At 40.2% G+C, this 72,089-nt stretch overlaps 1 long non-coding RNA gene across 2 annotated transcripts; it reads left to right on the top strand.

The window, feature by feature from the left end:
* The first annotated feature begins 45,662 nt into the window (after positions 1-45,662).
* On the top strand, positions 45,663-60,401 carry LOC122462587. 2 transcript variants are annotated; one of them, XR_006285253.1, is made up of 3 exons: positions 45,663-45,777; positions 56,773-56,884; positions 58,463-60,401. It is a non-coding gene; the product is annotated as an uncharacterized LOC122462587 (long non-coding RNA). The 2 variants fall into 2 exon arrangements; XR_006285254.1 differs by lacking the exon at positions 45,663-45,777 and adding an exon at positions 50,540-50,714.
* The last annotated feature ends 11,688 nt before the right edge of the window (positions 60,402-72,089 follow it).

Genomic DNA, 72,089 nt, shown 5'->3' with positions numbered 1-72,089 from the left:
GTACACTCCATATTCCATCCCAGCTCACGTGAATTATTTGAAACCAGATCATTCCTTTTGCTGAGCCACTGGATGGGCAGCAAGTACCAACACTTTCAGAGCTTAGACTCACACTGGAAAGTGTGAAATGTGATTTCCCCTCCCCCCTCCCCCCCCCAGACACAAAGAGCACCTCAAATGTAGTCATAATGACTTTTATTTGAGATTAAAAAAAAACAAACAATGAACAACAAAAGTGTAATCTCAGTGAGAGCATTTACCGTGTATGCCTCCTTTGTAACAACCTGCACTGAACAGAATACAAAATGGCTCTGCCTTAGAGATTTAAAGGTGCAGCATGCAGAAAACACACACATAATATTTACATAGCTAAACACACTACATGCATGAAAACAGGGGCTTACTGCTTCTGTTTTTATTGTTGCTGCTTCAGCACCTGGGAAAGGTAAAAGACAAGGACTTTCAACCCAGTTAGGAGATTAAGGAATATTGAATGCATGGTTTTCATCCCTGAGTTGCCATAGTATCTGGTTTCCTTGGTTACCAGTGACCAAGGAAGGGACATTGGGGAAGCTGGGGTTTTGATGTGTATATTTTTTTAAAGAGAAAGAAACACATAATGGGGGGTGGGGAGGGGCAGAGGAAGGGAGTGGTCGATCAGAGAAGATCTTGTTTTTGTGAGAATACAGAATGTGAGAATACTGCTGGAGGACAACAGTTGGGAACAGATTTTCTTTGAAGATGGAATTTATGGATTTTACTTCAGTGCTGAAAACTAAAACAGTTAAAGGAAAAAGGATTGTGTTAGAGAAACAACAAATCTAATAAGAACTAGGAAAGTTAGAAATGTGGAGTTGTCTTTGTAAATGGCTGGAGATAAAGCATTAGGGTGGTCAATACTAATGATAAAAGAATGGTCTGGGGAAGCATTTTTTTTGCAGGTGTATAGGGGTTGGGCTCAAGCGTGCCTCTAACAGGAGCTGGATGATGACTGGCAGTAGCTCCTGAGGCAAGGTGGGTTTAGAGGGTTGGGGGTTCTGCTGAGAGGGGAGACTCAGCGTGGGGGGGTACTGCTGGGGCAGAACCCCGAGGTAAGGGGCACTGGGGTCTGGGAGGGGTCTGGGGCCTGAAGCAGGCAAGTCCCTGGCCAGGAGAGGGCGCTCAGAGTGCTGGACGAGCTAATTCCCAACCATCCAGCAGGAGGCGCCACACTGGTGAGTCTTTGACCTTGTTACATGGTCTTACAAGAGGAGACTTAAGGAGCTTGGCTTTTTAGCTTGACAAAATGAAAACTGAGAAGGGAGATATGATTGTTCTTTATAAATACATCAGAGGAACAAACACCAGGAAGGGAGAGAAGTTATTTAAGATACAGGCCAATGTTGCCACAGGAACAAATAATATAAACAGGCCACTAACAAGTTCAGGCTTGAAAATAGATGAAGGTTCTGGAACAGCCGTCCAAGGGGAGCAGTGGGAGCAAAAAACGTAACTTGTTTCAAGACTGAGCATTATAAGTTTCTGGAAGGGATGGGATGATAAAATTACCTACAATGGCCATTGGCCCATCCATGACTGCTATTAGCAGATGTCTCCACTGGCCGGAGACGGAACACTACACAGGGAGGGCTCTGAGTTACTCAGTGAATTCTTTCCCAGATGTTTCGCTATGCCAATGTGCTCAGGGTCTAACTGATCACCATACTTGAGGTTGGGAGGGAATTTTCCTCCAGGTCATATTGGCAGAGACTGGGGTTTGGGTTTTTTCTGAGTGGTTGTTGGTTTTTTTTTTTTTTGGCCTCCCTTTGCCGCATGGGGCATGGGTCAATTGCTGGTTCAAACTACAGTAAATGGTTGATGCTATGTAACTTAAGTCTTTAAATCAATATTTGAGGACTTCAGGAAGTCAGCCAGAGGTTATGACCTATTGCAGGAGTGGGTGGGTAAGGTTCTGTGGCCTGTGATCTGCAGGAGGTCAGACTAGATGATTGTGGTGATCTCTTCCGGCCTTAAAGTCCATGAAAAAAAAAAGTCTCTGCTCCAGAGAGTTTACAGTTCTGTTTCTTGCTGGCTAGCACCACTAGCCAGGAGCAGTCCTTACACTGCCCTGAGCACAGGGGCTGTGAATGTGATTGGTTCCCATGTTGGATCCTCAAGGGGAGGAGGCTTCTTTTGCACCTCCACACACTCACAAAGGCTCGCTGTACTGTAAGTGGAGAATTGGGTTGGGGAGTGTGCCAGCTCGTGCCAGAGCCCCAGGTCAATTCACTTGTGTATTAGTATAGATCACCGTGATTGTTAAATTTATTTGTATTTGGTGTTTATTTGGTGGGATGTTACTTGCAATGTTTTCATTTACCTGTATCCTGTTATAATGTAGTAGCAAACATTTACATTGTGTATACCCCTGTAATTAAATAACCCCTCAAAGGAGAAAGAAGCCTTGTGAAATGCAAGTGAAGAACTTTAACAGAAAAATGCTAATTTCGAAGCAAGTGGTCATTGTGTGTGATGATTGGAGGTCCAAGACTCAGAATGCATTCCTCACTCTCCATCATCAAAGGAAAAGCCCACAGGGATAGTGACCTTGTCAGCTTCTTTTCTGTGAGAAGAAGCTGTAAGTATGGATTCAGGGAAAGATACTGCATCTCTTGACTCTTTGGACTGTTACAAGGAAGTGTACCAGATGCAAAGCAGAGATCCCCAGAAACAGTCTGGGTACCCTGAAAAGACTTTTGGAAAACTGGCAGTTTATTACATCACTGCCACCATTTGGAATAACAAACTGTGATTCATCTATGCATATATTTTACCTGTTTTAACCTCTCGATGACTCTCAATTCCTTTTCTTAGCTAATAAATCTTTAGTTAGTTTACTATAGAATTGGCTACCAGTGTTGTATTTGGTGTAAGAACCCAGATCAATTGGTACTCTGGGTAAGGGATTCATCTCTTGGGACTGGGAGCAACCTGATGTTGTGTGATTTTTGGTTTAAGTGACCTTGTATCAAATGTTCAATTTGTCTGGGTGGCAAGATAGAGTCACAGACAGTCTCCAGTCTATGGCAAGACTGGTATAGTGATCCAGGAGTTCACATTTCGTTACTGGTGTGGTGAAACCTAATTATAGAACACACCACCAGCTTGGTGGTGTATGCTGTTTTCTGACAGTCTGTCCTGAGGTAGCCACTAAATTGTGAGCCACATCAGGCAGCGTGACAGGGAGTTTATATTGGGGATGGTCTCAGTGGGTTTTACTTTTTGTATCAAAATATTTTTGGATTTTTTGTCTTCCTATCAGTTTACTCTATTGCATGTGAAATCTAGGCAGCAAGGTTTTTTCCAAAAATTCTCAATAAAAGCAAACATTCCAACATAGCTTCATTTTGTAACTGGTTTGTGGAAAACAAAAGGGTAGAAATGGCTGTGTGAAAATACCAGGTTAGACTGAATCCATTTCATTCTTTATAGTATTTGGCATGTAATTGGTGCTCACACCTGTAGAGAAGAATTATTCAGGTCAGGACAGCCCACTGACACCTCCACTTCACATTAATGGACCATCTTTGTGGATGCCCAATACCTCTGCTTTGCATGACCAGACCTTATCTGCATCAGGGAATTTTAGCAATGAATTCCCGTAGATGTACAAGTGTTAGCACCAATGGAAGCCCAAGTGGAAACATGGCTTTGGTGTCTTCTGGTGCATGCACTCATTTTACATTGGTGCATGCACACATTTAATTCCTTCACTTCTATGACAAGTTACAGACTCCTGAGCGGGGCAGCTATTTTCTATCCCTAAATTAAGACTCCGTAAAGGCTTAATTATTACCATACTAAACTTTATCCCATATAAATTAATCTCTAGCATGCAGCTGACTTTGTAAATCATAGAACTTTAGTATGCTCTTGTAGTTCTTTTCATGGAGGCCAGATGGTGAGAAGCAGATGATTTCGCTTCTTCTAGCAGGAGAATTTTAAGCATGTGACTGTGAGGATATTAGTAAATGCGTCATTTTGCCACATCTCATTGCTAGATTTGTTATTGGCCCATTCATTCATGTCTCAGTAAATCAGTTTTCCTTTATTTTGAAGGCTGTTCAAGATGGCGCAAACAAATCATGTTCATGTGTTTTTTTTTAAAGTAGAGCTTCTCACAAAGGAGAAAATAACAAAGGAGAAAGAAGAGCGTACATCAGTTCCACTTAGACCCTTAAATCCTAGCCCCGTTGAAGTCAATGGCAAAACTTCCTTTGACTTCAGTGGGGCCAGGACCTCACCTTTAATTCCAAGGTTTCAGATATCAACAGCAATGATAATGTTTTTAATAGCAATGGCTTTTTACTAGATATTCTCAGCTGCAGGATAGGTTAATTCTTAAGTGGAGATGCTGGGCCCAATGTTCCTCTAAGTTATTCCAGTTTAACACTAGCATAAATCCCGTGACCTCTCTTCATTTACACCAGTGCATGTGAAAGCAGAATGAGACCTGCTGTGTAGGTGCAGTCTGCCATTTTGTTTATATTTTCTTCATTATGGAATGTGGGGTAATTGCCACAGTGTATTTTTGGATCATTTTGTTTTTTTCTTCAAAATCCAAGTTTAAGTTCCCAAATCTTCTCTCAACTTATTTACAAGATATGGCCCCAGATTTTCAAAAGAATGCACACACTTTTTGTGTGCCTGACTTGCATGAGCACCGCTTCAAATACATGTATGTGAATTGGGTATTTGCACATGCATGTGCCCATACATGGAATCACAGTTTACATGTACAAGTAAGGCATGGCCAAAAGCACATGTGCACTTTTGAGTGTACTCTTTTGAAAATGCAGGAGCAGATCTTCAATTGATGTAAACTGGCATTGCTTCATTGAAGGGAATGGAGTTCTGTTGATTTACACCAGCTGAGGATCTGGCCCAGGGGCTTAGCTTATTTTGAAAAGGTACTTTCACTTATTCACAGTTTTTACTAAGAGAATTAGCCATGTTTCTATAGGCTATGATAGCCTTCCAAGATACATAAGAAGCTAGTCTCAAAATCTTAATTTTTTTTAGATATAGAACAATTTCATTTTTTTTTTTGTTTTTTTTTATTTGATAGGCTTTTTTTTTTTTTTTTTTAATGGAAATGTGAGCCTGGGAGTTAAATGGAGACCAGTCTCAGTGGGGTGTTTTAGTTCATGTACAAAATATTTTGATTTCTTTTTTTACTACCTGCAGCAGGGCCTCTAGTTAAACAGACCCCAGAGCTGTTCTACCCTGCATGGGGGCCAAACCAGTCCCCCAGCAGCACCTCAGTAAGGGAGGTGCAAGCCACTTCCCCTGTCTCTTTAATGGCATCAAATCTGTGCCTTTGTGTACTGAACTGAATGGGAGCTTCAAGTGGATATCCTAGGTATCCTTTAAGGTTTTATCTTCCATATCCATATGCTGTTTAGTTTGATCATTTGATCAGAGCTGAAGAGATCTTCAGAGATAAGAGAGGATCTTGCCTTTAAGTCAAGATTTCTCCTTTCCCAAAGCATGTGTGAGAGTTTGTGGATTCTTGGAGAGAAACCAAATTTAACATTAATTGTAATTTGTTAACTTTACAATTTAGGTGGTTAACCCTTTCCTTTTAAAAATATACACATTTTAATATAAACTCTTTTTTCTTCTATTTAATCCTTTTCTAATGTGTTTATTTTTCTAACTATCATGTCTTTTATGTGACTGAAAATTTCTTTTTCTTTTGCCTTATTTAATGTACAATTTTTGGATTAGATTTTCTTCATTGGGGAAAAATGGGTGTTGCTTACTTTGTTAAAATTCATCTGACTGTCCAAATTAAAAAACTAAACTAAAATTTTAAAAAAAGCAAGCAAACAAAAACAACACACCTGACTTAGCTCTGATAAAATCAATGTGACAATTTTTAAAGAAATTTGAACAAACTCTTTCCCCATGTATTTGGAAGGACAGTCTTTTGCAATTCAATCAAAAGGTTGGCAATGAACATATTTTGCTACACTTGCATAAACAGTAATTTAATTTCCTGTTCTGTTTTGCTGATACATACCAAAAATGTCAATTAGAATAGTTTGCTATATTGACCTCCTCCTTATTCACTGAAGTTTTGGAAGCATATCATTAGTCAACTCTCTTGGAAGTAGCACTATTCTCTGTTTAAAAATAACCATAATCTGACCCAAAATGTTCGGTATATGGCAATAACATTTAATTTTCTTGAAATGGGAGAGGACAGGAAGGTTCATTGATGAATTCATACTTGTCTCTCATAAGGCCCAATACAGGTGGGTTCAGTAATTCAGCAAAGACAGAGAACGTGTTCTATCAAACCAAATACTGAACCAAGCTAAAAATTGCCTTTAGCTGGTGCAGATGCAAGGGGAATGCATTGAAAGCACCAGAGTTATCCATTATCACTGTCGGAGAAACATATTTGCATTTACACCTGAGACTTTCAACTAGAGCCAATCAGAAAGTTGTAAGTTGAATCTGTAGCTGAAGAACAAGCTATTTGGAAGAAGTTTGGAAAGGAAACATGGCAATGATCTTTCATTAGCCTTGCACCTTTCATCCAGAAACATCCATACCTGCTCTACAAGCTTTCTCTAGAGATTTACAAAAGACTGTTTAGAGGAAATCATGTATCTTGTGGTATACGGTCACTCCAGGGGTGGAACAGAGCCACAGTCTAGCAGAGGAAGTTAAGATTAAGATGTCTAGTTGGCAGCCGGTGTCAAGTGGAGTGCCCCAGGGGTCGGTCCTGGGGCCGGTTTTGTTCAATATCTTCATAAATGATCTGGAGGATGGTGTGGATTGCACTCTCAGCAAATTTGCAGATGATACTAAACTGGGAGGAGTGGTAGATACACTGGAGGGCAGGGATAGGATACAGAGGGACCTAGACAAATTGGAGGATTGTGCCAAAAGAAACCTGATGAGGTTCAATAAGGATAAGTGCAGGGTCCTGCACTTAGGACGGAAGAACCCAATGCACAGCTACAGACTAGGGACCGAATGGCTAGGCAGCAGTTCTGCGGAAAAGGACCTAGGGGTTACAGTGGATGAGAAGCTGGATATGAGTCAGCAGTGTGCCCTTGTTGCCAAGAAGGCCAATGGCATTTTGGGATGTATAAGTAGGGGCATAGCGAGCAGATCAAGGGACGTGATCGTTCCCCTCTATTCGACATTGGTGAGGCCTCATCTGGAGTACTGTGTCCAGTTTTGGGCCCCACACTACAAGAAGGATGTGGATAAATTGGAGAGAGTCCAGCGAAGGGCAACAAAAATGATTAGGGGTCTGGAACACATGACTTATGAGGAGAGGCTGAGGGAACTGGGATTGTTTAGTCTGCAGAAGAGAAGAATGAGGGGGGATTTGATAGCTGCTTTCAACTACCTGAGAGGTGGTTCCAGAGAGGATGGTTCTAGACTATTCTCAGTGGTAGAAGAGGACAGGACAAGGAGTAATGGTCTCAAGTTGCAGTGGGGGAGGTTTAGGTTGGATATTAGGAAAAACTTTTTCACTAGGAGGGTGGTGAAACACTGGAATGCGTTACCTAGGGAGGTGGTAGAATCTCCTTCCTTGGAAGTTTTTAAGGTCAGGCTTGACAAAGCCCTGGCTGGGATGATTTGATTGGGGATTGGTCCTGCTTTGAGCAGGGGGTTGGACTAGATGACCTCCTGAGGTCCCTTCCAACCCTGATATTCTATGATTCTATGATTGATTTATCCAGTTAAAACTATGGGAGGAATTTTAGGTAGGCAGAATATGGTAACATATATGTACAATTCTCTGTACAAACGCACTAGAAAACTGTGTTTCTATGACAATATTTTCTGTACAAAGAAAAAAAAAACACCCTCCATTAGAACCTCAGGCTGGGCACAGTCCCCGGTGGAAATATAGTCCCTGCTGGTGTAAGCAGAGTCTGGATGAGCTCTCCTCTGACATCTAGTGGTGAGCTGTGGAAAAGGACTTCAGGAGCTGATCTCATTTACATGGACACACCCACCCTGCCTAGGTGCTCAGCATGATGGGATTGCTTGTCCAAATGATCACTTGTGGCTGGTATCCTTGTTATTGGGGCAGGAGTAATAAAGCATTATTATCCTTGTTGTGTGAACTGAGGTCACAGAACTGTACCTGGCATACCCCAATGGCATACCCTTCAACTGAATGGCACTCGCTAGGCAGGGGGCATGGGTTCCAAAGTCCAATGAGTTGAGAGAGGGTGGGAACAGATACTTGTCCCTGGTGATGTGGGACCTACACGCCATTTGACCCTTCCTCTCTCCACGGTATAATAAAAGAACTAATTTAGACTCAATTGAGAGTCTTGTTACACGCTGAAATCATGGATACCTAGGTATGAGTGGGATGCAGAGAAGGGATGGGCACATTAAATTGACTTTTGAGTTGCTGGACTTAAGAACCTGAGTGGAAAAGGACACTGCCCAACTTACTTGGGGGTGGGTCTTTTGCTCATGGTTTATGTTTATGAACCCTAGTTGTGGTGTTTCCCCAAATTAATGCTGAGTTAATTCCCTCCTTTTATTAAAAGTTTTTGCTACACTCAGACTCTGTGCTTGCAAGAGGGGAAGTATTGCCTCTGAGAGGCACCGTGCAATTGTCCCAGGTCATTGGTGGGGGCTCGAGCCGGTTTTATGTTGTATTGTTGAAAAGGAACCCCTAGATACTGAACCTGGCCCACGTTGCAGCTGGCTCCACCTGGGAGAAGGGTTACACTGGCACTCCAACAGGCACTCCATTCCTGAAAGGGGAGGCATGGCATCACCCCTCTCACACTAGCTACCAGAGGTGCAGATGATAGCACATACCACACCTAATGAAATGGTGGCCCTGATTCCATTCTGATGTGTGCTTCCTGGGTGCATTCAGGTGAAATTCTGGCTCAGCCAGTGTGACTTCTTTTTCTTTGTCTTCTGTTGAAATATGGCACCTCAGCTGCTTCTCTACCCCCCCCCCCCCGGCATGCTGTGTCTTAAAAGGGTCTCTCTTAGGAATAGGAATAACTTTTATCCACTTGTACTCTGCAGTGGAAGAATCAGGCCGCACGTATATATAGGTGCGACTGCACTGACCTCAGTGGATTTTGCCCAATCACAGCAGGGTTTTAATTGACCCAGAAAGTTCAAGAGATTTTACAGTGTACTCGGAATTATTTTTCTGATCCCTGCTATAGTATAGTATACACTGCAATGTGACTTATGGAAAGATTTCTTGGGGGGAAAATACTCCTTTTTGCAGCCTAATGTCGGAAAAATATTTATAAGAAGAGGCTAGGACCAAAGTTTCCTTAGCTTGTTTTGTGCAGCTTCTTAAGGAGAGGGCAGATCTGAAAGTGGCAAAACTGTACTGAAAATAAGAGAAGTTCCTTACAAGTTTTACAGTTGGCAGGCTTTATCCCTTCATTCAAACATTAGGGGAAAAAAGATTTCATCTTGAATGATACAGTAGTTCCTATGATGGACTTGCTCTCTGACTGGAGACCTGGAAAATGCTACAAGTGTTGATAAATAATAGTAATTTTTCTTCAGTTAAAGTCATTTTTTCTGGGTCCCCAGTTCAAATCCCAACAGATATACATTTTATAGTATCACATCAGAAATATTATTGAATTAGGGTAGCATGTCCTGCATAACTGTATGCTAAAAATTGATGTTTTGCTAGTGTCTTCCAAACTGTTTTATCTTTTACACTTTTTACTAGAGAAGATCAATAATAGATAGTTGAAAATCATTGTTTGGCCACTCATAAATGAGAAATTCTAAGTGTATTTCTTTAGAGTAGGCATGTTTTCCATTCTGAACTGAAAACTCTAAGTGAGTGTGCTTCATAAGTGTGATTGGTTTTCATATGTATTCCAGTTCAACATGCTTGTGAAAGGTTCCATTGGCATTCACCTGGTGCTTAGGAGTGTTCACTTCATCTCTCAAACTAGCCAGTGTGCAAAATATATCTGTGGAAAAGTTCTTATTTATACAATGATCAGTGATAGCAAGGGCTTTCTTTTGCTCACGAACATCTAAACTTTGTGATGCATAAGGTCACATGCAATTTGCTTGGAAGGAAGGTGGCACCTAATTTGATGTGTGTTAAACTAATTTTTAATCCCCTTAAATGCCCAAACCAACCCTCCCAAAACCCCCCACCCCCAAATGCACAGTCTTAATGTTGGCTTGTACTTACATCTTCCTGAGGAGAAAATTGTGGTGACTTAATGGTGGAGAGGTAGTTGTGAAGTTCAAGGTGATTGGAAATTGGGTGTAAGGACCAAAATGATGAAACCCGTGCTGGTGGGAGATTCTGTGACTCTGCAAAATGAGTGTAACTCATCTTGGGAGGTTAAAGCAGAACAAGGGAATGAGCAGGAGAGAAGCTATGCCTAGGGGAAAATCTAGCTCATCCATTATCTGCATTTATGAAGTACCTATATACCTTAACATCTAATTGAACCTATTCTACTATTGAGCAAGTGACCCAAAAAGAAGTAACTGAAGTAGAGATGGGCTCAATCCAAACACCAGAGAGAACACGCTGAACTATGAAAAGGTTCAGCTTTTAGGTCCAGATCCAAACTTTGTGGCTGAGGCCCATCTCCTGTATAAATTGTCCCACTGCAGCTTTAAACACTAGCTGCATCACAAGAAGCAATCTCCATCACTGGCAGGGGCAACCAGGCTCCCCGGCATTGCTAGGACACCAGCTGTGTTATCCAGCCAACGCACGGTGACAAAGACAAGAACAGCCTTTGAGTCAGGTCTGCCAAACTTTGCTGCTCCTGCTAAAGCTTATTTTAGTCTAAATTTGTGGAGTCCTCCTCACTCTTGTGACTATCCGTATGCAGTGTACAGGGCCTAGTGATGTTTTGGACACAATGTGGGACCATGGTGGGAATCAGGCTGACTAAACTGGTGTTGAAGACCATGTTCTGTATGTGCATATATTTACTTTGCCTATTCTTTCAATCCTTTTGATGGATGCTGCCTGTATCCTGCCTTCCATCACATATACCCCATGGGTCTCTTGAAACGCAGGCAAAATTCTGGTTTTAATTTCTCATTTGGTAACTTGGAAGTGTGTGTGGTTAAGACAATTCACTTTATAACAAATGTGTTGGATGGTGTTAGAATGTAGACTATAGAAATGCTAGAATGAAGTAATTGGCCATGGGGCTGGCCTCAGCAGCAGCCATATCAGAGGGAATGGCTTTATCTTCAGCTCCAGAAAGGGCATTGCACTTTGTGAACATTCCCCAAACTCTAATAGTGAAAAATCTTGAGTCATAACTAAAAAAAAAACCAAACAAAAAAACCCCCCAAACCTTTTGGGAGCTGAAGCCCCTCCTGAACTGAATGGGAATGGCTTCACCCAGATGTGGAAAAGACACTTCCCCCACTTCCAAAATGCATATATGTGATTCATCTTTAGGAAACGTTGCACAAACTTTATTCTTCGCAAAGGCCTTTCCTCCATAAGAATGATACACACAACACTGACACTGCCTTCTTCCCTGAAGCCCCTACCAAAACAAACAAGTAAATTATTAAAATCTAAAGAAAAAACAAAACCAACCACAGAACAAAATCCTACCCAAGCAAAGTCTTTACCCTGAAGAGGCAAGTGGGCCAGAGATTCCATGAAGTCCATTAGGGATTTTGCTATTGATTTCATGTTGAAGGAGCTCAGAATCTGTGGTGATGGACAGTAGTATAAAACCCTAAGATGGAGATATATAGATTTCTTGTAAAAATGAGATTGACTTACATCTAAATTGTGAGAGCTAAATACTACTATTCAGTCAATAACCTTGCATGATAAATAGTGCATGCTTAGATATTTGTGAATGAAGAGCATACCATTTCCCACTAATCTATTTAGATATTTATAATAAAAAATTAAAGCCAGACCTAAACACTGTAAATCAGCACTTTTATTTTAAATCCTCAAATGCCAATATGCATCTTACTCTAGGAATTCATTGTCAAACAGAAGCAATATATCCAGGTTTGCTGATACACACTGAAAACAAGCACTGTTTCACTTACATACAAATAAGCTTTCTGTTTGGGAATTGAGTTTCAAACCTTTTTATCAGCACTGATTGCTGCCCAGGGAAATGGCTCTAATATATCAAGGTGGAGAGAAAAAAATGCCAAGAATGGCTGGCTCTTTCAAAGCAGAATGCGAACTGAACATTAGGATTCATTACTAATAAAAGCAATTTGTAGCAGAGAGGTTGGCATTGTATGTGGAAGCATTTAATATTAAATAACTGCTAAAATATTACATGAAAATGAAATAGGTATTTCAGTTTAAAGAAGAATGAACATAGCATCAAGATTTAACAAGGTTTTTGTAAGTGTTATGACTTGGACCTGAAAACAAGATCATATATAATTAAATCAGGGAATTTTAAAATTAAGTTGATTTGTTCAGGGCCAGAGTCTGTCTGTCTCACACTGAGCAGCACCTTACTCTTCAGGTAGACTTATTTTCTTCAATGACTTTTTCTCAGAGTAGGGTGTTACTCAGTGTGAGAAATAGGAGAATGTAGCTCTTTGTTTCTAGCAGCAACACGCTGAAAGACAAAAAGGACATTTCCCTTCTCAGCTAGAGCTAGTGTAGAATATCAGCAAAGGTTGCAAACATTTCAGACACCCAAAATTCAAAACATTTACTTTTTTTAATGAACTTAAAAATATTCAGACATTTGGACTGGATCTTGCTTGAAATATTCACATACTTTAATGTGAATATTTCAAGCAAGATCCAGTCCTGTTTTCCAGTACAGATGGGCCATTTTTTGAGCAAACGCATTTCTAAACAAAACCAGGCTCATTTTTGAATGAAAATAACTCATTTCAAAATCATGCATTTTTTTTTTTCATTTTTGAAGGGGTTGGATGAAATAACAGCTATTTTGTTGCAATTGCCAATGAAACAGCATGCAGAAAATTAATCTTTTACAAAATGATAAGATAGAAACAAACTGTACACCCATCACAGTCCTAGGATGGGACTGGACTGCACTAGCAATGCTGAACCAGTTTAGATGATTGTTGGATCTACAGAAGAATGCAAGTTAATCTGACTGTTTTAGCAATTTATTGTTTTCTCGGCGTGTACTTACAGGAACTATACTTTTCCATAAAATATCTCAAACATTTGATCTGTAAAGGATTGACTAAAGAATTTGATAACTGGAAAGAATGGAACATATCCCACCTTGATAGTCAAGTATGTTGTTATACATTCATCCACTGTATTGGGTTCCAGCAAAGATCTTCTCCTATTTGTCTGGGAGTGCCCTTGTGTGTATTTAATGGAAATATATATGTCTGTGTAATTGTTTGAGAAGGGAGAAGGGCTGCCATTTCAAGGAACACACACTATAGGAGTGTAAACTGTTGGCATTCAGTGCATGTTACCAGGGTTCAGACCTCTGCGTGCGATTGGCCTACACTTTAGAACTTGACATTTATAGAAAGCAATATTGAGATTTCCAATGTCTTGCTTTAGGAAACTCTTCAGATCACTCAGAAAAAACAGCTGAGAAAGCTAGACATGCCTGTAGTATATTTGCCCTGCCATTTCTTCATCACAGGTCTTGCTTAAAAGAGAGACACATGATCACAACTGATAAACTAACATCAGTCAATTATGCTTCTCCCACAGCATCCACCAAGACCAACTGCTATTTCACTAGCATGGCTCAGTGGCAGACTGTTGTCCCCTCCTGCTGTCCCCCTCACAATTTCTGTTATAGCTTCCCAGAGATCAGAATCTTGCTCAGTGAGAGGCACCAGTGATTCCCAGAAAGGTCACTGTAAATGCTAGTAGTGAACATTTACAGACCAGTTTGGCAATAGTGCCCCATGCTACAGAGCAAGGAGTCAGAGTTCATGACTCTTTACTTGGTCTGCCCCTATTGTGCTGTTAGGTGCTTGGGAGCACTTTGGGGATACCATGCTCAATCCATTGAGGAAGGGGGAAGTATATAATATTCCTCAGTAGTGAATCTTTTTCGCTGGTTGAAAACAGCGCTGATGATCTTTAAGGGAAGCTGGATCTAGCTTTCCCAGGCTGGAAAGGGAAATGCCATACTGGGAGGATCTTCAGAGTTTGGGAATGAAAAATTACTGAGGTGATTGCCACTTTGGCTCAAAGTAAATGGAGAGTTTAGAGAGAGCAAAGAACAATGTGGTTATGTACTCAAAGTAAATTTTTTGGATATTGCAGAGAGTTTGCACTAAACTCTGATACCATCTTTTCCTTGTGGATGTCTGGGTGCAAGGTAGTGCACTCAGTGCAGAACTGATTTCTGTGTCAATCTGACCCAATTCTATCTGCTAGCTTTGTGTCTGGCCCGCTTGATATTTATACTAGCTGATGTTTGCCTTTAAGCTTTGACTTCCTTTTGCAGCATTACGAGTCACATATGTTTAATGGTGAGCATTAATTATATTTTCAGTGAGTTTTCATTCCATGACCTTCACCAATTTGACAAAATCCTATAGCCAAAACATTTCTCATGAGAACTAAATATGGCTGAAATAGGGCGTGATCCTGCTCCTACTGCAGTTAATGGCAACAATCTTCCTGGTGCAAAATCAGGATCATGAATATCTACTAGTAAAATTAAGGAACTAATTTTTTTTTCAATCTTTTTTTCATAGTGTTCATACCTTAAATCACGGACTAACTCATCATTGGAATATACCTATATGTAGCTGGGTAAGGGTAGGCTCTCAGTGGCTATGCAATGTTTCTTAGGGACCCCCACTATGTCTGTTTTGTATTTGTGCATAATGCTTGAGCTGTGAATCGTACAACATGTTGTATCTTATTTTGATGACTTTCTAGCAAACAGTGTGAAGGTACATTAGTTGGATACCTATCTATTACAGGGACTTTACATTTATAATTTTGGTTTTTCTCAATTGTGCAAACGTTACAAGTGGTATTTATCTGTGAATACTGGATCAGAGAATAATCTGAGATAAATCTCTGTACACTTGCACAGCGAGCTGACAACATGCCCATGTGTAGCGATGCGAGAATCACCTCCGTGGCACCTCCCGCTGCTCGTCCTGGGAATTAGCTCTCCAGCGAGCCCTCTGCCTGCCAGTGTCTCACCTGTTGCTGGCACCCCCATGTCCCTCCTGGACCCCGGTGCCCCTTTCCCTTGGGTGCTGCCCCGAGGCAGTACCCCCACAGTCTCTGGGTCTCCCCTCCTAGGGGAGCCCCCAACTCTCACCTCACCTCAGTATATGGCTATTGCCAGTCACCATCTAGCCCCCGCTTACTGGGGCAGACTGCAGTATATAAGCCATTCATCATCAGCAAAGGGGGTTTGGACCTGCTGCCTTTGTGTACCCTGGGCTGCAGCCTCTGCAACCCCAGTACCTGGTTCGTAGGCCTTTACCAGGCCTGCAGCCTGGGGAGTTGCCAGGCAGGAGCTCCCCAGCTCCTCTTGCCTTTCCCCAGTCCTGCTTGGTTGCCTGCACCCTCAGCTCCTAGGCAGTTAGGTCCTTCTCCCTCAAGAGCTAGAGGGAGAGTCCTCTCAGCTTCTAGCTTTACTGGCCTTTTATAGGGCCAGCTGTGGCCTGATTGGGGCATGGCCCACCTCTGGCTGTTTCCCCAATCAGCCGAGGCTTGTTGCTTTCCCCAGCAGCAGCCCTCTCACAGCCTCACCCCCTCCCAGGGCTGGTTTCAAGCCCTTCAGGGCAGGAGCGGGTGACCACCCCGCTACACCATGATAAAAGTTATTATACTTTAAAGGACACACAATCTGTTATGCTTTCCAAAAACAAAAATAGATCACATATAATCAGATTTTGTACTACACTGTGTTATGTTGGTCAGGTGTCATTATAGTTTGACAGGCATGATGTGATACATTGGAATGTGAATGACATAACCCAATGTGACATGACTGATATGTTGGCCTAGAAATTGAATAAACATTTCCACATAAATTTGTTCTTCCCTCGCCCTCACTATGTTAAAATTTGGGTCAGGTGTTTCATATCTTAAACAAATTACAGAATTTGGCAGATTGCTTATTCAGGAGAAATGTGATAGCCTTTCCCCCCTAATCTTGCTGGGTATTCTAAACCTGGATGGTGTTGGGACTCTGTTTTTATTTTTACACATTATTAGTTTGTTCACAACTATTCAGGGGCATTTAAATTAACTTGTTTGTAAATTGCCTGGCAGCCTGCCAGTACAGCAGAGGAGCTATTGAATGTATGGATTCACTTTGCCTAGTTATGTTATGAATTAATGGTTTTACTTATTAAATAATTCAAGATTTGTTTTCATGAATTTTTATGGGGATTGAATTTAATGAAAAATGATGCTTATGGTTAAATCTTCCGAATTGCTTTGATATTTTCTACAGTTTTCAAATGTAGGTGCTTAAACTTAGGTAAAATGCTTGAGGTTTTCAAAGCAGTCTAGGAAATGGTTGTTAACCTTTTCCACATTGGGATCCCCTCCATTCCTCATCCCAACCAGCTGGGATGTAGCCAAGATCCTCTCCTGTTTAGCCAGTTGGGAAGAGACCAGTGTGCTTCCAACCTCTGACTCTTATTTGTGGTCTTCAGGGAATTGAGAGTCCCAAGTTGAGAAGCTGTGGTCTAGGTTATTCAGCCATATTTCTTCCATTAAAAATAATGGTAAATGTGTGTCTAAATCCCATAGACATCTTAGAAAATTGCAACCTTAAATCCATATAAAATTGGTCTGGTTTTTAGAATTTGTACATGTGCTGAGTACTTGGAGTCCTTCTGAAGTCAGTAATAGTTGTGGGTGCTCAGCACCTATGAAAACCAGGCAGACGTTATTTAGGTGTCTAACTATGGATTTCAGTGCCTAACTCTAAGTATCTACATTTGAAAATGTTGGCCTATAGTCATAAGTGTGATGGAAAATAATTTAACAGAACCAAATAATGGTGAGAAAATGCAGAAGCTCGGATTTCCATAGGGGCTTAAGTGAGTTAGATGCCCAGGTTGCATTTGAATTTCAGTTACAGCTGGCTGGAAAGTATGTCTGGGAGGCGGGGTTGTGGTGTGTCCATTGACATTTTCAAATTTTATCTGGTTTTTTTGCTTGTTTTTGTTTTTTAAATCAAAATCTTTAATGGAAAGCAAATGATTTTCATAAACATTTTTGTTTAGTCTGCCAAATTCTGTAATTTTCCATTGAAAAACAATTTAAATGAAAAAATTTGATCAGACCTACCCTAACTCCATTAGGCCCCTTTGAAAATCCCAGCCACAAATGATAATATATTTCAAATTAAAAAACAAGAACAAAATATACAAAAAAGAAAAATGTTCTTGGGATGAGTTTACCAAAGCTTCAAAATTAATTAAGGTCTTAAAAATGATATTGTAGCAGAGAATATCATGATAGGCTGGAGTTATTCAAAGGGCCTGATTCTCTGAGCATTTACACTGATGCATATTATGAATAACTCCACCAAAGTCAATGGAGACACACAAGCATAAACTTGACCTAAGCAAGGTCCAAACAAAGCCCAGAAGGTCTTCTCCAGCTGAAGTCAATGTAAAAAACCTGACTTGATTTCAGTGGGACCAGAATGAGGCCCAAGGTGCTCAGAGAGAGATTGCCATTTATGGATGTATTGTCAATCTACATTTTTTAAAAATTCACTACAGTCTTTGTCTTGCTAATACAATCAGTGCTGAGCCAGGTGTTAAACTCCAACATACCATGTTAAGAATGGTCTAATTCTGTAAATTTAGTAATGGAATGGCTTCTGTCTAAAATTCTTAGTTTAAAAAAATAGTCACTGTCCCAACTCTGCCCCCCCGGACTTCTTAACATGACTGTGCCTGTTTCAAGGAGTTATGAAGAGAGCGTCTCCCCACCTCCTCTACTGATTTCCATTCCTGATAGTATTAAGGCTCTCTGCTGGTTAATAAAGCAGTGGGTACAGCTCAACACCTTCACTGGACTCTCACAAAACCTTCCATCATGTTCTTTAATCATTTAATATTAACACAATATAAAATGCTGCTAAAAAGTAAAACTCGAAGTCATCCTTTTGGCATGGCCTGGCATTCTCTTGTTTATCTTACCGAATACTGAACTTTACAGAAAGTTGAGGACTTGTTACAAACATGATAGTGATTAGCATTTCTGAGTATGATTAAAATACTAGGTTTATATGAAAATGCCCATTAATATTGTACTGCAATAAAGAATCTATAGTTATTTCCAGGACATTTATAAAAAAAAAAAAAAAAAAAAACACCCCCAAACCAAAAACGTAAAGCTTGTAAATAATTTGTACTCTCTTAAACAGCATCCAAAATATTTGGCAGTGGTGATAAAGCAAACAATTGCTTACACAGTCTGAATTAATGTTGCTCCTCAGTTGATTCTCTTAATTGCATATGCTCGAAATAAATACTTTGCTTTAAGGAGGCTGTTTGGTTTCTGTTAACACTGTCATTGCTCCTGGCGGTGGGGGGACAACATTGAAGATACTGGACATAAGTCAGACATGCTGAGATATAGTCCAGTGGGGAATTGAACTAGGGCCTAGTTTAAAAGTGGGAGAATCATGTGATTCCATCTCAAGAAAGGTGGAGATATGTGGCTTGAGACCCGAGGGGGGTACACTCAGAGACCAGGAGAAGTCAGAGGTGCCATTAGCTCAATAACTGTGACACTTAATGTCACGTTAATGTAGTTTAAAAAAAAATACAGACAAGAGAATCAATATAATCTAATTTAACACACACACGCGCACACACACACACCCCTTCATTATAAACTCATGTCAGAACTCTCCCAGGAAAGTTTTCAGACTAAGGAGGACATTAATTGAATTTGATTAACTCACTTCTTGCAGCACAAAGGTGGAAAACATTTCTCTGAAATTCTAGATGAGAAAGGACAGAAAGTGATGAAAATAATAGCTACAAGGTATTTTTGTTCTGAAGCTTCAAAGTCCACCTATTGAGTTTTTATTACTGTAGTGCATGTTAGAGTTTCGATTTTGTCAGGCTTTTTTTGTCTCCTTATTAAGAAGTAAAGAATTTCGCTATTTCAGAGTCCGAGCCTACAGATGCTTAGGCACACATTTAGCTTAACTCACAAGTGCAATCCAGTTGGGACTTGTATGGAAGCAAATTTACTCGTGTATGTGTTCACAAGATCAGTTCCTTAATTTACTGTGTGCTGAAATTTGGCACAGTGGCGCTTAAGCCCAGGGGAATTATTTTTCTAACAATGTCACACAGATACGTTTGGTTCAAGTGGTGCAAAACAACAACATTTTCAGTTTCATCTAGAGGGATTTTTGTTAGGTTTAGACTTAAGAAACCCTCAGTCTTGTATCTACAAGATTTAATTATTTAAAGATGAGATTTAAGATCTACAAGATTTAATTATTTCATTAAATGAGTAACTGAGGTGTTGGCTTTAGCAACCTGTATGGAACTTGGAGGTAGCAGCACATCTTGCAGGAGGGGAAGAATTTGGCACCAGGAAGCCTGTCTGTGTTCACATGGCTTGAAAGTTAGCTGCCGTTGCTTAATCTCTGTACATATTTTCCTTAATAAAGAGCAAGTTTAGCTTTACACACATGGGGTTTTCTAATGTTATTACCCAACACAGTACATGAACATGGCACTGCCTAAGCTAATATTTAAGGTGATTAAGGGGAGAGGGCACAGTGAGCAGAACTATAATACTGCGGCCTACAACCTGGGCCCCGATCCAGTGTCCATTCAATTTACTTCAGTGGGTGTTGGATCAGGCCTTGATACACAAGTGAGCCAGTGTTTCCATTAGTATTGCACACCCCAAAGGGGGACTTTCTGAGCAAGGTGGGAACATAACCAATGTGCCACCCCCACCTCACACAGCAGCTAGCACTAGCTACTACTACTTCTGTCATAAAGGTTTACAGTGTTGCTGACTTTGAGATAAAAAATCATGAGTCAGACCCTCTCGAGATCAAAATTCATGGGTTGGACTCTCCAAAAACATGAGATTGACCCAAAAATCATGAGATTTTTTTAAAAAAAAGATTATCTTCTGTGTTTTGGTCTGTCTTTTGATGTTTGAACTCCCCTGTCCATCCCGTGAGTGTGTGTATGTGTGCGCAAGACAATTAGTGTTGCCCACTCTCCCAAATTTATTGGGTAAGATGATTTTTGGCCCCTCCTCACCACCACATCTTCCCATCCCTGATCAGCAATTATTGTGTTCCCACTCAGCCCCAATCAGTTCAGACCCCCGCATAGGTACCCAGCCCTCCTCAGTTTAGCCCCCCCATTCAGCCCCCATTATCAATTCAGTCCCCTCGTCAGTCCCCATCCCCTCAGTGTATTGCTCACCGCACTGCACCCCATCAGTTCATCCCTCCAGTCCCCATCAATTTAGCCCCTCATCAGCCCCCTGGCAACCTTTCCTCTGATCTTCCAGGGGATCTTCACCCTCCTCTTCCCTTTCCCCGGCTGGGTACTGCAGGGGGGAGATGGGGTGGAGCAGAGTTACTCTTCAGTCTATTTCTCACAGAGGGGGAGAGCTGAGCTGCACTGGTCTGCTGGGCTCTTCACTGCCCCCTCCCCTCCTGAAAGAACAGTGAGCAGAGGGGACGAGGGACTGGAGTTGTGCTCAGCGGCTGGGTTCTGTGTGGGGGCTGAAGCTTCTTGCGTCATCGCAAGATGATCTCCCGCAGTCTCTGAAATCCTGTCACTCATGGAAGAAACAGCAAGAGTTGGTAGTACTGGGTTTAGCTACTCAGTGTGCTTACCCCAGCCCCGAGGAGGTATTCTGTTGTCTAGAGACAAACTGTCTCCTTCCAGATTGCTCCAACGTTGAAGGAGCTGTCCACTATGTGTACCTGTAACTCTCAGATCTAAAATGTGGCCCTTTGAGGTTTTCTTAGCACTTAACTCCTCTCTGCGCCCTGGGCCTGTAATCCCTTTCTTACATTTGACATAATCCCATGTTGATATGGACCTAGTGCATGCTTCATTAGCATTGTGACCGTTTTTTTTAAAATTAAGATTTTAAGCTTTGGCTCGTCTGGTGCTAAATGTTTTCTAGTGTTGACAGAATGGCATCCATGTTACTGTATGGTCCTGATCTTTTTTCTCAAAGTCCGGGCTAATTGGCCTATTGCCGGGATAGAATACAGATACTGTAGCCACTCAACTGCTGAGGCTGGCAGTTTGTCTCTAGTGTCAGGCCACTGCACTCTTTTCTGCTAGGGTCAGGTGGCAGCAGAGGTGATGACTGGGTAACTTTTTTGAGTAGCCAGACGGTCTTGCTAGTTTCATTTACCTGAATAATTATGAGGTAGCCCAGGAAATAGCTGCTTATTGCTAGCTGTAATGTCATTCTTTCCAAACATCACCAGGAGCAAATCACCAGTAAACCCTTTCTCTTTGACTAAGTCTCTCTTTGAAATAATTTTCTTAGGTGTATAGGTTATACCGACATAAGCCAACAAACCGTACATGGAGCCAGATCATTATAACAATAATACTCTGTTCTTTAGATATTAGGAAATAAGTCCCAAATGTAAATGTGTTGGGCTAATGGTATGTTAAGAGTGGGTATTTATCATCATAATGTATTTGAGTTATCTTCCTGAAAAGCAGGCTATAAAAGGGATTTTACATTAATTCAACATAGATATATTCCTGGAGAAGAAACAGTGCAAGATAATATTTACAATGGTATATAATGCAGATTATACTGGACATCAAAAGAGGGTTGGGGATGATCTGTTGCTAAAGAATACAGATCCTGGTAGGTTACTTTCATTTGTGACATTCCATAAGCCCCCAAATGTTTGCTTTCTCTGAAACACTTTAAATACATTACTCTGTATCAAAAGCCTCTGATTGCAATTTTTACCCTCTTTCTACATCTCTCCTCCTTTGTATTTGTTTCTTAGTGGCTATGCCCACAAGGATAGCCAGAGGTAAGAGCAAAGCAAATGCCACGGCAGGCTTCCCTAAAGCCTGCACCAGCTCAGTGATGCACGGTTGTTTTAATTTCCTTGCTGTAGTTTTCCATGGTCCCCCGCAAGTTCATATGCTTCACCAAGCAATCCTGAGACTCCCTGTTAATTATTGTACAGTAGTTGCACTTGTTGGCTGTGTCAAAAAGAGGGTGGTTTTCACTGAAGATATAAAGGAATGAGTCTCACTGTTGCAAGACTCATCTTATATCAGTTCTGGGCACCTATGCTGTGACTTCCATTATTATAATTCCATTGGTGTAGTTCCACCAGTTCAAAAAACCCCAGTTTCCACTAACCATGGGGATCCAGTTTTGGGCATGTGAGAAAGTTGGTAGTTTTTGCATTGAAATCCATGAAACATTTTCAGTTTCATATAGCTCTGAGGCAAAACAAGGTGAAACTTTTCTTTTGCAACAGTTTCAGGTTGTGTGGGCGTGTGTATTGGGAGGGGAATTTAAGTAGACTGAAAACATATGCAATTTTTGTGCATACCTCATTAAAGTGAAACTACCAAGTCCCATACAGCTCTACTGATGCTCCCATTGGACTCTTCAGGTGTGATGCTTCAATTCTCAAAATCCACAGGGGGTGTGACATTAACATCTGTGATTAATCAGATTTCACTAATTGCTCTGTCTCCCAAGTGACACAGCTGCCTGGCAACTAAAGAGGTGCCGCCTGGCAAATAGGTGAAATTGTCACTTCTTGCCATAGAGTTCTACCTTTGCTCTGGCAACCCGAGCTGTGCAAGTGTGTTTAGAACTGTGCCAGGGGGACTGCACTGCAGGGGCAGCTTTGTTAATGCTTCCCAGCATGCACCTATGGCCTCCTCAGATGCATGCCCATAATTCTCCCTTCACCTTGAAAAATTAACTTGGGGATCCCCTCCTTGGCTTCCTATTGAGAAACATAAAAGTCTCCCTTTCAGATGATGATCTTTCTTCCCTGTTTCAGAGTAACAGCTGTGTTAGTCTGTATTCGCAAAAAGAAAAGGAGTACTTGTGGCACCTTAGAGACTAACCAATTTATTTGAGCATGAGCTTTCGTGAGCTACAGCTCACTTCATCGGATCCGATGAAGTGAGCTGTAGCTCACGAAAGCTCATGCTCAAATAAATTGGTTAGTCTCTAAGGTGCCGCAAGTACTCCTTTTCTTTCTTCCCTGTGGTATCATAGATTTTAAGGCTAGGAAGGATCACTGTGATAACCTAGTCTGACCTCCTGCATAACACAGGCTATAGGACTTCCCAGAAATTTGTTCATGCTTCAAATCTAATCACTGTGCTAGACCTAAAGCATATATTTTAGGAAAACATCTAATCTTGATTTAAAACTTCACAGTGATGCAGAATCTGCTCTCTTTGGCAAGTTGTTCCCATGGTTAATTACCCTCATTGTTCTGAGCCTTATTTCTAGTCTGACTTTGTTTAGCTGCAGACTCCAGCCACTGGATCTTCTTATATCTTTGTCTGACGGATTGAAGATCCATCTGTGTCACTACGCCCCATATTCTTCATAGAGATATGGTTATGATATGATTATGGCATAACTAAGATGTATTTTATGAAAGATGGGTCATGTGAGATCATTGGAAAGGTTATGATTTACTGAATATGATTATCCTATTTGTATGCATGTACCATTTTTGTATCTGGAGTAGGAATATTTTCTATGCATCTATTACAAATGTGTTTACACCTGGGAAATGCCCACTAGACAGAAAGTAATCAGTCTGGATGGCCAGTTGGGGAGGGCCATTAGGGAACACCATAGGTCTTTGAAGATGCTAATCTCCCACCTTCCTGGGAAGTCTTCGTGGGGACGCTGCAAACAGCCTCTGAATTATGGCTGCAGGGGCACGAGACCAAGTCACCTGGTACTGGACTCCATGATAATATTAGTGTTTTTGCACTGACCAGGGGAGACAAAGGATTCCCACCATATGCAAAAACTATTTAAGGCAGGGTAGAGACATCATCATGGTTAGTTCTCCCAGCCCAAGAAAGAGGATGACTGGAAACACCTGAGAGCAAAAAGACTGAACTAGGGGAGAAGGGCTGAGCCCAGGCAAGAGGGTTGTCTGGCCTGTGAAAGTAATATCTGGAGTTTTAAGCTGCAGCAAATGCAGCTTGCCTTCAAGAACCTCTGCAATCTGCCTAAAACAACATTTAGAGTGAGAATTTGCTACTTATAACCAGTTTCTTTAGTATATTAAGCTTAGATTGCGTGTTCATTTATTTGCTAGGTACAGTAATCTGCTTTGATCTGTTTGCTATCCCTTATCACTTAAAATCTCTTTTATAGTTAATAAACTTGTTTTTGTTTTGTCTAAACCCAGTGTGTCTGAAAATGATAACTTGGGACAGAAAGCTGTGTATATTCCCCTTCACATTGAGGGAGGGGCCGAATTTCATGAGCTTACGGTATACAGTTCTCTGTGCAGTGCAAGATGGTATAATTTTGGGTTTACATTCAAGAGGGGAGTGTGCATTTGAGTAACTGGGCAGTTCCTTAGCTCAGCCTTCCTGTGCAGAGCTGATCTCCACATCTGTGTGTGTAGCTGCAGCTGGGTGTGTCGCTACCTGTATGTGTGCTGGTAAAGTGCAGTCTGAAGCCTGGGGAAGGGCTTGACAGGCTGCATAGCAGTACAGTGTAAAGGGAACGCAGGCTGGTGGGTAAGGCAGGCTCAGTGGTATCCCAGTTCCAAGTGGCCTCCCGGGGGAGGGGAAACCCATCACACCATCTATTATCAAATTTCTGTTACCCATGTAGGTATTTATAGACTTGATTAAAGCACCCCCTCACTCTCTTTGACAGATTAAATAGATTGAGCTCCTTGAGGCTCTCACTGGAAGGGATGCTTTCGAATTGTTTTCTCATTCTTGTGGCTCTTCGCTGCACTTTGTCAACATCCATCTTGTATTGTGGACTTCAGAACTAGACTCATTATTCCAGTAGTGGTCCCACCAATGCCAAACACAGTGCTAATATAACCTCTCTACTTCTACTCAAGATTCCGCTTTTTATGCATCCAAGGATGGCTTTAGCCATCTAAGCCATTGGCTGGGAGCTCATGTTCTGCTGATTATCCACCATGACCACCCAAGTCTTTTTTTAGAGTTACCTCGTGGGAAGAGGTAAGCATGGCCTACATTCTTTGTTCCTTACATTTGGTCTCATTAAAATGCATATTGTGTGCTTGTGTCTACCAAGTGGTGCAGATCTTTGTATCAGTGACATGTCCTCTTTGTTATTTACCACTCCCACAATCTTTGTCATCTGTAAGCTGTATCAGTAATGTTTTTATATTTTCTTCCAGGTCATTGATAAAAATATTAAATAGCACAGGGCCAAGAACTGATTCCTGCAGAACTCCATTAAAAACACACCCATTCTGATGATTTCCCATTTACAATTACACTTTGAAACATATCAGTTAGCCAGATATTAGTTACTCCTTAGTTACTGTTGAAATGGAAGTATTCCATCATCATGATCATCTGATATGAATACGTTAACTGGATTTTTCCCAGATACAGAACAGAAATATTTATTGAACATTTCTGTATTTTCTGCATTATTAATGACAATTCTACCATTTTTATCTAGTCATATACCAATACTACAGGTACAGTTCCTTTTTTTTTTTCCCCTGATACACTTAAAAACTCCTTATTATCTTTAACTCTGGTGGTCAAACATTTTCCCTGTGTTCTTTTGCTTCCCTTATCAATTTTGCACAGTTTCTAGTTTTTCATTTATATTTATCTCACTGTCCCCTTTTTTCCATGTTACATTTTTTTTAAATTGCAGCTTTCAGTTTTTCCCCTAAGCAAGACTTTTTTTTTTTTTTTTAAAACCAGTGTAGCCTTCTTTTTCCATTACATTGAGCATCCTGACCTTCTCCTTCTCCCTAACATACTATGTTTGTGGAAATCAGCCCAAAGTCATTACACATCCTACTTTTGCACAGGGCTCTGGAAATCCTAAGGCAGTCTTGTAAGCAGCCAAAGAGCAGCATCTCTTTTGATTTTGTAGAGGGTGAAGGGAAAAAGGATAAAATAACAAAATAATAACATATACTGCACAGCAGGCAAATTTTAAATTCAGCCGATAATTCCATCATGGATTTCTAGTCCTTATACAACCCAGGCAAGCTTCACTCTCACAGTTATGGCATCACCATATTACCCTTTCAAGGAATTATAATCTTGTAAATTAGAGTTGCCTCTTGGTTGTTCTATATTGAATAGGTGTTGGCCTTAGAGAAATGATTCTTTTACTGTTTTGGAGAAGACAAACTGCCTTTGCTCTAGCTTTTTTTCCCTTGCAGTGGTATTTTGAAGATCTATGTGAAATTCAAGGAACCTTTCTTTACTTTGGCTTCAGGTATTTGTTTGTATCCTTTGAGCTTTTTTTATTTTGAGTTTCAAGTTCAGACAAATCCATAGTTCAAAGCAAAACTCATTTTGAAACCACTGTTTCTGTTGACTTCACATCAGAACTATGGGAAACTGCAAGTTTCTCCTGATTTCAACATAAATTCATAAATTGGTCAAAGATCATTTGAAAAGTTCGTGAATTTTAGGGAACGGTTTGATGAATTTTGACCTAGGTTCCAGTTTGTAATGAAACCATGTTGTTTGGGGATTAATTGTGAAATGTCATACAGTGCTAGTGTTTTGTCAAAGAGGAGGACGCAGTAAATTACGGTCCAGCCTTGATCATTGAATTAAGCTTTCTGTTATGTTGTGGTGAGGTACCTTGCTGTAAACTTCAGTCTAATGTGATTCAATAAGAGAATCCTGTAAGTCATGTGGGCACAGATTTCCAATAGTGCAGTTTTTCATGCAACTAACTTGCCTGCATGCCACATTCCTGTCCACCCCAGGGGGATGTGCTCGCACAGTGGCTTTTGTGAACATGAAAGTCAGGTATGTGCAAACCGCACCCTTGGAAATCTGGGCTTTAAACATATTTCACCACTATGGCTGGAAAAACAAAGACCAGCTGTAAAACTATTGTTGACCAGAATAAAAGAATTAAGAGAAATGGAACAACTTATTGCCTATATTAAATTAACAATTGAATTGTTTGCAGACAGGTGTGCCACATGGGATGAACTGTTTTTAAAAAGTTATAGCTAGAACTTGACAAGAATAACCGTTATAGGTACTGTAACACATAACGTACACTCTCAGCTCAGCTTTATTCCTTGACCTTTTGTGTTTCTTACCCTCTCTTTTAATGCTTATGTTTAAAAAAATTGCACTATCAATAGTTATTTGTCTTTAATAAAAAGTTAATAACTAAACAAAACAAGAACAAAAACTGGGCCATAATTATTTTCCAGTACTGCTTGTGCATGCCCCTTCCCAGCTGCTAAGTATGAAAATGCAAGAAACAGGAATTCATTGGAGAGGCGATGCTCAGGAACGCCAAGGGAACCAATACTTGAGCATTTTAGGCCCAATCCGTTAAGCACTGTGCATGTGGATTCCCATTGAAGTGGATGGGAACACAGGGTGTCCCTTGATATTTTTTTTTTTTAAACTAACACTTTTTAATAAACATAAAGAAAAGAGATTGGAGAAACGTCACCCAATGTGGCCAAACAATGGGTGGAAAATATCAAAGGGAATCATGTAAAGTTGTTTGGTCCAAGGTCTTTGTCAATGGGAAGGGAACAGGAGAGAGTGCAAGTTAATGTTAAGTGAACCCCTCATCTATCTGTACAATGTGAAAACTCAGATGGAGAAGAGATGCTCTATCTCTTTCCTCCATCTCTTTCCTCCTTTCACTATCCTACCATAACTTGACATCTCCCCCTGTTTTTCACAGTGGAATGTGCCAGATTATTTTTATTTCCACAGCCCCAAGCTTTTTGTCCACTGCTCACCCAGGGAACAAAGGAATCTCCTTGCCAGTGAGGTGATATTCAGTTGAGAATTTAGGGTTGGGATTAAGTTACCTTTTCTTTCTTTCCTATTTGTATGAGAACGCAGTAGAGTTGGACTTCAGAGAACACTGACAAAGGCACTAGAAAAACATCCTAGCTTTATAATACAGGGCAGTGTATTACTGTTGCAAAACCAAGATACCAGTGTTCTTAACTTCTGACCTCCCCACCCCTCCTCAGAGACACCAAAGAATGAATGGATGTGCCGTAGGATTTATTTTTATACATTAAGGATTTTAAATAAAAGGGAAGGAACAAAGTTAGCACAGGGTCTCAGGCAGCATGTGAAAGACAAAATGAGAAGGGACTGATTAGTTACTTTGTTCGCGCTGTGGAGTCATCAGAATGACAAATGATCAAAGGAGGTAAAAGGCAGTACATATGGTGCTTTAAGACTCATCTGCACACACATACACTGCTGTTTCCAGTATGAGCTACAGCGTCAGAAACTCCACATAATTGCCGGCTGAGTCTGTCATTCTGCCATGAATATGAAGGGGTATTCTTGTGTCTACGTAACAAGGAGGTGGTAGACAGGAAGCTTCCACAGACAAAAAGGCAGAGGAGAAGGCAGTAAAATTTACCCCAGGGAGAAGCTAGAGTCTTGTATATCTAGTTTTCTTCACTGAAGCAACAACATATCTTGTGGGCTGCTGGGAGAACAGAAGATTAAACAATTCTTCCATATCCGTTAAACATGTGGGAGGGGACTGAGACTTCAGCAGTACTGGTGCAGGCTCTTTGCATGCTAGCATCTCCCTCTTTGCTCCCTTGTAAAAGGAACTGACAGAGTCTGACCCATTCTATATAATGCACTGTAGATAGTTCATGGTTATTAACATGTATTAGTCAAAAGAACTTAGGGAGTATTTTGGCAAATAAAGTAAAAGCTGGAAAAATGGTTTTGTGCAATTCTTTCAATGGGGAGTCAGAAGATACCATTTTTTCACTGTTCATGCCCTGCTACTTAAGCAACATAGAGGAGTGATACGATGCACTGACGTTTAGAGTAGCAGAGCCTAAAACTAAGTGCTTCCTTGCTTTTGTTAGCTTTAAATTGGACTCATGGTATCATAAGGTAAATCATGATATTGAGGTAAATCACTGCAGCTTCAGTGGAGTTACACTGAATTACACCCGCTGAAGATGTGGCTCTTAAAGCCCTTGCTCTGAGACACGGTGCTGAGACTCTGAACCTTATTTTAAAGCATAGACTTTTTTAAAAAATGTAATCTTGTTCTTATGTCAGAGTTGCCTCTCCAGCTAGACCACACCCTCTCCATATCCCTCTGTGTTAAACCACGAATACATCGTATGCAAACCAAATAATTTCCGCTATTATAATTTATGTACAATAGAATTCTTCAAATCCAAAGGTCACCAAACAGACATGTCAAATGACTTCAGCTCATTAATCACGACTCAGCATACCAGTGGCTCCCTTCTCTTCACTAGAATAACATTTCTTTGCACTTTATGGCAAGCCATCATTATAATACAGAAGAAGGACAACAAAGTGTGAAAGACTTTTTTAATGAGACTTCATAGCTGCTCATAGTGGGACTCCTCATCCTCCATGCTCTTGAAAGAGCTGTCTGACAATGCATTAGAAAGATTTTACCTGATGAAGAGACCCAGGGAGAGAGTTTCACAGGGAAAACTGTCAATGAGCTTGCAGAGAGCTGCATAAACCTGGCTGCCCTGTTGGCTGAGCTGTCAGTCTTCAAAAGAATACAGGGAGAAAAGCTTTAATTGTGCTCACCACACAGATGACATTTTATGCTGGATCACTGTCATTTGTGGTTCTTAACTCACTTATAGGGAGAAGGCAGGAACCACAGGATCTCAAGTGGACTCTGCACTTAATAAGGACCATCTTTACAGCTTAATACTAATAAATTATCGAGAAAATAAACTCTTCATTAGTCTCTAATGCTAACTTGCATGCAAAGTGTTCCTGCTGTTAGACTAATATTATTTCAATCCTTTTACCTTGGATACACCAAACAGAAGTGAGCAGTTCAAATACTGCCGGCTTGGGACAACTAATTTAAATCTCTTTTAATAAAATTTTTAAGGGACATTAATATATTTTAGTATTTTTCTTATTTGAGGGAAATAATGAAACTGCAAAAATGGCTTATAAGCTTTTGTGAATATTCATTTTAATTAAATTTTTCTCTCTTTTTCCCCTCAGGAGAGTGGTGACTCTTAGTGGCTCATCACCAATTTTCTTGTTAATGCTGGAAACTTCATTGAATTATTAGTAGGGCTGTGCAAAAGTGAGCCCAAAATGTTCATGGCAGTTTAGTCAATAGTGTCTCAGTGGTTTTTTTCCTCATGATTGCATACCCCTGAAATTTTTACTTTTTCCACACAAATTTGGGCGAAGGTTACTTTTCACTTCCATACACATGAACGTGCCAGAAAAAAGCCACCAACCCACTAAGAACTCACCTTTTGCTTGAAATTTTGAGTGGAAGCTATTTATGTTTTTATACATGAAAAAGGCACCTCTCTGTTACTCTGGATGCCCTTTATAATAGTAAAAGTAACAACACAGCCAAAACAAAACCAGCAACGAAGCCCCTGGAAAACTCAGTCTACCCACAGTGCACCTTGAATACGCAGGAATTTCCCCACCAAAACTCCTCTCCCCTATAAACAATTTCCCTAAGGCCCCACACTCTGAGATGGCTCTTGTGTGTTTAAATAAAGCAAGAGAGCGAGAAAAAGTGAGACACACAGAGATATTAGTTTGCTGCTAGCTGCTGCTGTTGCCCTCCCTCTTTTCCCTATCCAGACTACTTCCAGGGAAGCTGATCTTGCAGTGATCTGCTGTAAGGTGAACTGTCTTACCCATGCAGTTCTCCCCAATGAATGGCAGCAGATCAAATGCCAGCATTCTTTTGCCAGCTTTGTATTAAGCAACTGAGACACTGGGGTACAAAGGAATTGTAGGCCAGGAGATCAGTGTCACTCAGCAGCAAATACCACCAGCAGCAGGTGTGATGTTGCACTCCATATGATTTTATAAAAATATGCTAATGAGTGTGAATATAATGTAACTGGAATATGCTTCATGCAAAAGGCTTCTTGTAAGGTATAATTACAAAGCTTATAATCTACTGAGTGTGGTCATCCAATTTGTATAAATGTATCACTCTTGTATCTGAAACTAGAAATAAGAAATATAACTCTGAGGTCCTATTGTAATTATGAAAGTGTGGGCCATTAATGGTGGTTTGGAATCTTGATGGCTCCCATCAACTAGGACAATTAGTTGTAAATAGCTCTGTTTACTTGCAAGCCTACCTGTGAGTCAGGCCAGGAAGAATGAAGGCTTGGGGTCACCCAGGACATGTGACCATGTCACCCGGTACTGGAATCCATCTTAAGCCTGGTGCTTTTCCATTTAGAAGGAGCAGTGGGGACCCAGAGAGACAAAGGATTCCCGCCTTGTGCCAAAGCTGTATAAGGGGGTGGAGCAGAACAAAGGGGCTGCAGTCATGAGAAATCCCCTAGCTACCACCTGAGCTGCAACAAGGACTGTACCAGGGAAAGGATTGGGCCCAGACTAGAAAGGAGTCTAGTCTGTGAAAGAAGCTTATTGGAACTTCTCTGAGGGTGAGATTTATCTGTATTCAGTTTCCTACTGTATTAGGTTTAGACTTGCATGTTTTTGTTTTATTTTGCTTGGTAACTTACTTTGTTCTGTCCATTATTACTTGGAACCACTTAAATCCTACTTTTTATATTTAATATCACTTTTGCTTATAAATTAATCCAGAGTAAGTAATTAATACCTGGGGAAGCAAACAGCTGTGCATATCTCTATCAGTGTTAGAGGGCGGACAATTTATGAGTTTACCCTGTATAAGCTTTATACAGGGTAAAACAGATTTATTTGGGGTTTGGATCCCATTGGGAACTGGGTATCTGGATACTAGAGACAGGAGCACTTTCTAAGCTGTTTTCAATTAAGTCTGCAGCTCTGGGGGATGTGGTTCAGACCTGGGTCTATGTTTGCAGCAGGCTGGTGTGTCTGGCTCAACAAGGCAGGGTTCTGAAATCCCACGCTGGCAGGGAAAACGGGCTCAGAGGTAATCTCAGCACATCAGGTGGCAGTCCCTAGGGGGTTTCTGTGACCCAGCCCGTCACAGCAGGATCAAAAGCAAAGGCAGGATTTAAGTGAGAAAGTATGTTCATAACTGAACACACAAAACAGCATCTGTAGCAGCATCAGCAGGTAAACAGGCCCGATCCCTCACCAGGATCCCACATTGTACTCAGAGCATTGATTTGTATCTCCTCTATGTTACACACAGGCACAAGAATTCAGATGATCCATAAAATGGACTGGCAAAAGCAGCTGCAGAATTAGAAATGTCTTCTAGCTTTGTTCCCGGCCAGGATTCTGTTCCAGTATTGTCCGTGTGTAGCTAATGCCTTATTGAAAGTGCACTATCCATGGGGATCATGTCAAAGAGTATGTGACTACATAGAAGTAGGCAGGCAGTTTATATACACACTCCCTTCTTCCAGCTACTAGTGTTCGTGCTTGTTGAAGTTTTCCCATTTAAATAATAATAAACAACTCATGAAAGTTCAGTTTCAGCATCCAGAATTTTGAATGTTTATCTTAACTTGAGGATGGTCCCAAACTAAAAACAGGGATTTTCAAACCCATGAACATTTTAGGCACAGGTTGGAAATCTGAACTTGAATCTGAATTTTAGAAGTGGTTGTTATCTTTATGGTGGGTTCGACTGAAACCTCTTTCTAGATCCAAAACCTTTTCCTCTACTCGGTCAGCTCTAAATCCTACCAGGAACCAAATCTTAATAGAGAAGAGCATTTATTTTCAAATATATTCCACTATAGTGCATTAATAATTGCTCCTGGCAGAATCTATCTTTAGCACCATGGCAGCAGCAACTTGAATGAGATCAAAAGGACTGGCTGTGAGATAAAGATGAGTGCCTCTTGTCTTGCCCAAATTTGAGACTGCGACAGCATGCAGGGGCAGATTAAGGCACGAGCCATGAAATTCTGTCCTATCAGCCTGAGGGCCCTGATGTAGCAGTGAAAGCAAGAGTCTATCCAAGGACTGGGAGGCAAACATCAGAGAGGGAGAATGGGAGACCGTCTGCCTGGGAGCTCTGGGTGGAAAATCAAAGAAGATGTGCTTGATGTTGGGAACAGAAGGAAATCTGTTGTTGGGAAGGACTGATATTATTTTGAGGGATCCTGAAATTTTGGTACATCCAGACTTATTTAACCTTTTCCTCATAAGATGAAAGGAGACAATGTCCTTGGGACAAGTTTTCAGTAGATTATAAAACATTCCGAAGGTTAAAGGTATAATGCTCCCTACCGAAAAGCATGACCGTGAAATGGAGTACAGTATCTTACCTTTTGGTAAGCAATATTAGGGTCTGAACCAGAGCCCACTGAAGCCACTGGGAAACTTTCCATGGGCTTTGGATCAGGCCCTTAGACTAGAAAGTTAATCAGTTGATCTAATTCTTTGCTTTAAAATTAGAAAAAAATCTGGCTTAATTGCTTTTTTGAGTTTCCTCTTTTCTCTTCAACTCAACACATGCAGTAAAAATATTTCTGAAAATAAAACCACTAGAAATTATTTAATTTTGTACCAAAATATGATACAGTTTGGGGAAGGGGCTGATCCTACAAGGTGATATCCGCAAGAGGATCCTTGCAGTCCTGCAGAGCACCATTGACTTTAATGGCCCATGTGAATGGTTTACAGGGCTAGGATTTAAGGGAGTATATATTTTATTAGTATGTGAATTTAACAGACCCGCTAAGATACAGTATACATATTTTAACTTTTTTTTTCTTATTTGTCAAAGCTTTGTCAGAGACTGAGCAAGGCCCATCATCTCTTGGTTATCCGGGAAGCCCCTAGCACATAGAAGATGCTACCATAAGTATATTATTTATAATAATTTAAAGATACAACTCCAAGTTACAAAAAACAAAACAAAAAAAGCTACAAACCCTTAAGACCAGATCTCTCTTTTGAAATTTCATAATTTCAGTCCCTCATTTGGTTTCATTCTAATCCTAAAATCTAGTCAGAAGCAGCCTTTTATGTGATTTCAACAATCTGGTCATTTAAAGAGAAGTTTAGAAGTTTAAATTCTTAAATATACAATTTTTACTTAAACTATTTAAAATCTCTCATGTGCATTGCACAATTTATTTTTAGCTGTGAAAATATGAAAGTGGCAGTGCTCAGTAAACATGGTATATTTAAAAAAACCATAATCCTATAAATATTCAGATTTTCACTTAAATTTTTAATTAATCGGCTCTAGTGATTGTTTTCCACCAGCACTGATGCATATGAGTTTTACTGGTGTGACTTTTTGAAGAAAGTGAATTTCAAAGTTGCATATATGAGTCTTCACAGAAAATTTTTAAATTGGTTCATTTTATCACATGTTCAGCTATTCATGTTAAAATGTTTGCAAATGTTTCTAATCAGGGCACAGAAACGGCAACAACTTCCTGGGTGCATCACTGCTAACCAACACAGCTTGAATGGCAAATATTGAAAGTTCAGATAGAACAGTTCATGATCAGTCTGTACAGTTAAGAAAAATTCACACACATAACATTTCAGATAATGAATAAATCCAAGAAAACTATGATTTGCTGACAGATATCTGTGAGCAGAAAAGGGAACTAGATTGGTTAGGTAAATTAATCATGAATTATTAACTCAGCTCTAGAAAATGCTTAGAAATGTGTGGTTGTGGAGCTGTGGAAACTGATTCACCTCATTCAGTGTAATTTTTTCCCAAGCTTTTTAAATTTTTGTAAATCCTAAACCCTCACCAGTAGAAAACTTGCATCTATCACTGAAACAAAGTCCCCTCGCAACTACTACAGATGACATAGGGAGGGAATTCCATTTTGCGTCTAAATATTCTCAGTTCACTTTATCTTTGGTTATCAGCAAGAGCAGTAACAGGACCATGAATAACTCTTCCTCAATGCTGAGACAGAAATGGAGTATTGAGAGGGCATGGAGTAAGAGCACCCTTTGTTTCTGTATTCTGTCTCTTCCTGCTGTTCAAAGGATCATATTTTTCCAAGTTGGGCTGTGATAGACGTGGCCTTGTAATCTTAACAGTTGTAGCTCAGGAAATATCTTTCACTTTCTCCCATGCAGCCATATTAATCAAATTGTATTTTTCTGAGGCAGTCTTTGTCCAAGGAACAAATATTTTGAGTATAATGCATTTGAATTTTCTGAACAAAGAGATATGGACAAGTGTCAGCCTTAGCAAAAAGAAAGCAAATGTGAGTAAATATAACAGTATTGTAATTAGATATGTAAGGGACTTCTGTATTTCTTACGCACTCGATAAGTTGTGTTAAGGGAAGGCATCGTTTCTTGAAGTTACCCAGACATCTATATACTACAGTATTGATGCATACTAGACACCATTAGATAGATTAGATGGATATTAGACATATTGGACAGTTAGAAAAGAGATATTAGATATCTGAACGACAGAGTTTATTTTGCCTGAGCATTAAAAATCAAAGCACTTAAGAAAATATAAGTTCACCAAAGAACATGGTAGACTCCATAACTGATGTTTTCCACGTCACAAATTCTAGTGAGTCTGTACTATATAGAAGCTTACTGAAAATATACTGTATATAAAAGCTGCCAGTGATTTTATAATATACCTCACTGTTAACAGAGGTAATTACACTGACAAGTCTTTTCTGTTACTGGCCGCTCTTGTCCTGTTTTGATTTATTACATCCATGCTCACCTGAGTTAGAAAGCGTAGAGATTAGCCAGAATTAAAATACTCATTAGCTTTGAGTACTTGGGATGAGATTTCAAGTGCTGGCGAAATTCTGCTCACATCTACGCTGGTACAAATCCATAGGAACACCACTGAAGGCGCTGGTGTAAGTAAGAGTAGACTTTGGCCCTGGCGCATCAAACTGACCCACTCTTCAAATGTAATAATAAAAGAGCAAGCTGTTTACATGTCCTACGTGGAAATTCAATGACAAGGAAAACTTCCTACTAGCACAGGGTGATGATGATGTTCTTTACAACTGGTAATGGCTTCAGATAATGGAAAAAAATAGGCAATTAAGTTTCATTTTGCCATGAAGATATTTAAAGTTGATAGGGTAAAGAAGTTGCCAGAAATTGTAACAACTCTTTTACACTTATGGAAGAAGAGGATGTTCTTTGTCCCATCACCACAAGAGAGAGGGCTACTTGAGGAAGGTCTTTTTTCCTTCTTTCTAGGAGAGGTACTGAGCTGGAAACTGAGTTCTGTAAACTGAGTTTACTAACTGGGACTTAGCTTACGCTGCTTGGCCTAGTCCTAGTCCAGGTGGAGCAGCTGAGTCCCAGTCAGGTGCTCAATAGAGATTTTGCTGGATGGGCGGGACGGGGAGAAGAGGAGAGGGAGTTGCCGCTGATGGGATAGGAAGAGAATGGTCAGTGGCTGCTTAGGGGCACAGGTGGAAAGAAACAGTAGCTGGAGGGGAACTAGGGGAACAGGGGAAGACACAAAGAGGGAGCTGAGGTAGAGAGGGTCTGGTGGTGGTTATTTTTCTTGCAGTTTTATTTGCTATTCTGCTGTGCCCTTGTTCCTGCCATCCTTGGCCATCATGGGATCTGCATATAAGGCAGGCTCACCTATGTCAAAACCCACATATAACTTGCATATATGATCACAGCTTGCCAGAAAATGCAGCATTTTACATTTTGTACATATGGAGGACACAGAGGACAGGCCATTCCCTCTGTGTGTCCTCTTCAAGGGAAGCGCCCAATATTTCTCTAGGGGGAGAGACTTTCTGTTTCTGAGGTGTCTCACTTTCTTGTACAGGCCTCGGTATCTTCCCCCTGCCACAGCAAAGTGTCTCTCCCCTCATCTGTAGTTTATGTAATACTAGTTTGTGCTTCTAGGCCTTCTGTACTTTTTACTCTGACTTTTGGTCTTTTACACAGGAAATAGCTGAGTGAAATTCAATAAACTGTAGTACAGCATTTCTGATGTGGTCTCCATTATTGATCTCTCCCCAACCACTGCAGCTAGGCATTTTTAGCCCCATACATCACAGCGTCCCTGTCTTTTCCCTATCCCCAGCTGAGCTCTCTCTTCCTAGCTCTAAACCCTCTCTGAGCTTGGATCTCTCTCTTCAGCTTTCTCTCCTTCCAGCTTGGGGTCTCCTCTTCCCAGCCTGGATCCTCACCCCAACTCTGCATCTGCCTCTGACCTAGGGTTACCACCTTTGAAGTGCAAAAAACCGAGCACCCCCTTCCCCATAAAGGAAGCATGCCGCAAACCCAAACCCCGCAACCACAAGGCAACTCTGCAACCGCCTCCCCCTTCAACAGCCACTTGTATTATCTGGAGAGAGAACACACATAGATAAGATTGATAACACTGCATGTCTCCTCACTCTCCCGTGACTCAAACCCTCTCTTACTCACACACACACAGTGTGCTTGCATGTTGGTGGGCCGACAGCTGTTGTATTTTCAACAGTTTTGATCTGTTATTGCTTAAACTGTGGAAGTGGGAACACTGTAGCGTGTTTAGCTGGACACAGAAACTTTTAACATTTGATATCCCAGTGCATTGTGATAATAATGCAAATATTTAGACCCATGTAAAAAATCCTCAGCAGATTAAATAATTTTTATGGCAACTGGCAAATCCGTACAAAAGCCAGGTCGGTCAAATACTGTCCAGGTGGTAACCCTACTCTGACCCTGGGATCTCCCACAATATCTCTCTTTCACTCCCAGCCACTCAGGGTTTACTCCCCGTGAATCTCCCATTGGAGCAGGGGGAAAGAAATTAAGGGTAAGAAGGATGCTGACTTGCTAGGAGGAAAAGGAGAGTAAAGTCTGTCACTAGCTCTCCCCAGAGATGCTGGGAGGCCAGTAAGCTGGAAGTTAGGCTGGCTGTGAGGGGAGAGGGCACACAGTGGGATTTATGCTACCCAATTCCAGGGTGCCTGTCATGCTGTTAAGGTATCCTGTGCTGCACAGGATGTGAGGCCTGCAGTCTGGAGAAGTTTGTACTTTAAGTCAGTAAGTTCAGCTTCCTACAAACAAACTAACACTTTAAATATTGATCTGTTTTCAGATAGATAAAGCAGCCAGAAGCTTCCATTCCCATATGATTGAAAACAGGTTGAGCTCTAACTTCAATCTTTATTTCAATTAAAAATAAAACTGCAGGTAATATCTGTAGTTTCTAAAAATGACTTCCCTTATTAAACCAACAAAAAGTAAATCCCATTGGAATATTGATTGAGTACTAGGCTGTATTTCCACAATATGAAAATATGAATGTTTATTGCAGTGGTCTGCCTGCTAAACCAACTATTCTGTTTATTGCAGGTGATGTATAGGGTCTGTAGGATTTCTGTGAGCTTCCTCTTATCTGCTACTCGGATGTTGGGACCATGTTAAATGACATTATTTGAGGAGGAGCTGTTTGCCAAAGTGGCAATGTTTGCTGATTAGCAGACATGGTAATGTCATGCCAGCTATCTGTTGTATCAACCAGGCAAGGTACTAACAAGCTTCAACAGGACTTTATTTTCAAAGTGGAAACCTCTTTACCAAGCTGCTGCTGCACCCTCTGTAGCTTTCTCCCAGCCTTTCAACTCCTCCCCCTCCTTCCTGTTTCCTGTCCTTTCAGACTCCCAACAGCCAGTGCTCCCAATTCTAATAATTACAAGCAACATCTAAACACCACACTATCCTAATTCCTGTTAGCTATTTTATCCCACTTGTACCTACTTCTCTTTCTCAAATGTCCCTAGATCATGATAGGCCTATGCTGTAATTATTAACTTGTTCTTAATTCTGGAATGTCTAAGTCAAGATGTTTATAATTTACTCCCAGTGGCACTATAATGTGCTGTACTAACATAAAAGCAAGGCACAGTCTCTGCCCCAAAGAGCTTACAATCTAAAAGGCAAAAACAGACCAAGACCAGAGAAAAGGGGTTCAAGGTGGTGATTAGCTATGTCCTGATGATACACATTAAGAGCCAGATTCTTTTCCCCTTTTTCTTTTCCACTGTTTCAGTGCCACACAGGTGCTATAAACCATTCACACAACTATCTATAATATTATGCCATACATTTTGTGTTTTTACTATTGACTAACATTATTTATTTTGTTAATACAGGAAATTAGGTTACTGATGAGAAAAGTGTGAGCATTTTTATTTTCTTGTGTATTCTTTCAGATAGGTACAATGTCAACATAAAAGGAAAATCTAAAGAGAAAATCAAAGACTGGAAAGGATCAAACATTGGAACATGTTCTATTTGTGCTAATTTTACAGAAATTACCAGGTTTTGTTTAATTAAAAGGTATATAGACTGGGGAAGAACAGACGGTTTTGAAGAATGCAAATCAAAAGAGTTTTTAGCTAGAAACAAGAACATCTATCTCAGATGCAAAAGAAAGATTATAAAGCAGATACAAAACGTATGAGGCAAAGAGACTACTCATGAGAGTTCAGTTACTCAGGTGCCAGTGGCCTCAGCTGTGCAATGAGCTCCAAATAATGTCAGCCCCATTGATTTAAAAAGCGTATTGCAGGATTGGAGCCTAAATTTATGCAGGATCAAGCCATATGCTATTTTAATCCACAATACTGCAGCCTGCTTGTCTAATCTTGGGAAGATCCATCCCCTCTCTATGGTTCTATTTCTTTGTCCTCCATTTGTCTTGTCTATTTAGCTTTTAAATTGTTCAGGGCAGGGAATCTCTCGCTCTCTCATGATATGTTTGTACAACCCCTAGCACAAAGGGGCCCTGATCTTTTTTTGGAATCTCTAAGCATATCTGTAGTACAAATGAGAAATAATGATAATTGTCAAATGCTTACTTAAAACAATAGACCCTACATTGACAATTTCTCTTTTCATTTGTCATATTCAGTTGTCATACAATATCAAGGTTCTATTTCTTATAATATTGAAAAGCTGTGTTGATTGCTAGGCTACAAATCCCCCTAGCAAAAGTCCCAACCATTATTCATTTGCAGTTTAGGGCTTAAAATGACAATAAGAGGAAGCATCTGTTGTTGTTGTTGTTTTTTGTTCTTACGGCTTGAATTTCTTCTAGCCTGCAGCATTATAAAGTTTAAAAAATGCCAGACCTTGAACAGCTTTGCTCTGCTGAAGACGTTCTAAGGCATGCACTTCCTTTGCCAGCTGGTGTTAGCTAGAGTAAGGAAAACTTAAAGTTCATATAAAACTTGGCGAATAATTTATAATCCTGATGCTGAATGAATGATATTTGATTGGCCAGCATTAGGAAGACTAAGTTACATAAATCAAGACTTTTAAAATCAATAAAAGTATACCCCCTTATTCTGAATTGTGATGAATTCGCCACATATGTAAGGACTTGGGCCCTGATTCTGCAAGCTGTTCCACACAGATCCCTGAGACTGCATGGAAGGCAATAGGGCTCTGCCTGGGCACAGAGGTCCACCTGCTTGAACAGGATTTGGGAGTTAGACACACCTGAACACACATTTAGCGGTGCGGGCTGAGGGATGTACTGGCCGCTGCTTCCCGCAGCTCCCATTGGCCTGGAGCAGCGAACTGCGGCCACTGGGAGCCGTGATCGGCCTAACCTGCGGATGCGGCAGGTAAACAAACCGGCCCGGCCCACCAGGGGCTTTCCCTGCACGAGCGGCGGAACAAATTTGGGAACCACTGGTCTGGACAAACAAAAGTCTGTGCTGTACACAAAAGCTCTCGGAGGTAGTGGTGCATGTAAACATGTACTATGGGTAGATATTTGAGTGTGAGTAATTGCACCTTCAGATGAATATGCTGAATTCACAAATATGGCAGGCACTCATTAGGGAGACATCTGAAAATTTGGCCTATGCATGCAAAATGGAAAGGGAGATTTTGCTGAACTGGAGGTGCACTATAAAAGGTGCCATTATTATAAGGAGATTTTTGCATTACAAACCTGGGTTATTTAATATATTAGCCATTTTAAATATCATAGGGCTGAAATGTGGTACCCAGTATCCACACTGGTGAGGCAGTTTATTTTATTGAAACACAATCATTAGACTATTTTCAGCCATTTTGCAGCTAGAGAATTGCAGAATATTTTGCCCCAATTGTTAATATTAAAAATAACATTTTGCATGTGCTTAGTTCTTATAGCAGGCTATGCCCTTTTGGTATTTTGAAAACATAAAAAACAATAACCGCTTCAAAGCAATGAAGATAATTTAGTTTGAATGTGCATTGTTGTCTCAATGTTATAATAATTGCTTCATGAAATTGCACAGCCTGATTTTAAAAATGAGGGGGAGGGAGGGGCTGCAGATCACATCTGTGTTGTATGCACACTTGCATATATCAGAGTATGTGAGTGCCCATACAAATCAGGTTTGCTCATATACAAGCATGTGTGTTCATCCCACTTGGGCACACATCAGATTTGCATGTTTTTTGGTGGTAGGTGTCTACATAAATGGGGCACAGACCTCTGGCCTCTGCCTTGTAAAATAAGGGGCATAGTTACTCCTGATGACATTGTGCGTAAACATTTTTTTAAAATTCTGCACCAAAAAAATTAAAATTCTGCACACAATAGTTTAAAATTCTGCAAATTGTATTTGACAAATAAATGTGGAGGCTCCAGCATGGCACTGGGGAGCACAGGCCACTGGCTTCACAGAGGTGGGAGATCACTGTGCAGCTATCCCCACCCCAGACACGGACTCAGCAGTGAGGCTGCACCCAACCCTGACATAGTACAAGGACGGTGCCTGCCCCAGAAGTACCCCAGGGCTCTGCCCCTCCATGCCAGGGTACACCAGGTAGGCTCAGCAAGGCAGGATCCAAGTGTGGACGGGCTTAGTGTGGGGGGATCCACGTACAGGTTGAGAGAGTTCTGGGTGGGGCAATCTGGGTGCAGGCGGCTCAGTGGGGGATCCAGGTTCAGAGATGCACAGGGGCTTGTTGGGGAGTTCTGGGTACAATGGTAATGGGACTCTGCAGGGCGTCCAGGTGAAGGTGGTTGAGGCGTAGCGTGGAGGTGATAGAGCTAGGCAGGGGAGTCTGTGTGTGTGTGTGTGTGTGTGTGTGTGGGCTCAGTGGGGGAGTCCAGATGCTGGGGGAGTGGGGCTCATGGGATGGGGATCCAGGTGCAGCTGGTTGGGACTTGGTGGGGTGGGAATCTGGGTGTGGGTGGCTTGTCGGGGTGGTCCAGGTGCAAGGGCTTGTTAGCTTGTTGGGGTTCTGAATGTGTGTGGGGGGTGAGGCTCAGCAGGAGGGTCTGCGTATGAGGGGGTCTGGATGCACAGGGGTGGGGCAGATGGGGGAGCAGCTCCCTGTACAGGGATCCTTCCCTCTGCAGCTGAGGAGCGATGGGTGAAGGAAGCATAGTTGGGGGGAGTTTGCAGAGCTTCTTGCAGCTGGGGGAGAAATCTGGGGGTGGGTCTGACCTGGCCCCGCATGCTGTGCAGGGGAAGACAAAGTCCCGTTCTCCTCAGCCCAGCTGGGACTAGCAGCTGAGCCCAGCACAGGGTAGGAGCCACCAGCCAGGTCTTCCCCAGTTCCACCTTCCGCCCCACGGTGATTTCTCTCTGCTGGCTGCCCTGGGCACCTGAAACATACTGCTGGAAATGGTTGCATGACCATTCTTGTGGCTTCCCTTTGATTCCCCATCAGAAAGTCATTTTGCAGTCTCCATGACCATTAGTCTCTCAGACTACAAACATGGCCCCAGTTAATAACAGTTGTGACTAATTTTTGTGGTCTGGACATTTTCCCATCAGAAACTGCACTGAAACTACTGCCTTCTTTCATATAGGTCACCTAATAGATGGTGATTTGTAAGAGCTTCCCAGCTGCTCCTGGTCTGGGTCAGGATTGAATCGGTGGCCTAGAGGTGAAAAGCTTGAATCAGATTTCCAGTCCCTGGGGTCATCCAGGCTGCCAGCAAATGTGTAATTTATCTCTTGGATGCAAACCTGCTTTTGTCTGGAGGAGAAAGGAAGTGATATTTACAGTGGTTAGCAACTCTGATAACAAAATTTAATATCAAATTCTTTTAAGTGGAATATCCATATTTGAATATGAAAATCTTAGCTTTGGATGTGCATTGGAGTATAGTTCATTGCAACTATATTTTTAGCTATACAGAGGATGATATAAAGGAAATGTATTGTGTTAACGGACTTTGAGCTCAATCATGATCTTGCTGAAGTCAATGCCAACAGTGCTATTGGCTTCAGTGGAACCTGGATTGGGCCCTTTAGGAGAAAAAGACCTATTGAATCATCTTAGTCCATCTCCTTTCCAAGCTAGGACTGTTACCTATTGTACACTTACAAACGTTATACCAAGTTTAGTCTTAAATTTGCCAATGATGAAATTTGCCCAATTTCTCGAGACTATTGGACAGTTTAACTGATCTCAGTTTTCCTACGTTTTTCCTGGTAGACATCTTAACTATTCCTCCTTTGGCTCCTAATTATTCCACTTTGAACTATTCTATGTAATTCCATATCCCTCTCGTGGTTTACACCTTTTTGTAGATTTTTATCATAGGCCAGCGACAAATTTTGGCTCCCCCAACCCCGATCATCTTCCTCCCACCTGGAGCAAGGGTAAAGCAGGAAGGGTATTATGTCTTGTCTGAGCACAATGCCTCCCAGGGCTACCCCTGAGATGATGTCGTTGCCCTTCACCTTTTGTACAAGGATATGCCTAGCCCATAGATGTGAGAATTGAAAGCAGCAGATGCCATGAATTAGAGTATCTTCCTTTATCTCACAAATCAATTGCTCAAGTTACATAGTTTGACTGAGAATTTGTCAGGATTTTGCATAACAGAGAGAAATCTCCTTCTTTATTAGAGTTGTAGGGGTTTTTTTTCCCCTTCATTTTGTCTCATGATTTCAATTACTTTTGATAATATGCATGAAGTGTTTTTTTTATCTACAGGAACAAAAGGTGAAATAGAAATATGATTCTGTTTTCTGCCTTTTATCCCATATACTGTGCAAAATTATGAGCAGGCATGTGGTGAAGCCCTTTGTTTATTTTTTTAACAAAGAGTATATTTAAGCAACTATAACTATCAAAGATCAATAAATAAGCAAGATGTAAGAAATTTAAAAGTATTAAAGAAACATTTCCAAATAGAATTGGGATGTTTAAACATTTAGTTATACGTTTTTTTTCAGTAGTCCTCTGGTTAAAACATACAATATTAAACAGTTTGCCAAAAGAAATTATCTGTGTTAAAATAATTGATGAAACAAAATCACTTCCATTATTTTTCTCTTACTCATTCTTCTGAATCTTAAGAGAAACCTTGGTTTTAAGTGCATCTCAGGTTAATTTCAGAATTTTTTATTTCAAATTGAAAGGTTGAAGTTACATCTGAATGCTTTATACTTCAGTTGGAGCTAACCTGTGCTACTCTTAGTTCTGTGGAATTGTATCTTAATCCTAAATAATTCCACTGAAGTTAATGAAGCCACTTACGAAGTAAGGTACCACTCACTGGGTGAAATCCTACCCCATTGATATCAATGGGAGTATTCCATTGACTTCAGTGGGACCAGAATTTCACCCAATGTGAGTAAGTATCACAGTGGAATCCTTGGACTTATTTTCTGTCCAAAACGAAGTTACTGTGTGTTAAGTTTAGTTGTCTTATTTTTAAACCGACATCCCACAGAAAGTTACAGCGAGCATGAGGGAGACACAAATACAGTCAATATATTGTAGTAATCAGACCACTCCCACCAAGATCAGTATTATTAGAGTTCAGTGTTGGAGAAGTGAAACTCTAATTCTCTGTATAGTGTAACATTGGCCAATTTTCTCTCAAGAGGCTCATCACATGCATTTTTATTTTCATGTCCACAGTAAGGCAACTTGAAATAATAACCAGGGAAGAACCTGAAAGAATAAACTAAAGAGAAAAGATAATTAATCCATGAAACAGAAGAAAAGAGAACCAAAATATTTGTATTATGTTTAGTATTATGTATATTTATTATATTTGCTTAATCAGTGGAAGATGAAGGAAAAGAATAGATGTACTCATGTAGGGCTGAATTGTGAACCTGTTACTCCCTTTAAATGAGTAGCTATATACATGAGCAAACCCAGTGACTTCAGTAGGTCTATTTGAGTAAATAACTGCTTTCAGTGGGATAAAACGTTTACAGCCCATATGATTTCAATGTTTTCATACCCTTACCCAGTAAGGGCTCCAGTGTTGTGGAGCACCTAAGAGGTGCTGAGCATACTCAATTCCCGCTGAGGTCAGTAGGAGCTGAGAGTACTCAGCAGCTTGCTGAATCAGACTCTAATGTGGAGTGTATCTGAGATCATTTTATGAAACACTATATTACTCAAATATAAATTATATTAATTCTGCTTGAAGCCCACCATTAACAAAGTGTTGATTGAAATGCTTAAAGAATGAGGACCATATCCTAATAGAGGGCTGGTATTTGTCCTAGGATGACAATATGAATTTGTCCATGACAAATATGAACCCTAATTTCCTGATCCATTCCATTTCCACAGGGGCTATATTTCTCCTCCAAGATCTGGCCAATACATCACTTGCTGCAAAAATGAGTTGTGATAGTTAACTGCCAGGAGCAGAGGAAATATGCCCATCCTGGGACACTTTTGAAGATAATGGTAAGAGATAATTTTCTTAGTTTTAGTTTTGATAATGGACCAGAAATTCCAAATAAAGGATCAGAACCCTCTTGTCCTGTTTTTATTCTTTTAAATTGATGTCCCTTTGTTTTTTGAAAGGATCTATTCTTTTTCTGATCCTTGTGGATGATTTACATTTTAGAAGTCAGAGCAAGTTTGCCTAGGTTCAACGTTTATCCCAGTTCCTGTTTTAAACCCTTGTGCATTACCGGTGCTTGGGACCACATGGCTGTTTGAAATTCTGTTGATTTTTTTTTCATGGAATACAAAGATGTAGGAATATGGGGCCAGCCAATGTCACCTTTTTGATCAAGCTTCAGACATCCATAAGGCAGAAAAGGGGTTACAGGACTGCGGTTCTTTACTGGAAGTTCTTCATTTAAAGGAGTTGGGGAGATTTATTTTCTCCTAATCTCAGTCACAACAACAAGAAAATGAAACTTATAATTTTCTTTACTTGTCTCTCACTATGGGGCCTTTAGATTAGCTTTCTTTTTTTCTAAATTATACCACATTTCATTTTCTATGAGATCTGTGATGGAGGGTTCTGGACTGAAAGCACTTTCAGTGGGAAAATGCAGGGTCCCATGGAGTTAATTAGCTCAATTTAAAACATTTCCCTTAATACTTTATATTATGTCGCTTCAGGACAATTTTCACATCATACCACTCATTGCTGAGAAAGGTAAAGCGAAGCAAATTCAGGTGCCTCAGCAACTGCGTAATTTTCTGCAAGCCACTCTCACTGATCAGTCCAGTAATCCCTGAAGTGAAATCTAAAAAATAATCCCCCCAAACCTCGCCTTCTGCTCTTCCTGGCACTAGAGACTTCCCTTCCCTTTTAAGACCTGGGAAGCTTTCATGACAGTTCAAGGAACAGTGTTATAGACCAGGGGTGGCCAAACTGTGGCTTGCGAGCTGCATGCAGTTCTTTTACAGTTAGTGTGGCTTGGGGAGCCCACCACACCCCCGCCCTTCTCTGCCTACCAGACTTGTGGGGCAGGGGAGAACTCAAGACCTTTGCCTTGCATAGGGGTGGTGGGGTAAGGGGCTTCTGCCAGTGGGGAGGTGGGTCTCAGGACTTCAGCCCCATGGGGCACACCTACCAGAGCTCAGCAAGAGTGGGGCTGAAGTCCCAAGTCCCAGCAGGTGCCGCCTGCAGGGCAGAAGCCCCAAGTCCTGGTGGGTGCACCCCAGCTCTCAAACTTTTGAAGATTGTCATGTGCAGCTCGGAGGGTCAGTAAGTTTAGTTATAGACACTGTTCACATTCAGATCCTGTTCCTAGCTAAATGAGTTTGACCCTGAGCTGCAGCACTGATGTTCCATATTATGTTGCAAACCATTATACATTACTTTGCCTTGAAAAGTACAATATTTTAGATCAGTGACTGAACAGGGGAAAAATAGTAATGGTACAAGAAAGAGAGCTGATTAAAAAATTGTCCCTACCATCCATCTTTTCTCTTTCTCTGCTATATTTCCCTCCATTTTCTTTTTTTTTCTACTGGCAATGGCAAAAAGTTTGGGTGCAGCATACTCATGTATATTTGCCCAGTTCAAACCCAACTGCTATTGAAAGGCTTTCACACCTTTCCCTAAACTGTAAGGTTTATAGAAAAATTCCTTCATTTCCACTAGTTGGATACTATTTTTAAATGAAACTACCTTTTAAATGGATGTGCAACTGAAATTTTAGAGCCATCTCTCTTAACAGCAAAACTAAATATGACCTGAATAGCAGGTCATATTTAAGTACTTTTTCCAAAGAAAAACACCACTGAGGAATTTTAGATAAAGAGTAGCTGAGGATGTGTCAAATAAAGGGGCATAATCACCAAATTATGTGTCTGTTGTTGTCCAGCATATTGTCATATTCTACATTTCAGTGTCCAGAGCTGCACTTTTCACATAATCAATATTGATGCAAGAGATGTTATTCTTGGCTTACTATATTTGTAAAAATAATCAAATTCCACCAATAATGGGGGGAAAGGTCTAGTTCTATCAATAACAAAAGAAAGTACTGCAAAGAGGCAATCAAGAGAAAACGCCACAGCCCAAATCACCCTGCACTCTTTAGGGAGGTGTTTAAAATCAAACTTTCTTTCCTAAATTTTTCCACTGTTGCTACAATCAGTGCACTAGAATTGCTAGTGACTGTGTCTTCTGGCTATATGCTGAGCAGGGCTAGATAACAGAGGTTAAAACACTAGTAGCTGACCAACACTGCACTCTTACTATTATTAATGCTGGTGGAGCTAACTTGTGGTAGCAAGTGTTGGGGGAAGAAACCATAGTGTAGACAAGTCCCGTGGCTTTGTAAAAGCATTGAATGCAGAGGCAGGTTGTGGTCTCCTAGTAAGAAGTGTACATAACCTGTTAGTAGTGTCAACTGGCCAAGAGTTGAAAAATAACCTGACTTTTGATGCCTCAAGAGTATGGACTTTTGAGTGGTGCATGGTAGACACATCCAGATGGGTACAGGAGAAGAAAAGTTTTTTTTTCAATGAACAAACACAGGAAGATTTATTACAAGGATATACAATAAATTGAACTAAAGGCTTTCCTGTCATTTGACCCAAAAGATGACAGCAAAATAGGAAACTGAACGGCAAGGATAGTATGTTAGTCAAGTTAATCTTGTTGCTGCTTCTGTATGTGGCTAATGTAGCTAAGTAGAAATATATCATTTTATGCTCAAAGAAACCACTTACGCTTATGAAAGAGAAATGTTTAAAAACAGATATCAAAGTGTCATAATAATCACTATTCTGTCTGCTTAGGAAGAACAGTAAGTATTGGGAGGGAACTACTTTATGTTGACAAGACTACGCTGAAATGGTGAAAGAGTAGATGAGATTTCTCTGTATGACCATGTCAGCTGCATTAATGAGAGATGGTGGAATTATGTGTGCTAAGGTGAAACTCATGTCTGGACACTGGGCTTTCTCTGGCCATGGCTGTGGATCTCCAGTCCATTAGACAGTAGAATGACCATGGATGTTTCTGTAGATCCATCTCTTTATGCTACATTCTCCCACAAATAACGAATTTTAAATGGAAAAGGAAGGCAATTTAAATAACTGCAAGATGTCATGTCAATGAACACAAACCTCAAAAAAGAGCACCATCCAAGCAAAATGTGAAATTATGTAATAAAGACAAATGCAAACTACTTTTACTTAGGAAGGAAAAATCAAATGCACAACTACAAAATGGGGAAAAACTGGTAGGGTGTAAAGTAACAGAGGGGTAGCCATGTTAGTCTGTATCCACAAAAACAATGAGGAGTCTGGTGGCACCTTAAAGACTAACAGACACTCCATGCATCTGAAGAAGTGGGTTTTTTACCCACAAAAGCTTATGCCCGAATAAGTCTGTTAGTCTTTTAGGTGCATTGTTTTTGGTAAAGTGTGGGAACTGCAGAAAAGGTCGGGGGTTTATAGTGGATTACAAATCAAATCTGAGTCAACAATGTAATGCAGTGGCAATAATATCATTCTGGGATGTAATAACTGGAGTGTCATATGTGAGACACAGGAGGTAATTGTTCCACTCTACTCAGCATTGGTGAGGACTCAGATGGAGAATTGTGTCCATCCTTTAGGAAAGATGTGAACAAACTGGAGAGAATCCAGAGGAGAGAGAAAAGGTTTAGAAAAACCTGACCTATGAGGAAAGGTTTAAAAAACTGAGCAAGTTTAGTCAGGAGAAAAGAAGACTGAGGGGGGACTTGGTAGTAGGCTCCAACTACATTAAGGGCTGTTATAAAGAGGATTACGATCAACTGTTCTCAATGTCCACTGAAGGAAGGACAAGAAGTAATGGATTTAATCTGCAGCAAGAGAGATTTAGGTTAGATGTTAGGAAAAACGTTCTAACTATAAGGATAGTTAGGCTCTGGAATAGGCTTCCAAGGGAGGTTGTGGAATCCCCATAGAATCATAGAAGATTAGGGTTGGAAGAGACCTCAGGAGGTCATCTAGTCCAACCCATCACTGAAGGTTTTTAAGAACAGGTTGCAAAAACACCTGTCAGGAATGGTTTAAGTGTACTAGGTCCTGCCTCAGCACAGGGGTCTGGATTTGATGACTTCTCAATATTCCTTCCAACCCTACATTTCTGTGATTCTGTGAACACACTATGGTCCATTCATCTACTGAATAGCAAGGAATGTGAAGCACAGCAGCGTGCTGGAGGTAGAGAGCAGAACTATTAATAAATAATTTTTGCAACATAAAGAGTAACCACAATCTCAGAAATAAGTGAGCAGCATATTGTCTTGTGATGTCCTGTTTGTGTGCAGTTTTCAAGCCTCTGTTAATAGGCCTTATAAAAGGGCTTGGCTGATGGGGAAAATACTGGGAGCAGATGGGGACATGGCTGGAGTGCAGTGCACTCCAGCTATTCTGGGGTGCATCTGTGGAGCCATTACAGGAATATAAATTAGAGCACTCCTGGGTCCAGTCTGACTTATGTTGGGGACTACTTCAGTACCCAGCCAGTGCCAGAATCCAGAGCACAAATATGGTGCACAGCCAAGTTTGCTTTCCCTGTAATGCCCCCCCGCTATTGGACTCACCTTCTTAGAAGCTGTGACAGGGCAGAGTGGCCCCGCACTAGTACCGCAGGGGTTAACCCTTCCTTCCTGGCAGAGGAAGCCCCACCCCGGAAGCCCTGCTGGGCATGCTCCAACTGGAGACTAGGTATAAAAGCCTGCAAAGCTGCTCAGTCTGGGCTGACCACCAGAGGAAAAGGAGGCACACCGCCAGCTCCTGAGGAGGGACAGCCAACACTCCAGGATCCAGGGGCCAGCCAAGCTGGGATGCACCCGGCGTCCCAGACAGAAGTCTCGATAGGAGGGGGTGGACCGGAGGACCCCCACCCCCCTGGAGTGGAGAACACTACGTTGAGGGTAGGAAGTGACCCAGGGGAACTTTAGAGACAAGCAGCATTAAAGCTGCACTGACACTCGGCAAGTTGCAGGCGGATCCCCGCCAAGCTAAGCACAAGGGAGAACCCCGCCGATAGGAGAGCCCTGGGTCGGGACCAGGTGGAGAGGGCGGGCCTGGGTCCCCCTACCACTCCGGCCATTGGGATACACTTCCCCACCTGAGAGGGGGAAGGCTATGGACTCTGGCTGTTGGGCCACACTGCCCTGATACGCTGGGCGAGTTGTATGGACTCTGGCCACTGGGCCATGCTGCCCTGATACATGGGGGCGCGACACATGGACTTGGTCTGTTAGGTCCCGCTACCCTGACCAAGGGGCGAGCATGGGGAAACTGGCCATTGGGACGCCCTGAAAGGGACGGACGTGGGAACTTAAGAGTAGTGGGGCCCTGACACCCCATCCACCTCTGCCACAAAAGGGCGCTGCGGTGCTGGACCTGTCACAGGGGCCCAGCTTACAACTGGAGGTCCCCCTCTCCATATTTGGTAAAAAAACAAACAAACAAAAAACTTTTTTGATCCCAGGTCCAACCTACCAATATGAGTTCAGAGTTCAATATGACTTTTTTTGTGTGTGTGGATTTTAGAGGTGTGTTCAGGGAGGTGTCAGGACAAGTCAAGTTTATTAGAAAAACTCATTTGTAATCTTGACTTTTGGCAGCTACTGTTGCTCCATAATATGACATTCATTTATTTAATCTGCTAGCTTCCTATAAGAATTTTGTTAAGTTATTTAACATTTCAAATTTGCTGTCACGAGATATTTGGGGGCAGGGGTGAGTGTAAAGTGTGTATGATACCAATAATTTCATACAAACTTTGAAATCATATCAATAATAATTTGTTATACTGCCAAAATACTCGGACAATACTGCAGTGCTTAATCATAGCTTAATTAAAATAGTACAATAATTATATGAAATAAGATTCAGATTCTCTGTTACTTTTCACCTATGCTTCACACATTCCAGGGTATTTCTCATCTACAACCTCTGTAGGCAAAGATTTTTTTTTTTTTTAATCTTCCTTATATGAGAACACAAGGTACTGTTCTGGGTTTTTGTTTCAGCCATGGGACCAGTTCTTAGTTAAAGTGTTAAGTTAACTGTGTTATGAACTGCCTTTCCTCCACTCTAATTTTTTTCCCCACATACATGTCAGTGGGTGAAACCAAGTATAAAGATACGTATAACACCAAACATGGCAGTGCTTTCTCCGAAGAGGGACTTATAGTAGCAGAGATGGCATTTGTATGGGGTGTAGCTAGCTGCACATCCAAACTCATGATTACTTGCCAACTAATCCAAATGAAACAGTCTGACTAACTTATGAATGGGCACAATGCCATCTGAACACATGGACATGAGATCAAGCTGCCAAGAGACCACATCTGAGCATCAGATGTGTTTGCTGAGTGTTGGGTATCCAGCCTGGAATTCCAAACAGCTGTCCAAACTGAGGTTATGCATCAGTGGTTAGGGGAACGTGAAAATGCTAATCTAGCACTTGGCAGGGTTTACTTAGAAAAACATTAAAATTGTTTCTACCGCTACACAGAGACTTTGTCCTTGTTATATGAAACAGGATGTTGTTTGGGAGTGGATAGAGACTCCCAACAGCACCCTTTATTATCTATCTGACAGGAGCTAGCCAAAATAACAGCAATCTTTCTGCTGAGATGCCAAAAAACATATTGGCTGTTGTCTAAGTGTTAGTGGCTACAGCCATTTCAGATGTGCCTCATTTCACTCATGTAAAGCTATCACCAATACCAAGCCCTGGAAGACTGGCACAAGGGGAAGCTTTGTATTATATATTCAGTAACAAGCCCTGCAGTTATGGCATCAAGACAAGTACAATACTTCCTTTTCAGTAGGCCTGGGAATGTTCAGGTGGGAAGATACCCTATGTTCAATAGAAGAGATAAAAAAAAGTCTGAAAATGATTTATTTCTATCAACATTATGTGAAACATCTTTATTTTTAAAAAGTCTGAAGTTTATCTGAGAGCTGCAGCAAAGACACTGTTTCTTGTCAGAGTTATGACATGAACCATAGTGAACAAATCCTCAGGGCACAATCTCAGGGTCACTTCTGTACTCCCAGTGTCTGGCAACGTATCCTTAATCTGAATGTGCCCAGTGGGGTCCCAGTGAAAACCAAACTTTGGTTCTTCACTCCATATTCAGCCATTAAAATTAAAGGGACTAATTTTTAGAGGTGTGGAGCACCTGCATCTCCTATCAGCCCGTGCTACAAGTGCTCATCTATTAAAATCATGCCTCTTTTATGTAGAACCCTAATTTCAGGCTCCAGATTTGAAAATATTGGCCTAAATCAAGATATAGTATAAATTATATAGGAAAATCTGCAAAGTTTCTTCTTTCTCCTCTTTGTATGAAAACTCTCTATGTAATACTCAAAATAGTGATGAAGTAAAAATGGCACCTTCTGTGTCAGTTGAACTACTCGCTGTATGCAGTCAGAATCTTATCTACTTGATTCAGTGACAAAAATATGTTTTTATTCCTTTGAACTCATGTTAGCTAAGCAGAGCCAATATCACCATTGAAGAATGAGCTGGATGCTATTCTGGCCCATGCTAACTACATTCAAACAGCAGAATCTTTTTTGATAATGCATAACCCAGAAACAGCACAGCTTGGCCTTCAGATCCCAAACTTTACCTGCAGGGCTGTCCATTGAAAATAAAACCAGCTCTTTATGTATAGCCTCAGCAAAATTGATATAGGCATTATTGAGTGACAAAAGTGGGATCCTAAGATGCCATTTCTGCAGCCACTTTTTAGATGCTACGCTTACAAATTCTACCACTCAAACCCACACGTTGAATGTTCAGTTGCAGTAATTACATGAGCAGTTTGGCACATAATTGTGTACACAGCTTTCCTTGCATTCGTCCATATAAAAATATAAGCAATAATTTTTTAAGCTCTTTAATAAAATCACCACGATCTACTCTGCATATTTGTAACAGGCAGGATATTTCTCTGTTTTGTCATTGTGATGCATAACCCAAACACAAGTTGGCTCAGTCATGCTGTCTGTTTCAATAAGTAATGAATTATTAATTCTAATACAGGTTTCTTTGATGGTAAGTGTTGTTATGCTGAGAAATCCATTTGTGCAATTTGTCTAATTTACTTGAACAATCTACTATAAATGTGACCTTATATAGTTGTATTAAGAAAACTAATGCTTTTAAGTAAAAGTTAATTTGTTGAAATTAGACAGACTGTAACAGCTGTGAACTAACTAAAGTGAAACACTCACTTGATGGATGAAATAAAAGTTAAACTGGAAATGAATGGGATAATTAACCAGAATTGGCTTCTACTATAGCACCTTCCTTATAAGGATTTCAGTGTTTTTACAAACATTAATGACTTAGGCTTCACGGTACTCCTGTGAGGTAACAAAGAATTAGTTATCCACATTTCAGCTGCAAGACCAAGAGATTTAAGTGACTTTCCCAAATTCACATAGGAAGTCTATTGCAGAACTGGGTACAGAATCCAGATCTGCTGGTACCCAGTCCTGTAACATAACCTACACCTGACTTTTTCTTGAGTTGTTTGAGCAAACATTTGTTCCATATGGAGTTTGCTTTGTGAATAGTGCAGATAGTTACATGCTCTTGTGGAATACATTTGAACACTTCATATTTCATGCATGGCCAGATTCTGATACTCTTACTCATGCTGAATATTATCTTACTCCATCATTAAAGTCTAGTGGAATATTGATGCTTTATTTTTTTACCCAGTTAGAAATGCTATTTGCTGCCCAGATTATATGATTGTCTTTTGTGCAGAATCTTTTAGCATATTGTAGAAGACACTTTCGTGCCTGGCTGAGCAACCAAGTAAAAAAGCTACCCAGGCTCCCAAACCACTCTGTCCTGTTTATAAAGATGCCTCTCACTGGGTAGGATTAGAGACTTATGGGAAATTAGTCTCCTTTACTTCCATTCTCCCTTTATTTGTATCAGGAGGGACAGCAAACCTGCTCGTCTTCTATTGATCGAGCTGATCAAATAATTAAAAAGCATATTTGTAAGTAAACTTATGAATAAATTACTTGGATTCAATTTGCTGCTATTTGTGTAGCCATATTTGTGAATATTCGGATATATTCCCAGTATTCATCAAACTGTTCGTGAATTCCTTAAACTTAACAAACTTGTATTGGAAGTATACTATTCATTATTCTCGTGTTGAAAAAGCCTAGATTCATGTTATGTTTGCTTTCACAAATAGTGAAACTATTTGGCCAACTCCATTAATAAACATTAAATAGATTCCTGCAATTCTCCCATCAAAGACACTATTACAGATGACTTTTTTTTTAAATGTTCCCCCATACAATTTTTTCCTCAATAAAATCCTGCCTAGCTTGTGCCGTATTTGACTGGTCTCTTGTTGACTGCCAGTGCAAAGTTCCTCTGTCATGTCATTTTTTTTACCTTCAAGTTTGTATGTACTGTTTGTTGTTCATACCATGTGAAAAGCGCAAAAACAAGCAAACTGAGATTTTCATGTGCATTTTCTTTAGTGAGATGTGGGTCCTTTCAGCAGCATCATGGAGTGTTCTGGAGTCACTTGCGGAGGCTAGAAGGGGATAGGAGTTAATCTGATAATGATAGGCATCTTGGCATCTTCTTTCCATTGGAACTTCAGCAGTCTGCTCTCAGTCTGTTCAGCCAGACTGTATATTTTTTTTCTTTTCTTGGACTTGGATATTTTTTTCTTTTTCTCTTGGGTAGAGTAGAAAGTGACTTGCGAACTTTATCAAGACAAACTGTAATATCTATTAGATGCTTTTCTCTTTATGATTTTCTTTTTGTAATCTTTGTTATTAACAGCAGTAGAGTATTAGTGATGACTTAAATATGAAAATTATAAATACATTATTTTAAAAGTTAGAAATACACATTCTGTGCTAGCACTCAGCAGTTGTTAGAGAGTTCAGTGGAATGCAGTAATAACTTTTTACCAAGAGTGAATTGAATGCACATATGACTTACACATGTACTTTGCTATTGTTCACAAAGGGTAATAATTTATAGGCATGGGTCTCTAGATTTTTGGATCATTTAAAAATAATTAAAATACCAGACAAGACAGTTAACTGTAAAATGTATAAGATTAACATTTATTCAGTAGTTTTCAGTGAAGTAGTTTATCATAATGTTGATCCATGTGATTTATTTTGGTATTTAATATATTGCGTATTGTGGTTTGTGGGGGTCTTGAGTAGAAATGGATTTTATTGGTTCATATGGGCTGTTCACTGCCAGTAACTCAGCCTACTCTCTTACCAATCAATCTTTAAAATATTAAATGACAATAAAACATCCCAGATTGCTACTGTGAAAGCAAATGTGATATCACAGACACTAGCCTGGTATTACTGAAGGAGTCAGACAAATAGAGGCAGATTCTAAGAAGGGAAGGTCTTCTGTTTACAACACTCTCACATGTCTTCATAATAATCAAGGATTTAAAAGAAAATAAAGAAGAAATCCCATCACTGTAACTGTGCTTCAAAAAAGTTATATTTTGTAAAATTTGACTTCATGTTAGTGGCTATTCTGAATTTATTCTGAACAAAGAGAGCTAACAGAGCAGGACCAGGACAGTCCTTTCAAATTCGCAGATGCACATGTTTAAAGAACTCGGCATTTTAACTATGCTTTTAAAAAGTTTACTGACAATCAACAGAACTAATCTGTTTAGAATTCAAATCTGAATATGTTTAAATAGCCATTTAGTCCTAAGGGAAACTGAATCATCTGTTAAACTGAACCATGCAGATTTGTGTTCTTTGATGGTCATTTATCATTACAGATAAAATTTGCTGTACTGACTGAGCAAAACTAAATCAGCAATATACCCATTTCATTCTTGACTATGATTTTGCCTGTAAGGAACAAACCATGTATAATATATAAATTACAAATTGAAACTAAGTGCATATCTCGCTCTCTTTCAATATAAGCTTCTTGAACCAAGGGCACAGACTGCTTGACCAGTGAGCCGTGTGATAAAGCACAAACAGCGCAGGAAATGAAAACCCTAGGAGCAGCAGATGATGTGGGCAGGAGGCACAGGTATTTCACTCAACTCTATCTGGTTCACTCCCCAGGCACACAAAGAAAACTTAAACATTATTTACTCAACCATGTGCCAGTTAAAACCAATATCTCTAAACCATCTGTTCAGGAAGATGACCTCATGGAACTTTCTGCCCTAACATTACGTCAGCATAATTCTGGCTAATCAATCTCTGCTTGATCACATTGTTTTAAAGTATTCCTTAGTGATGGGAAGGATTAAAGTAAGTACTGGAAGCTCATATTAGTTGGATCTTCAGCATATGTTTTAGGAAACAGAGTCCTGTCTGTAGCTGATATAAGTCAGTGTAGCTCTACAGAAATCACGTGAGCTATTCTGATTTACACCAGCTGAGCATCTGTCCCATATATATAAAATATATCCGTACCATAATATCACTTTAAGATGTCCTTTCCCAGGACTCTCCAAGAGACTTTACAAGGGGATGGACTTTGATGATCTATCCGGTCTTTTTCCATCTGTAGCTACTCTGATCCTGTTATGTGGTCATTTTAAAATACAGTGGTGGTAATTCCAGTTGCTATAATTGGAAAATAATGTGGTGCTGCCCACTTAACATGGACATTTTTTTCAATACTAAGTCTGCTTATGTGTCAAATATCTAATACCTCAAGCTGGCTGTGGGTCATAAGCAGAGCTGTCCCTAGGGTACGGCGAATCGGGGCGACTGTCCCAGGCCGCACGCTTTGGGGGGCCCTGCAGGAGGTGGGTGGGGAGGTGAGGCAAGCAGGGTGGGGAGGTGAACGGGGTGGTGGCAGGGGTAGGGGGCGAGGAGGAGCCCCCCTACAGAACCTCTCCCTTTCCCCAGTGCCTCCTGCCTTCTGGTGGGCCCCACCGATCAGCGTCTCCTCCTCCCTCTCAGCGCCTGCCGCGTATCAGATGTTTCACCCGCGGCGTCAGGAGGGACTGGGGAGGGAGGGGAGAGGAGTGAGGGCCACAGTTGCCAACTTTCATGTGGTAAATAAACACCCAGACTTTCACAATAAACCAAAAATCAAACTAATCCCATTTCAAAACAAGGCCTAAACAAGCTAATCCCCAAGAACCCCAACACTCTATATGACTAGATTCCCCCCGGTGTGCAGTCTGGGACTGTAGTGGGCCTGCTGTGCATCCCTGACTCTCTCCCTCCCTTGCCCCTGCTTGCCGGGAGCTGATAAAAAAAAAAAAAGAAGCTACAAGCCAAAAACTAGCCAACAAGCAACTCACAAGCCAATTAAGCCAAAAAAAAAAAGAGACCAATTTCTGTTTTTTTTTTTCACAGGTTTGGCATGTCTGGCGAGGGCACAGTGCGCTCAGGGGAGGGGGCAGAACTGGGCGGGGAAGAGGCAGGACAGGGGGAGCAAGTGGTGGGGCGGGAAGGAGCAGGGCGGGAGTAGGGCCTTGGGGGAAGGAGTGGAGTTGGGGCAGGCCTGGGCGGAGCTAGGGGGAGCACCCGCCAGGCAGATTAGAAACTTGGCACCTATGTCCCAGGCCCCGCACACCTCTAGGGACGGCCCTGGTCATAACAAAAGAGTCTTGCAAATAAAGAAATTACTTAAATTCTTTTTCAGTGGAAAGCAAAGAAGAGAAACTCTCAGTGTCTCCACTCGGGCCTTTCTTAATGGGATTACATGGAAAGATTGAGCAATGACCATTCAAATTCAATGTGTGTGAATGCTTGGTTTCCAACTGATTAACAATGACGTGTAAGCCTGGAATACTCTGGGAGATCACTAACAGTTGAGTCATAGTTTCACTATGTCTACGGAGCTATTCTTTGGGACGAGCACATACAGTACAGTATAGTACCGCATTTTAATCCATATTTACACCAAAACAGCTTGCTTGCCCACTTCACCTTCTATTTCATTTGAGTTTGGCATGTAATCCCTTGGCTCAAAGCCAGTTCTCAGTTACATCCCCTGCAGCCCAGTTTACCTGTGGGCTGACTTTAGCCCACTGTTTAATTTCCCGTTTGGTAAAAGTATCTGGCCAGTCATTCTAGCACTGAATTTGGTCTCTCTCACCTGACTCTTTCACTTATCCCTGTCACTTCCATTTATTCATTTGCACCTTTGTGGTGTTCTGATCTGGTTCCTGTTGGTTGCCAGGCAACCATAACTGTATTTTGCTGGGTTCTGCTGTACACCCATCACTGAACTGCTGTGCAGAGTTAGGTAGTAACTGATGTTCAACTGTATCTTTTATTTTTATCAATGCCCACAAATTGGATGTTTCTAATGAAATAGTGTTTGAATTTTGAAGGATGCAAACTTTCCAGATACATAATCAATATCAAGGGAGGGTGGATCAGGAATAAAGCAGGGTGGAAAACAGTGAAATAAAGTTGTTTTACTGTGTGTTCTGCACCCCTGAAAACACCTTTGGGACGTGACATGGCTCTTCTGAAGCATCACTCTAATGATGTGGTATCGTGTTCCACAGTTTAGACATGTCTGGTCAGGCTGTTAGCAAGCATCAGTGGTATCCAGAAATTGGCAGAAATAGTGGTTGGCTGTTTAACTTTATTTTATTTAACCTTACATCTAGACACAGAGGATATTTTTTTTGCGTGTATTGTTTATAGCTCAGTGATATGTGGAGCTGGGGGCTACTGCTGGTGTATCCATTAGAGTTATATACTTCTTTAGTTGAATCTAGACAGATGGCAGAGAAAACATGTATGAGAGTCTGAAAAAAACACACTAAAAATATAGAGAAGGAAAGAAAATTTACAATTGCAGTGAATGGATATATGTCTAGTGCCTAGCAGGATAAATCTCACACAAGGGAATTCATTTACATACTATTAAAGTTGACATGTTAATACCAAAGCATTAAAATATGTAAATAGCATAAGCCTGCACCAAATCCTAATTACTGCTTTACATTATCAACTCATTTACTCTTTATGATATTTTATGACTGTTCAGCTGTGTCAGCGAACAATTATGAGAACCTCCTACAATTTGATAATTTCTTTCTTTCTTTCCATTCCCCTAGTTTGGAAATAATGAGAAGATGCACATTGGTGAATGTCCTTTTTGCATGAACAACATATGCTCTGGGTTCCTGGTGTTTCACTTGTCTATCTTTTATCCTGCTTATCACAAAGGCAGATTTATATGCAGGCTAATGAGAGCTGACATTTCTTACACTATCTGCTACAGTTACAGCACAGATTTAATGTTTCACAGGTGTGATATCATTACAAAATAAGCTAGAGGCATCTAAGCATTGAGGAAAAACTTAACAATTATTATGAGAGAAAAAGATGCTTCATTTTATGAAGGATTATACCTTTTGAGTCATAATGTCTTTAGGGCAGGGAAGAAATTTGTCACAAAATCTGTACTGCCAACCTGGAATAAGGCTTTCTCCCCCCCACCCCCCAATAACTTAAAGCATTTAGTGAAATGATAAAGTGGCGATGTGATGTTTCTTGATTTTAGTAAAAATGTCTGAAATTTGATCATGTTTTATTCATTTCAAATAGTTGCTTTAAATTAAAAGGAAATATCTTTGGGATGTGGCGCTGCTTTTTGTGGTGAATCTCATGGTTTATGACAAGAAACGTAAAGTTGCTTACAGCTGCTCAAGACGTATCCGATCATGCCATGTCAGTAAGTGTTTACAAACAGGCAGAAAGAGCAGTTCTGCTGGAAAATCCACAATGTAGGGCCAGATCCTTACGCAGTGAAAACCGCCATTAAAGTCAAAATTCTATCTGCATTAGGATATGGTACTTAGTCCTTAGTCCGAATAATGTGCCCAACTGTACCGGTCAAATGTTTACCTTTTAAAAAAAACTTACGCCACAGGGATCATAATTACTAAGTGTTTATAAGGGTCCAGATCCTGTTAAATGCTAAGCACCCTCAACACCCATAGAAGTAAGTGGAAGGGGACTCAACCCTTTCAGGATCAGGACCATAGTGCATGAACCTACAGTCTGACTAAAGAACTGATATGGATAGCAGAATAAAGGAACTGAGAAATAAATAGAAACAGTTTCCACTAAAGTGAAAGTTTGGAGCCAAAAGGCACATTCAGAACCATTTTAAGCCAAGGGCAGATGACACGTGATTCAAAATTTAATGAGCCTTAAATGCCATAGAATGTGACAGATGTACAGTTACAGCATAAAGGCTCTGCACAGTTGCATACCTTTCCATAACTTATTTAAAAGGCCGGTTTATAATGCACAGGATCATAAATTCAATCTGAAGATGCAGGGATGGAGCCCAGAACCATTTCAGATGGTCACAGTAATCCATTCCAACTCAGATTTTATTTTAACTGTGGGAGTTCCTAAGCTTCATTGCCTGATGCCACAGACCCTTCTTGTAGAAGCTCCACTTCACATCCTCTGACTGCTCACCTATATGACACAGCCTGAAGCTCTAAAAGATGCCTTGCAGTAGGTTGCATCCCCTGTTGGTTAGAGTCTCCATGACATGTCTTGGAATGTGAAATGTTTCACTATGTTCCAGAGTCTTTGTTGCTCTTCCTGTTTGCTCCTCCTAAATTTATGCCTTGATCTTTACAGTGGTGCTGAGCATCCAGAGCTCCCACTGGTCACTTATTTTGGTGTTTAAGTATGGTTTTAGGCCTTATCTCTTGATGAGTTAGGTTTAATAATGTTGGCCTTAATGCACGCTACTCTTTTTGGCAACTGCTGCTAGTAATGCCCTGAAATGATCTATCCTTTAAATATCTAATTCCCCCAATGGGAATTATAATGTACATCTGTGATGCTATATAAAATAACAATAGGCTGGGTGCTGCCTTTTAAAGGCATGGGTGGGCTAAGAGGTTCCTAACTGCACCAGAGTCTGCTAGAACAATTCTGGTTTATGAGGTAGGAAGACTCATGGGGCTGGAGGGCAGCAAATTCAGCAGCATACCTACTCATGTTCCAAAAAGGAGCAGTGTGTGCTTCCTCCAGTGCCAGATGACAATATGTGCATGGGGGAGCTAGGGGCCTGATTATGCCCTCATTCCAGCTGGCATGCCCCTTTAGATTCATGTCAGCTGGGTTCTAGGCCTAGTGCTAGGTCTATCCCTTGCCTTCTCCCTATGTGTGAGCATTAGGGAGAAAATATTTGTGATGCCATCTTCCCCTTCCCCAAATGAATGCTCATGTGAGGTGCAGAGCAGGATTTTGCCCTTCATAAATAACCCATTTAAAATACAAATAGGTTTCCCTGTGTTTAATTATTGATATTTTCCAAACGGTAATTCAGAAATAAAGGATAAGTGCAAGTTTTAGGTTCATTATTAGCAATGTAGTAGCACCCAAAAGTAGGGAAAATGCTTTAAAAATATGTAATAAGACAGGATGGTGACCCAAGGACTTCTGGATGCCAACTGCCAGAGAGCACAGGGATCCTTTGGGTTCAGCAAAAGAATGTCATGTAAGAGCTCTACTGAAAGCCTGTGTCACACTGGTCGGCATAATCATTGCCAGATGTATGCATGAAAAATATGTGAAGAGTTATGTATACATACTGAAAACTTTGTTGTTCTGTGAGTTAAGACAGGTCACCAAAGGGTAATCCACATACTCCTGGCAGGCAGCAGGGGAAGAGAGACTTATCTCACCCTGTCTGGTCATATGCAAACTGAATCTTCTGTCATTCACAATGAACACACATTTTCAGTCTGAGAAAAATGCTGATCAATAGATTATGGGAGCTGGCATTAAAAACAAAAACAGCCTGTTTTAGGGGTAAGACCATGAATTTTTGAAACTATATCTGGGGCACAAATGAACCCCTATATTTTTCTCTAATCTGTGAGGACAAGTTGCCAGCAGGCTTGATCTTATAAGAAGAGGTCTCAGCCAAACTGGTTGAAAATGCTGGGGCAAGAACTTGGGGTATGATTATCTTGTAGGAGATAGGGGAATGCCTTGTTAACTTTAGTCTCTAGAAAGTATGTTATCGTTTTGTTTTATATGTAACCCCTTGTTTCCAATATTCTTACTCACTATCACTTGAATCTCTGTTCTTTGATAAGAAAATCTATTCTTGTTTTCACAATACATATATTGCTGTATGTTAAGCAAAGTGGGGATGCTGAATTGAATATCACAAGCTGCTATGTACTATTCCTTTGGGAATATCGGATCTAACACACAGGCATAAAACTGTGTGTGTGTGCATGCATGCACGTGTTTTGAAGGGAAAGATGGAAGGACAGTGTGGTGGGGAGATGGACTACATCATATTCCAAGATCATAACCTCCCGCAACAGCTATGTATGACTGGAACAATGGAACCATCCACTCAGGAGTGAGACCTGTCAATGCAGGACCAAATGCCCTAACCCAAAATATATTAGAACCGTCTCAAATATCCATGCCTTGAGAGTCAAAAGCAAAACTCAAAACAGCCTACTGAATGAAGGTTTGGACGGAAAGACAAAGCTTCTTTATTGTGCCTATTTTTAAGATGGGGGTGGGGGGTACTCAGATACTCCAGAGATGAGCAGGATTTAAATGCCTAGAGGAATAAATTTCCCCTCCACTGGCATTTTCACTTTTTACTTCCAACCCCCTTTGATCAGTATTAGTTTTTGTTTCTGATACACAGACCTTTTCCCCCTTACATCATATTCTTAATATAAAATTATTTTTTCCAGGTCTGTACCTTCCCATAAGCAGGGAATGAGCGACAGGGAATGGATCACTTGATGATTACCTGTTCTGTTCATTCCTTCTGGGGCACCTGGCATTGGCCACTGTTGGAAGATAGGATACTGGGCTAGATGGACCTTTGGTCTGACCTAGTATGGCTGTTCTTATGTTCATATTTTATATTTTTAGCAGTAGCAATAGTCAACAGGAAGACATAAGACTTCCACATTAAATAAATACAAATAAAACATGGATGCAAAATTAAAAAAGCTGGGAAATTGAAAGAAATGTCTCGCATTCCACCCTTAAGTCATGCTCTTTTTAAAACAGTAAAGGACTAGAAGAAGTGCAAAGAGACAGATGGTGTACAAGCTTCCTATATACAAATAATCCTCAGTTTTTCTATGGCCGTAAGCTTCCCTGAGTCAGAGACTGCCAGTTGTTCCACACTAGGTAGTGTATTTGTGAGATGGAAATTTCTCAGGACTAGGCTGGGACTACCGCACTCCTGTGTATTGTGTTTGTAACTCAGCGGGATATGAACTCAGTTCTGTGCAGAGGAAAGGCTAATGCCCTAACTTTACATTTTATAGCACTTAATGTGTTCAAAGCACTGTGCAGACATTAATTTATTAATCCTCTGAATGCCCCTGGGAGATAAGTAAGTAAATACTATTATCTCCAGCTGACATGTGGGAAACTGAGACAGAAAGGTGAAGTGAGTTGCTTAAAGCCACATGGTGAGTCTGCAGCAGGGCAAGGATTAGAATGTAAGGACCTCCTGACTCTCAGGCCTCATCCCAGTTCTGCAAAGCGTTTAAGCATGTGCTGAAGTCCATTGCTATTCAGCAGAACATTTAAGCATGTGCTTAGGTGCTTGAGTGCCACTGACTTAATTTCTTCTTATAAGCAATTGATTTAAAAAATAAAGCCATGATGATGATGATCAGAATTTTTTGAGTATCAGATACATTTGAAACAAGTAACCTGGTATGCTGTTTTGTTTTGACTCCTTGCTAGGTTATTTGCTGTGATCCACAAGTGGACCAGTTATGGACTCCATCTCCATTTTACTCAGAGAATCCCATGGTGGGACCTTGTGAATTCACCTTACAATATTGACATCTTGCATGGATTGCAACACAAATTATGAAAGCAATTCAACAGAAGGAGATGGTATTCTTTAGCAGCAAGTTTACAGTCTTGTCTTTGGTTTAGTGCCTTCAGTGTTGGCCCTTCAGGGTGAGACAGGAGGCGGGGAAAGGAAACAAAAATAATTGTCTTATTACTGTATAAACAAATCCCAAATAAATATTTCTGTGCTTGGCCATACTGCCATTCACTCATGGGGGCGCTTGGCTGATGTACTGATTAGGTATTTAGCTTTCCCAATTTAACATTTTGTGGTTTGGCAGAGTTCAATTTGCCTTTAGATTGGCCAAAGTATTACAGTTAATTTGAGAGTGAGGACCTCAGGGTACGTGGGAGAGATGCTCAGAATTAAGGAAGGCCTTTTGAATTTGCAATAGTTTTATTAACACAATTAGCAATATCACTACAATGTAGCAAAGTAGGCAGAGATAGTACAAGCATCCAGAATTTACATACACCATTCTTTGTGGGGAGCCCCATGGTAGCTCAGATGATGCACAAGTGGTCCTTGGCCTGACACGTTCCAGGAAATCTGCTTGGAGTGCCTGGGCCGAGTGCCACTTTTTATCAGAAGTTAGCTGATTACTGCTGTGCCTACTACCTATTCAGCAGGGGTTTCAGTCCCTTTTCCTTACTTGTATTTCCTCACCTAACTAATGTTGGGATACCCTTCTCCCATAGGTTTTTAGGCCTTTTACATCAAGCTTATTAACACATACGTCAGTTAGTTACCATGGCATTGCTCCTGGTTGGACATCTGCTGATGTTGCTAACTTAAAATATCTAAAACTGGTATAAACCGGCATCTTGAGTTTAATTATGAGCAGTTTAGCAACACCTGTTGATAACAGCACTCTATCTTATGACATCTTCTGCTACAGGGTCCCTTACTGGTTAGTTTCTTATGGCAAGTCTTTAGGCCTTAATTAGTTTGGCTAACCTATTGTTTTACAGGTGTTTGAGTTACTGCCTTAATCCATACCTATTTCTTGTTTAGAAATATGTCCACATATCTATAGCAAAACAACTGGCTACAATGTCAGTACAAGTATTCAGGAAACCAGATGAGGTAATTGACTTTCTCAAAAGCAAGCAAATTAAGCTAATGGATACTTGTATTTCTAGCATTTTAGGGATTAAGTGATCTCTGAGCCTGACACTATTCATTGTTAGTGGGCAGCTTTTCTATGACTGTGTGATTTCAACAAGTAGACTGTATTGAGATTGCTTAATTATATTGAGGTATATCTGGAGATTTTCCATTCAGTTCTCCATTGGTTTTCTGTGATACTACCACATGCTTGAGAGCACTGACAATGACAAACATATGAGGGATTTTAATGTTTGTATGTCTTAGATCTACTTTGTGGTGTTTATCTTGTGATTTAGAAGTCCTGGATGCAGAACAACTCTCTGTCTCTTGTTATATTTATCACTGTGCTTTGGAAATCTGCCATAACTCCAGACATTTGCAGTGTGACATAGTTTTGTCTGCTTCCAAATGGCTACTGATTTTGGTCCATGACCAAATGTTCACAAAACCTTCCTCAACAATAAAACAGATCAGAGAACATGAACGATGATGCAAGTGACATACATGTGGGGAAACGGGTAATTAAAGCATTAGGTAGGCTGAGTCTGTGTCTATGGAATCTTTTCTCCACACAGCTGTGGGGACATATGTATTTTTTTTATTCTCTGTCTATTCAAGGGTTGCTACAGTATTTTGTTGCTACAGTAGACATTGGAGGACTCAACCAAAATGTATATATGTATGTACTAGTGCCTAGCCGGTGGTAGACTAATGAGTAGTTCTAAAATATTTGTTTAGTTACATACGTGTGCCAGATTCTCAGCTGATGTAAATTGGTATGGTTCCATTGACTTCAGTAGTATAGTTAATGGCCTATTAAATATTTTAGCCTTACTCTCAGTTTGATCCAGTTTCAATATGTGATAACTTGTATATCATAGTCTTAAATATGAATGGACTATTTTTATTTTCCTTCCTTCCTTCCTAACTTGAGATTCCATTTAAAAAACTCGTCTATATACTGCAGACGTTATTAAAAATGTAGTATTTTCCAACAACTACCACACAGTGGCATCTGAATTTACTGCAGCTTGAACAGAAGATGTCTGGGATAATTATTGTAATGGTTGGAAAATACTAGTCCAAATCCTCAAATGATGTAAAGTGAGATAATTCTGATTTTTATGGAGCTATGCCAAGTCACATCAGCTGAAGGTCTGGCTCATTGACTTTTGGCTCCTATGATAGCTGTTGTAATTCATTTATGATATATCCTTTAATGTCCCTTCCCTTATTATTATTCTTTAAGAGAGGGTTATGCAGATTCCATCATTCTTACAATATAATGACAGGAGACTGTAGAAAATTTTGCATCATTTTTTGAACCAAATTGTTTCATGTGCTTTTTGAGATGTCAAATCTTACTTTTATTAGATTAGTAGCTGTCATTATTACTCTTATTATTATTTTGTGGGTGGACTTATGAAATTATCTTCTAGTTGAAAGTTTCATGATTTTTTAATTTTGCAAATTCAAAATTCAATGTGGTTATACCACGACAGTCCTATATGGCAATTTTACTCATGGAGAGAACACTGGAGGGATGCAACATCCAGTATATCACACAACAAAACAGAGATATCTAAGCTTTTGTGAGAAATTGCAGGCATGTATTTTTTAAATCAGATCCTGTGTCATTTTTCAGTACAGAAAGACATTTTATGTGACCTATCAATGACCAAAAACCAGAGTGTGCTAATACTCCTTAATTATAATCAAGCAAATAGTACTGCTAAATGTAGGATTCACATAAGCAACAAATTAATCAGACTGTGTAGTATAACATTGAAAATATTTTAGGTACATTTCCTCTATAAAGATTTTTGTATTTATTTGACCAAATATTTTACAATACGAGTAATTTTTTGTTTAAATTCTTGAAGGGTAACTTTAGGATGTAATATTTAATTTGCTTACCTTTTTATATAGTAAACCACTTAATTGTAACATAAGGGATTCATATCCTACTCTGCAGACTCGTGGTTAATGTATATATTTAATATTTCCACTGAAAAACAGAATGAATAAATATTTAACATTATGAGAAATTTTTATCAAAAGTGCAAGTTACATAAAATGCGTAAATTAAGCAATTCATTTTATTGCAGCATAATGCTAAAGCACTTTTTTAGAGATGGAAATTTTGTAATTAATAGGTAAATGTTAATACTAATGAAAATTAATATTTGGTATATTTTGGAAGTGTTCTTATTCAGTACTAATACTATAAAAGTAGACTTATGGGCTTCCAGTTTGATTGTTTCCCAGTTACTTCCATATTAAGTTTGCCATATTCCAAATGAAAGAAAGATGCCTTTTTTTCTAGCTTTGTGCACTCCAGCTGGAATTCAAGCTGGCTTCCTCTGGCTTGTGCGTATCCACCAGTAACAGAGATTTAGCTGTCAGAACTTATTTAACAATTCTGTGGATGGTGCATGATCCAGAAATGACTCCATCTCCCTCTTCCATAGCTGCATTGGTTCTGCAATGATAAGAGTAAAAAAGTAGGATTGTTAGAATGTCTGAAGAGTAAGAGAAAGTAATAATGAAAATATTGTGTTCCTTTCCTGAGAATATTCTAGCCAATGAATTTACTGGCAGCACATGAAAACAATAAATTTCAAGTGAACATTGTAGCATATTCATGGAAAGTGAATTTGAAATGCTAAAACAAATACTGATGCTGGAAACCTGATTCTGAAAGTTACATGCACCCAGTCAGGGAATAGAAATATACTATGTGACGCTTGTGACCAATTAAATCTAATAAACAGAGCTTGAATATGAAATATTCAAACAAACTCTCAAACAATCTACAGACCAAGAATTATTTGCAAAAACTATTCAAAATATTTCAAATAAGTAATAAATTAGAGGGGGAAATTGCAATCTACTCACAAAAATTTGTGAAAAGAAAAAGAGCTAAGTAAATTATTCATGAATAGTTTTTTACCTGTTCCTGATCCTACAAACTCTTACACAAATGGCTTTAACATCAATACTATAAGTGGTCCCATTGATTTCATAGGAGACAAGTTATGCATGTGATGAAGTGTTTATAGAACTGGGGTCTTAAATCTGTGGCTCCTGAGTCTCCATATTATAGCCTAACTTTTATTAAAATAAGATTCCACTTGTCTTATTAAAACATTCCTTTTCATCTCCTCACAGGAAACGTTTGTGTTTGTTTTCTTGGAATTGTATTCCTCCTGGCAGAATATCAGATCAGCTTTTTCCTCTTAACTCGGCAGGAATACAAGGCTGCAGGTATGGTACCTTTCCATGCAGACGTATGGGTCTGTCAATGAGACAGATTTGAACAGGATCTGTTTTCTTCTGTTCTTCAAGCTAACTGAAATAGTTCAAAATGGGGGCGTAAACACAGTCTTTTATGATTTCTGTAAAAATGTACTAAGAACCTTTTAACTTGTTTCCTTAATTTCCATCAGTGCTCAAGTGCAGGATTTTCAGATGTACAGATGCCACATCAATGATGTTATCAGTCCATTGATTGTGGATACAAAATTAAAAGTCTATTAAACTGGGATTATTGGCTGCAGTATCCTTGGAAAGGCAACATCATTTTTCAGTTATGTCCTATATTACTGATATTTACCAGCAGAAGTGCTTCCGCTAGAAGTAGCCGCATAGGCATTTAAATAAATGTAATCAGACATTAACACTACCATTGTTCAGGCTGTTGAAAAGTCTGTTCTGTCTTCAGCCTAGAACTGCACTTTGCATGAGAACTCAGTGTGCTCCTTTTACTAGTGGATAAAAATGTCTATGATGAAAGGTCTATAGCTGTCCAGGAAAACCCTTTATTTTATTGGGAGGTAAGTTGTGACCACCTCTGGCAAAATTTGCTGTTTCTGCTGAGTTTTTTGTATTGTCCAGTAAATATTTAGATAATATATTTTGTGTTGCTGGTCACACCATAATAGACCAAATAACCCTATTTAGTGCAGGCTGTGCTAAGTACTTTGCTTTCTTAAAAATGAATCTGGAAAACTTCCCAGACTGTACATCTGTTAGGCCTCTCTGACTTCAAAGAATGAAACTTCACTCTTTAACAACCCCAACTTCTCCTTTCCTCCTCCCCTACTTTTAAAAACAAAATCAGGTTGCCGCTACTAATATTCAAAACCAAATACTTAGGCGCGAGTAATGCATGTATGGGCTTCCACTGAATAGCCTATCTAAATGTATAGTCAATCCTTCTGTGAGAGAACGTGACAGTTAAGATATATACTAATAAAAGAAAAAGGGAAATCAGAGGTAAGGTTACCTTACTCACCTTGCCTGGGTCCTTTTTACTCTTCTTTCCTACCACCTTCTGTCCCCTTCTTTCTAGTCAAACCATCACTGGGTAACTCGCAGGTGAGTCACTATTTACTTCACAAATGTAGGCCATCCTGAATGAAGCTATGGAATCTGATTATCTTTCTACAAGCTTGTGCTGAAGTCAAGTTGCATACTGCCTTTGCATTCTCCCTTCCTGAGCTTGGTATTAGCAACAGGGATGGAGCTGAGGATCCTAGCCCTTTAGTAATTTTATGCAAGTCCCTTTTTCACACTGCCCACCTCAAATTATTAAGCAAAGCAGTATGCAAAGAAAGATTGGCAGGAATGGGATAAAACAAGCTAACTGAAAAATAATGTAACATAAACCAAGTCAGAAAACACTAACATTCTTGATAGAAAAATGCTTTACTTTGATTTACTACAGAAGCCTGAACAGATGCGGTAGCCCTAATGGCCTTCTGTGGAGCATAAAAACTAAAATGTCTTTTGGTCTGACAGTTTTTAAACTAATCTGAGTTGTGATTAGAGATATCCAGAAATAGATGAAAGAAGAACTCTACCCAGAGCCTATGTAGAGAACTCTTCAAAAAAGGCATATGCACAGGTGACATAGTTTAAAGGTCTTACAGCTCTGGTTCTTTATTCTTATTTGTAGTGCAGTAGTGCTTGGATCCCCCAGTCAAGGAATAGGTGCTAGGTACTGTACAAATGTAAAGTAAAGAGATGGTCCTCATCAGAGGAACCTAGGTCATAGTATGCACAATAAGTGGATAGTAGAGACAAACTGTGAAGGGGTGGAGTTAAGGGAGAGAAAGGAAAAGATCAGAATTGGAGTCTTAAAACAAATGTGCAGAGGCTCATTGCAATGTGTAAAGTTGGACTGATGTTCTACATGCCACTAGTGGTAGGGTTTGGCACAGGATTAAATTGGTGTAGTAGAAAGGCCCAGTGAACAGCACTCTAAAGAATATCTGACGACCTCATTAATGCCTAAAGTATAATAGAATGGGACCCTGATCCAGTTTACTGAAGTATTAGGGCCTTTGACACCCCATTATTACTTCTTTTTTTTAACTAGTGCCTTTGAAGAGCTACCTTTTAAAACTAGAACTGTCTTAAAAATAGATCAGGCAACTCTCATCTGACTCCATGGGCTCCTGGTGTTTCTCATTGCTCCCTAGCCACTAGCATTTGTAAACTTGACCAGTGTAAATTTAAAAGACTATGTAAAAAACTAGTTGGAGTACAGCTCACACTCTTTGAGTTGCCCTCTAGCACTGATCTGCCAGAGCCCTAATTCACTAAAGGATTTAGACATGTGCTTAACTGTAAACTTGTCCTGAAGGCCCATTGACTTCAGTGGGATTTAAGCATGAGCTTAAAGTTCAGCATGTGCTGACTCAGGATTCTATTTTCTTTTCTTTTTAAATTAAGATTTGATATTACAAGGTGACTCAGTGTAGAATGGTAAAGAACAGGTGGGCACGTAAGCTTCAAGATGAAACTCTTAAACCTGTAAAAGGTGTCATGCAGGCAATAAAGTATATCTTGTAATAGAAGGTGCCCTGTCCCCCATAAGTGGACCTGTAGAAGCTACAGTACAGAATGTCAATCCTTTCCTAAAACTAGCTGATTGTTATTTTCATTTTATTAGCTTTAAGTAGTACACTGAATAACTCTGTCCCCATCCTATGCCAATCAACATAAGCAACCAGGTTTTCTCAGAGGATTTTGATAATGTTCTTGCTTGATATTACTTTAAAGGTAGAAATCCTATTTCTTATGTGTCCTATTTGTAAGTAAGTATAGAATTGAACAAAAATATATAGATGTTTGATTAATCCTGATCTCAAGTTATAATTATATCTTCAATTAAATCTTGAAGAGATTATTTGAATTTGCCATGCTGGACTTGTACTTCTGTATCTCTCTAGGTTTAAGGAAGGATTTCTCATATGAACTAGCCTACATGCATACCCCTGTCCATTTAAATAAAAAATATATAATG

The sequence above is a fragment of the Chelonia mydas genome, chromosome 12, assembly GCF_015237465.2.
Source record: "Chelonia mydas isolate rCheMyd1 chromosome 12, rCheMyd1.pri.v2, whole genome shotgun sequence".
NCBI classification, from domain to species: domain Eukaryota; kingdom Metazoa; phylum Chordata; order Testudines; family Cheloniidae; genus Chelonia; species Chelonia mydas.
The sequence above is the reverse complement of the archived record's forward strand: the minus strand, read 5'-3'. Positions and strand labels throughout refer to the sequence as shown.